Below are 72,089 nucleotides of genomic sequence, written 5' to 3'. Positions count from 1 at the left end.
GTCTTAATGGCTCTCTCACCATGAATTCATGTGGACATTCATTTTCTATAAAGCTAAGTTATTGGAAGTGAAATCCTTTCTAATTGGTTTAGGTCAGAAATGATGGTTGGAGTGAAACTGATAAAGCACACCTAGAGCGAAAAAATTAAACAACAGCTGTTTCAATCATTTCTGTCAAAATAAAAGCTGTTGAGCTGTAAAGTAATTAAACTGCAGAAAGCAATTTTCAATAAGGAAAAGCTAGAAGGAATTCATATCCCTCATATTCTTTTACGTGTGTTTTAAACTAAATTCCCCATTAATTCATGAAAAGGGGATTTAATGCTGCATTGGACAAGTCTTGAAAGGTTGTGCATGTTTTGTGATCTTACTTTGGAACATTGTTGTGAATACATTTCAGCTATTACTACATGAAGTAATTGCCCAATATTGGTTAGATTTACTAAATGATAGGAACGTTTTTTTTTCTAATTCAATTTTCTATTCAATTCAGTTCAAGTTTATTTATTTAGCGCCAAATCATGACAAGAGTCATCTCAAGGAACATCACATGGTAAACATTCTAATACAGGTCATTTCATTAAGCCAGTCAGAAAAAAGTTTCCTATATAAGGAATAAGAACAACCTGGTGTTTAGGCTGTTGTGAATGTTAATGTTAATGCCAGCATTTTAAGCCAAGACAAGCAATGTGTGGTCCTTGCAATGTATATTTAAATCTGACTCTTTGCTAATTATTCATCACATTTTAGCCAAATATTTGTTATGTTTTCTAAAGTCAGCTGGCTATTGTCCATCTTGAATAAGGTTGGCTATGTTAGAGTTGTAATGTACATCTAATCCATCCATCTATTTTCGTCTGCTCTTTCGAGGTCGGGTCACAGCAGCAGCAGCCTAAGCAAAGAGGCTGAGACTTCCCTCTCCCCAGACGCTTGGGCCAGCTCCTTCGGGGGAATCCCAAGACCCAGCCAGCTTAAAGACGTAGTCCGTCCAACATGTCCTGGGTCTTCCCTTGGGTCTCCTCCGAGTTGGAAGTGCCAGAAAAACCTCACCAGGAAGGTATCCAAGAGGCATCCTAACATTTTTTAACTCATTAACTGCCATTGACGAGAAAGGTCATCATTTTAAATCCAACCGTTCACTGCCAATGACAACTAAATCCGTCCATGGATGTAATTTTTGGGGGGGACAGGGGGGACATGTCCCCCCCACTTTTCCAAAGTCAAGTTTTGACCCCTGCACATTTTACCATCCAAAAACAATATTACGCTATATTAAATTGACACTGGTTGAGCTCTAGGACCAAGCCGAAAGCAACCGTTTGTGTTGAAGCCGGTTTCCCATTAGAACATATTGTAAAGATACCCCCCCCCCCCCCCGTGTCCCCCCCACTTCTAAAGTGAAAATTACGTCCTTGAATCCGTCATTTGCATTTTTTTACTCTGTGGGCGTGGGAACGAGCCCTCGCATAGTGAGCACAAACATCCCAGCTCTAAAGCCGATCTTCATCTGCGTACGTCACAGGTCATGTGATCAGGAAGCAGAAAATCCATGTGTTAGGAGATCATTTTGGGCCGCTGCTGTAAAAAAAAGTGAGGCGTGAACCGGAAAAGCTTCTGCCGATCACTATTCGACAGCCGATTATGAAAGAACTGATAACGCTCGAAACACGCAGATTCTTCCCTGATGTAAGAGGTGAGTCTCCGCTTTGTTTTGGTACTTTTGGCATTGACATCATCCTAGCGCGCGACGTTCTGCGAGTCTTAAAAAAATGGTCAAAACCGCTGGCAGCGAAGGGCTTTACCGATCAGGAAAAGTTTGGCAGTGAATGAGTTCATCACAATATTATTTTCATTTTAAACATATTTTAAATCATTTTTAGAACATTTTTGCATATTTTATTATTATTATTTTTTGTTTTGTTTTTGTGAAGCCCCTCATGATTTTTATCTTGAGAGGCGTTATATAAAAGATTGTTTTCTTTCTTACTTTTTAGATGCCCGAGCCAACTCAAAGGCTCCTCTTTATGTGGAGGAGCAGCGGGTCTACTCTGAGCCCCTCCCAGATAACTGAGCTTCTCACTCTATCTCTAAGGTAGAGCCCAGCCACCCTACGCAGAAAACCCGTTTCGACCACTTGTATCCGCAGTCTCATTCTTTTGGTATCTAAAGTTAATTTTAAAGTCACATTAGTTGTCACACACACTGATGTGTGTGCGAAATTTTTTCTCCGCATTTGACCCATCCCCTGGGGGAGCGGTGAGCTGCAAACACAACCGCGCTCGGGAACCACTTGATCGTTTAATCCCCCAATTCAACCCCGTAATGCTGAGTGTCAAGCAGGGAGGTATTGGGTCTCATTTTTTCAAAGTATTTGGAATGACCCAACCAGGAATTGAACCCTGGTCTCCCAGTCTCAGGGCGGACACTCAACCACTAGACCACTGAGCTACCCAAAGCTCGTGACCATAGGTGAGGGTAGAAACGTAGATCGGCCAGTAAATCAAGAGCTTTGCCTTTCTGCTCAGCTCTCTCTTCACCACAACAGACCGGTCCACCTATCAATCTTGCACTCCATCTTTCCCTCACTCGTGAACAAGACCCCAAGATACTTAAACTCCTCCACTTGAGGTAAGACCTTATCCCTGACCTGAAGAAGGCATTCTACCCATTTCTGACTCAATCCCAGTTGCTTCACACTTGGCTGCAAACCCCCCCTAGCGAAAGCTGGAGATCACTGTCTGATGAAACCAACAGGACCACATCATCTGCAAAACACAGAGACCTGATCCTGAAGCCACCGAAACAGATCTCCTCAACACCTTGGCTGCTCTTTGAAATCCTGTCCATAAAAGTTATGAACAGAATCTGTGACAAAGGGCAGCACTGGCAGAGTCCAGCTTTCAGCGGAAACGAGTCTGACTTACTGCCAGATATGCGGACCAAGGTCTGACGCCAATCATATAGGGACCTAACAGCCTGTATCAAAGGGCTCCGTACCCCACACTTCTGTACATCTCATGAAGAAGTTCATGAGATGTTCAGCAAACTGAACAAAATAACAAACACAACCAGACAAAAAAATCAAACTTCAACCCATAATTAGCTTTTTGATAGGAGGGAATAATAAACCCAAACATAAAAGTTGCCAATAATCAGCACATCATTTCTCTCTTTAATACCTGAATGGGGCAAAAAGATCGCCCAAACAGACAGACCAGATCAGCATCGCTGACACAAAGGCATGCAGAATTTCTTCACAGCTCCCTGGTTATATTGTTATTAATATTCACTGACCAGAATAGAAGAGACTAATAGCTGGTAAAAGGACCTGACTGTCAGAGAGCAAATTACTTTCATTTCAACACAGCGCCACCAAGCAGCAAAATGCAATGGCATGCAAATAGCGGAACAAAAAAAAAAACAGAAAGAGAGAGAGGCACTTACACAGAAGTCATTGACATGTAAATACCAACAGAGGGAGATGACAGATGAAGGGACGGGGGTGTAAATGACAGAGTCAAAAGAAGAAGGCCTTTTTTCAGATTTCGAGGGCTGTTATTATCGTCAATTCTTTAGATGTATAGGTGGGAACTTTGATAAAATTATAGATGAAGATTTAGGTTCTGAAGAGATGAGTAGCCTATTCTTTCCTCTTCACACCACCTCTCCAGCCAAGCGCAGTGCCATCCATGTGAAACAGAGTCGTACACGAGTCACATAATATCCTCTCTTTGCACCGAAATGACTTCCTCAGCGTGTCGAGCCGTGTGCTCCGGTGGCTGTCGCTGCTGCCTCTCGTGCCTGTGCTGTATGAGTGATGACAGGGAGCAACTGGCTTCCATTGGGATCTAATCAAATGTGAGGGTCCGTGCGGGCTGCAGCCTGATAGAGAGGCGCTTTAACAGAGCTGCTCAAGGGAGACTCATCCATCAACCTGCAACCAACCAAAGAGCACCAGGCGACCATTGGCAATGATGGAGAGCCCAGTGACTGACTCGTTGGAGGTGTGTGTGGACGTCCGTCTGCACATGCGCGCACATGCATCACCATGTAGGTGCGACAGATTATGATATAAGAGAAGATAACCACGTTATCCCCGTGCTTTAGCCCAGACTGTGAAAATGACTTATGCTCGAGCGTCTGACATTGGACAGGTTTAGTAATGCAGATATATTTTACATCTGGTGAGGCCTCCTTGAACATGACAGCATGACAGAACAAAGAGGCATCCCTCTGCTCACACAGATGTCCCCTACCATCATTTTTTTTTCAGGTGCTCTTTATTCATAAATTGTCAACCAACCCTGTTTTTATTTTTATTATTTTTATTCTGAGCCTTAACAGGTGATTTAGAAGTAAAATCTCTATAGGACCCAGCCCCACTGCAACCCCGAACATGATGAAGTGCATATGAAAAATGAATCAATGAATTGTTTAGGACCAGTACGGCCCAGCGAGTCAGTTTCTCCTACCTGTTTTTTTTTTTTTGTTAAGATTTTCATTGGAGAAAATAAATAAAGAGGAAAACACAATCAGAAAATACATAATAGATTTGGTTTTTTCCCCTTAGCTTCGGGGGAGAACAGATGTGTTTTGTAATGCTATCCAAGGTTGAGTCGTGGAGGTAACTGTTTCAGGAGGGAACCCAGGCATTCCTCTTCCCCAGGACACTCCATATCCTCCTAGAGATTCCCAAGGTTACGTCTCCGCAGAGGATATATAAAAATCCCTCCATCAAGTCCGGGGTCAGCCTAACCCTTCCAATGGGAAGTGTGGCCCCATAGTATCCCATCCAGATCTCCAAACCAAGTCAACTGACTCGTTTTGATGCGGGGGAGCATCATCTTTATCCTGAGTCCTATAGGCCCTTTTACTGTTTGTAAACAATATGACGTCAGCGAGAATGCGCACGCAGCTTGGCAACAGAGAATGGCGTTGTGTCAGGCTTTATCAAGCTACGCTGCGGGGTTATCACCGGCAAATCTTGAATGTTATATTATTAAACTCACTTTAACGAATGGCAACAGACTCCCGGATCCCTGTGGCATTACGGAATGGGTGGAAGATGTAGGTGCGTGGCCAGATATCCAGTGGCCCGATATATATATATACGTTTTTAGTGGAGAGGCCCAGTAAGAACACGCGTGAGAAGCTACGGGCATACAAATCGTTAGATGCATACAACTATGTTGTCTGTGGCCACGTACAGAAAGTAAAATATCACGACATAGACTCTGAGTTTTGCGTCTTGAAGGCAGAAGTCCTTCCTAGCCAAAGACAAGGACACAAGACTGCTATGTACGAGGCTTGGGTCATAGTAAACAAACCAGAGAACTACGTCTTCACAGCCATGGCAGGGTGAGTATAGCATAGGTTTCTTTTTTTAGCGTGCTCAGAGTACAATCGTGTTAATTTTAGAGAAATACAGTTTATACTAATATGCAGTGGGAAAATACAGATGAATTAGAATGAAATGTTAATTTGAAGCATGAAATAAAGCATATAAATTTATATGTAATCTTAGTACATAATTACCTTACCTGATATAAAATGGGCGCTACAAACTCGAGCATTTCGGATCGTGTTTTCTGTCCAGTTTTCATCAACCCTGTTGATGGCCTGCAGCCACAGACGCCTCCGATTTTGCTGAAATGGACGTGCTCCCTTCGGAATTCTGTAAAGTTTCAGTCCGCTGCTTGAAGAGAAGCGATTCTGGCATCCATACACGCAACAACCCGACATTTTTATGTGCTCAGAACTTCAAAACAAAGGGTTTAAAACGCTGTTTTAGTATCGAGTGTGAATGAGGAAGCCTTCACTCTCGTTGCCAGGCTGCGCGCGCAACTTTTGATGACGTAGGTAGTAAAAGGGTCTATAGATGACCTAGCTTCTAACCTTATAGAAGGATCTTTGTAGACTATTTTAATTTGTACACATTCACGAGTGGCTGTTTGGCAAAAACAAACAGTGTGGCCTGCTATCAATACTGTACACTTTCAATAGAGTTTTTAGGCAAAATCCCCGATTCGTAAACACTTTGCCATCTAAAGATAGGAGGGGGTTAAGAGAGAAGCTTAAAATCTGTACTGAAGACAAATTCAAAGTTATTAAAAGCCTGTATGAGCTTTGGGATGATGGAAAACATCGGTCCCATTCGCCAGTGTTCTTCCCACAAATCTGCTGGGGAGGCATTTATTCCTATCTAAATGAAAGCCCTGGACCCTTCACTCATGAAAAATTAAATACTTTCAAAAGTCTGGAGGCCTACAATTATTTTGTTTCAAGGAAAGTTGGACAGATCGCTTCCGAAAACAGAAACCGTGGTCATGCTAATAGCAGCTCCAACAAGCAGAGTCACAGCGTTTTTCACATCACCGGTAGGTGATGACCAAAGAAAACCATTACACCTTCAGCGACTGCAGAGCTGGGTAAGTCTTCATTATCAGTTTCCTTATTTATTTCTTTATTATTATAATGATCGTAGGTTGAGACACCAGAATCTGAACACTAAAACGACGTGACTCCATGGATTTAAAAGTACACAAAGATGAATGTTTTTACAAACATCTCTAATTAACAAATGCCTAATGACAAGGACTTACCAGGAACAAAATGAGCCTCACAAACTGTCCGTTGATGCAGGAATCCAGGCTTTCTTTGGAGAGTCCGGGTTGCCCTTAATCATCTCTTTCAAATGTTGCCGTCGTTTACAGAGAAAATTCCACTAAAACTTTTTAACAAGCTTCCCATAGGCCAAACAATCCGCCGCAGAGTAAGAATGATTCATCTGCTTTGCTAAATGTGCAAAACAATCAAATTATAGGCAAAGTACGCTGTTTCTTGCCACACAAGCCCTTGATTCAAAGCAAGAAACATGGACATTGACGTCACAATGGATCCTCCTATAGCCTGAGCCTAGCTGCCCAGAGGAAACTTATTTCAGCTGCTTGTATCTGCAGTCTCATTAGTTTGGTCACTGCCTATGACCCATAGGTTGAGGCTTGAAACAGACCAGTAAATAGAGACCTCTTAGCTCACCTCCTTCACCAAACCTAAACCAAAGCAACTCCCTGGTAACTGCATACAAAAACCAGATCCCTGAGTGGAAGCCTAAAGCCGGGCGGACACTGTGCAACTTTTTCACTTTTTTGAGCCGATTTTCCACTCGTGCGAGAATCCACAAGATCGGGGGAAGTTTTGCGCTGAGCGTCGTGTAGTGTAAGGGGGTTTCGATAGGCGAGTAACACCACGTGACCAGCTGCCGATCAGCAGTCGTGAGCTCGCACGAACTTCTGGCATGTTTGATATTTTGCTCGTCCCTCGTGAGGGTATCGCACTGTTGAAGCGGCGCTGCGAGCAGCTGTGACCCAAAAAGTATCAGAACCACTCACGGTGCATGCGCAATCATGCATCAACACCGCTCGCCCGCTATTTCCCTAATAACACACGTTGTTCGTTTTTATTTCTACACGTTTTTTTACTCACAAAGATTGTCAAAACACAGATTTACTTTCTTTATTTCGTTTTCCTCATCCAACCCCCATAAATCCCTGTGTGTCCTCCTGCAGCACTCCCGAAGGACAACAGGCAAGACAAGACAAAAAAGTCTGACATGTTTTGTAAAAACTGCTATTTTTAGCATATTTTTAGGTCCGAGGTGTTGCTACCAGACGTACAGTGTGAGCAGTCAGGTCGCATCCAAGAACTGGGTCGTGCAGTGTGAGCACAGGACTCGTGAGATCTGCCCTGCGAGGAAGTCGTACAGTTTGAGCTGAAGCTGCGTGCTACGAGTGAAAAAGTCGCACAGTGTCCGCCCGGCTTAATCCCTTCAGTCAGTTCTGGGTATGCTTCCGGTTCCCAATGGGATAAAACCTCAAGAGGGAAGTGATCAGGAGAGGCCCTGACCACCTGAGCTGACTACCTCTGATACAGAGACACAGTGGCAATCCAAACTCCCCACTCTCTAAAGCTGATCACGGCCCTCCTACTGTCATCAGTTGAAAAATGCTTGTATTATGTACAAATCATTCACTTGAGGCACAGGCTCGCTTCAAACACTAAAAGGAGTGTTCCCCCCTTTACCGATTGAGAACTACGACCTCATTGTGCTTCACACTCAGCTGTGGAGGTCGTGGCTTGAAAATGTCAACAGAAGCCCACCATCTGCCAAAAGCAGAGATGAAACCATGCGATTCCCAAACCAGAGGACACCTTGAGACGCTGTCCTTGCACAAAGCAAACACCAGGGGCAGAGTCTAACCCACACCAGGAAGGCAGTTCTAGCGTACGCTGAACAGCCTCCTGGACAAAGATGAAAAGCCTGTAATTAAATGACTAAAGACAAAACAATGAAAAATGCAGATAATAATCAAAAGAGAGCTGAACTTTCTTGAGGCTGGAGGTGCATGTGTGTGTGTTTGTGTGTGTCTTTTATCATTGCAGATCTGCCTATGAGGGCAGTACCTAATCACAGCAGAGGTTAGATCTCTATCTGGTTCCGCCTTATCTCCCAAGTCGCTCTCTGTCTTTATCTTTCTGTCTCACGGCTGGCCTTCTTTCTGAGATCGAGAATTCAGTAACATTTTCATGTGTTTACACTAAATGCAAGATATGGTGTCTTTTTTTCTGGCATATCATGGCAGGTTCAGCAGAAGCACCAGTAGGCGATTTTATTCACGCACTGCATCAACTTTGCACTCATTTAGAGCTTATTTATTGTTTACTTGGTCGCATTACCTTTCTGCCGCGTCCCTGCAGCGACACAGCTCTAATTCACTCCCGTAATTAAATATCTGGCTGAGGACTCAAAAGCTTGATTTCCTCCAATTGAATTCCCAATTTCTCACAGATACGCCGCATCAGCTTACAGAGTCACCAAGGCTCGGTGTTGGATGGCGTTGCAAAGAAGGAGAGGACGGGAAAAGAAGGTGGGAAGACATCGTAGGAGTATGGTGAAGAAAAAGAGAGGAGAGGAGAGCGGGAAGATATGCTTAGAGAAGAAGGGAGAGTAAATCAGAGGGATGGATCTCAGAGGATCTTGAAAGATGTAGATTCTCTCTGCCAGAACAACATTTGGCCCAACGTCTCCTTCTGGGTGTAGTCCAGGCACTTAGAGATGGGTGACACATGCTGGCATCTGTCTGTGTGTGTGTGTGTGTGTGTGTTCGTGCGTGCGTGCGTGCGTGCGTGCGTGTGTGTGTGTGTGTGTGTGTGTGTGTGTGTTTGGTCACTGGAGTTTAGAGATTATAGCAAGAGGTGAGGCCAAACTGACAACAGCTGCTGACTTACAATCCACATGACATTGATTTATTTTTGATTCCAGCCTAATACCCTTCCCTAACCCCTTAACACTCAGACACACTTGTCCACACACACGCAGTTATAAGTCAGCAATGATTGATATAAAAGCTGTCATTCTCTCTGCCAGGCTGTCGGGCTTCTCTTATCTCCATGGCGACACAGTGACAGGGCTCCATCTATCCCAAACGCCCCGGCGTGCACATAAATATGCACACACATACACATTTAAAATATGAACACATGCATGTTTTAGAAGGTCTGCCTGCACAAATATAGCACATACTAATTATGTTCACTGGCTGCAATTATTTATTACCTCCGTTTGTTGCCTTCTGGCTTAATCTTATCTTTGAAGCTGCCGAAGGGACCCTGTTTCTCCACAAGGATCATTTAACTTTCATTTGAAAACTCACACACACACACACACACACACGCAGGCACACAAGCATGCCACTCGAAGGCGTCGTTTGATGTTGAAGGCTTCTTCTCCCACTGATGGCCACATCTGTCACACAGAGTTTTGGGCTGAGCATTTAATAAGAGCTGCAGCTGTTACAGGACCAGAATGGTTAATAACAAACCAGTTCTCACAAGATCCTGCACACAATTTCAAAACAGCAACCTTTGGTTTAGAAGCTTCTCACAGTTTGGTCAACAAGGTTCATCAGCTGCTGATCCAAACAGGAGAGAGCTTCAAAACAGAAAGATAAAGCAAATCAGAAACTGAAGAGATGAGTCAGGTGGAATGCTACTACCCTCTACTGGACAGATGAGCATCCTGCAAGGGTTTTGCATATTGCCATAATTTACTCATTTTAAGCACTTGAAGTTCTTGAATGTCTCAATCTAAACTTTTTAAACTGCAGTTGTCCTTTTTATACCTAATTTATTTTGATCTGTGCCTGAGGTGAAGGTAAAACGACTGATGGAACAGTGTTGGCTCAGATTTAGTCCTGTGGTAGAAATACAAATAATTTAACAAGTGTCTTTTTTTAGAGGGGACCATTGTTCCTGAGGGAAAACCACATAGGCAGAATATGTAAATAACCCAATTGGCCTTCCAAATGATAATCAGAATATCAGAACGTCTTTGTGTCTTGCATCAGTACACAACGTTGTGTATTTGAATGTCTGCACAAACACACATGATGTACGATCACAATCCAGTGCAGTTAGTCATAAATCAAAGAACACAAAACAATGGGCTACTTTTCATGGAGGAGATATGGCTTCCAACAAATGATATAGGTTTTATCAAATTACACTAGAAAATGTTCAGTGTTAAAATAACTATATAAATAACCCGGAGTGTTAAATTAACACTGTCAAAATGTTGATTTTATTTGTTTAAACAGCTTAAACATCGGTAGATTTGTGAAGAGAATGCCTGGCAAAACATAACTGCCGCATTTAAAGTAATACTAGAGAGTTTCCTGCTCCTCCACCCTACTGGTTGAATGTGGAATTACAACTGTGAAACTGTCCTGCAGCAGCCTGCTGTAGCTAGTGCTAGCAACAAGCTAACACTAGCATGACCCTATTGATACTAAATAGGCCATGAATTAACAAGCTCCACACTGTTGGACAAAACATTATTACCTACAAGTGGAGTAGCAACAGAGCCAGGTCACCATCAGTCAGTGATTTTGCAGCCTCCATTAGCTTATTCAGGCCCTGTCCACACGTAGCCGGGGATCTGCCAAAACGCAGATATTTTTCTACGTTTTGGCCTGTCATCCACATGAAAACGGAGTTTTTTCACACGAAAACGGATCTTTTTAAAAACTCCGGCCAAAGTGAAGATCTGCGTTTTCTCCGTTTTGGGTGTCTGCGTGTGGACGGACAAAACCGGAGTTTTAAGGTCCGCAACGTCACTTTCCGTGACAAAAAATGCTGACATCACGTGTGCGACCTGTGTTTACACTAGCCGACATCATGGAGGCCCTCAGAGCTGCGCTCTGTCACTACCCGATCCATCAATTGTCCAAGCGCTTTCTGCTTGTTTGTTTTTGCAAGCGGAATTACTGCTCCTTGCGGAAGACCACAGATGAAGGATGAGGTTAAGAACGGGGGAAGTACTGCCGCCTACAGGTCTGGCATGTCCTTAACAACGTATTTATCCGGGTACGTGTGGACAGAGTTTTTTTTTAAACGCGGTGGTGTGGATGCAAGTTTTTGGAGGGCCGGATATTCGTTTTTAAAAAACCCCGGCTACGTGTGGACTAGGCCTCAGATGAGTGTAGCCTCTGGTTCTAGCTCTTTGCTTCACCTCCAGGGACATTACTCTCTGACTTTAACTTCCAGGCTCCGCCATGAGGTCAACAAAAAAGAAAACTTCTTTACCTTTTTTGTGCTTTTTATTGACGGTTGGTGAACTGAAAAAGCTAACTGCTAGCCTTTGTATTAGCTACAGAAAATAGCTAACAGCCATTAAACAGGTAAAGAGTGCCCTCTAAGACACCTACATGTGCCACAAAACTGCTAAGTGCTGTTTCTGGTCAGCAGAGGGCTGCAGAGAGCTGTCCTGCATGAAGTTGGTAAAGTGTTTCCAACACCATCGCTGAACCCCACTTTTATGGGACTGATTAAAGTGTTAAAAATGCTTAATGTTGCTTTAAAAGTGGAAAATGAAAACACCAAAGCCACATCTAGTGTGTGGAGGCTGTAGTTGCAACAATAGAACATAATAATAATAATAATAATAATAATACATTTTATTTAAAAGCGTCTTTCAGAACACCCAAGGTCACGTGACAAAAAATACGTTCAGAAAACACATTAAAACAGCAATAAAACCACAATAAAACGCAAAGAAAAAAAAACTAAGAGAGAAACTGTTCTATAAAATCAGAGGTCAAAGGCAGATTTAAACATGTGTTTTGAGTCTTGTTTTGAAAAGGGTGAAACTGTCGATGTTCCTGATGTCTGGGGGGAGTGAGTTCCAGAGACGGGGAGCAGAGCGGCTGAAAGCTCTGCTCCCCATGGTAGTGAGACGGGCAGAAGGAACAGCAAGATGGATGGAAGAAGAAGATCTGAGAGAACGGGAAGGGGCTTCCATCTGTTGGGATAACAGGTTCGCTGCTAATATGTGAACTTTTTTGTTTGGGTCCATCTGTTGTAGTCTTCACCTAAACTCACTCTGGTTTTAGATCTTTAAAGGTCACTCCACTTCTGAGAAAGATAACGACATCTTCTGGGCTCAGAAGCAGCTGCTTGACTTGTCATGTCCACAATTTTCCACGATGCCATCCTCGCTGTGCCAAGCGGACTGTTTGGCAACACGCTGGTGCCCTCTTTTGGCAAAATAAATACTGCATTATTTTTTTATTAAAATGTAGTTTTAATGGAAATAGCGTATCTTCATTCTGCGTACCCCGTAGAGGTTTAATTGTTCCATATTGAACCTTTATTGTATGAGTGTGAAAATCACACCGGCCACTGTGCAGATCAGATTCGGAGCTCCAAACGGTTTCCACGTGGTTTCTGTTTTTTCTTGATGCCACATGCGGATCGTACTAAAGTTGAAGAGATTACATGTGCCAAACAGGAAGTGAGACATTTGCCAAAGTATCCAGTTTATGTAAAAATAAAACCGTTTCTTCATTTTTTCCGGCTTCCTTTGTTATTAAAGACAGGGAAATCAGTTTGCAGTGTATGATAGTTCAAGAAGATGGCTTTTATGTGCACTCCTCCCTATACACATAGCTTTTATCACATGAACTCACGAGTAACATTTTGGAGAAGTTCAGCACACGAATTGCAGTTGGTGGAAATGGCGGTCGCTCTTGAAGCCGCGGGGATTCCTATCCACAGTCGTTCTGCACTCAGTGTTAATAAGTGCCCTTTTATTCTATAAAGCTGTTAGTTTTGTCATTCATATACTGTACTCGCCCAAACTTGATACTTCACATAATAAGGAGAATAAAAACCAAAGTGTTTTAATTACACCGAACACCAAAGCTGCAGCTCGAAGCTTTCCACTTAAAAGAAAAGCATCAAAATGACAGATTGTATTTTTTTACCCTTTTTAATTACTAAAAAATATCTACTTCACCAGCTTTCTTCTTTAAATTGTTGCTAAGTTTTTCCAAGATATTTCCTCATTTGTTTCCAATGTCAATATGATGGCGGCAGATGCCTTCAGTCATGTGAAAACATGCAGCACTGGAATTTAAAGGGAAGTCAACCGTTGTTGGAGAACATGCAAGGTAAGGGTACAGTTTCAACACTGACACACACACACACACTAAATCCAGCATCATCTGGTAGGATTAGAGCTAACTGATGGCAAATCCAAGACTTTAGATCTTCTGCACAGGTGGAGTTTGTGCCCCACTGGATGATCCCACTTAGTTCCACACAACCTGTTTAATTGCTTCAGGCGTCCTCTGAAGGTAGGTAATAGGTACTTACCAGACATGAGGAGGGAGATGTGGATATGACTCAATAAGGGATGTCATGAATGATGCCCTTTTGTGTTTTCTGTGGTATCAGATTCCTCTTTACCTCCCCCCTCCCCCCTTTTCTGTCCTGGTTAACAGAACAGAGCCTGATTTGGCAACCAGCAGCAACAAAAGAAAAAACAACGAGGATTAAACATACTGCAGATGCTTTCAGCTGTGTGTGTGTGTGTGTGTGTGTGTGTGTGTGTGTGTGTGTGTGTGTGTGTGTGTGTGTGTGTGTGTGTGTGTGTGTGTGTGTGTGTGTGTGTGTGTGTGTGTGTGTGTGTGTGTGTGTGTGTGTGTGTGTGTGTGTGAGGTCTTCAGGCCCCTGCAGGCAGAGTGAATAATTAACAGGGCAAGTGAGTGAAGTAAGGTACCAGGCAGGGTGTTTTGTTCCCCCAGCCCCACGCCGCACAAGCAAACCACATTAGATAGCCCTATCTATCCGGCTGACTCGTGTGTGTGTGTGTGTGTGTGTGTGTGCTTGCGTGCGTGTAGTCAGCTACTTTAGATGATTCAACCATTTGATACCTGCAAAAGCCTCCTGCCGCTTGGTAACCAATCCAAGCCTATACATCCCTTATCAAACTGAGACTGGCTGCTGCAAGAACAGGAACCAATAAAACGTCCCCTCTGAAAAAATAAAACAAAATCATATAATGTGTTACCATTAAGCTCATCCAATAAACACGAACAAATGTCTATGTATGAAATCAAAACCACCGATAGGTGTATTTAGGACCTGTTTCTTTATTAAATATGACACATAAGATTTCAAATCAAGACCAGATGTCTCGAGTTGCCAGTGTTGATCACCAAACGCCATTTCTTTGTTTGTCTTGATTGAAATTACAGACAGCATCCAGAGGTAAAGAGAAAATCCATGAAGAAGACAGAAAGATCAATACGAGGGTGTGTTTAACGTCAAACTTTGTCACTGAACAAGTGTACTGTATAAACCGATGCACTGTAGTTGCTTCTGTTAACAGTCCGTGAAGCTGCACTGGATGGACATAAATGTTGTCACATGCACTGTAAGTTTTATCTGACAATTGTTAAAAATGTCCCATCAGATCTGAAGTTAACAGTTTAACAGGACAGTACCATCACCTGCCCCGTGATCCTTTTGCCTACGCTTGTGTGTGTGTGTGTGTGTGTGTGTGTGTGTGTGTGTGTGTGTGTGTGTGTGTGTGTGTGTGTGTGTGTGTGTGTGTGTGTGTGTGTGTGTGTGTGTGTGTGTGTGTGTGTGTGTGTGTGTGTGTGTGTGTGTGTGTGTGTGTGTGTGGGTGTGTGTGTGTGTGAGATAGGAATTTTGGGTTTTCATAAGCTGTATGCCAAAATCATCAATATTAGAGACAATAAAAGGCTTGAACTACTTCAGTCGTGTGTAATGAATCTAATATATATGAAAGTCTAATGTGTATCAGTACATTACAGACAATAATGGATTTCATCATAATATGCTAATTTTTTTAGAAGGACCTGTATTTGAATCCACAGTGTTGCCAAGTCTGCGCCAATCAACACCGTTGCGCCGGCACTTGATGTTCGACACCAGCCGGCTAAAAAAATATATATATAAAAATGGGGGGAAAAAAATTGCCGGTTAAATCAACACCCCAGAAGTTATTTCTAAGAAGCCATGGCATCCTTATGTTATTCTGTAATGTCGTGTAAAGAAGGCTAGAGACTAACATTGAGCTAACAATGCTAACACTGAATTACAAAAAATGTTGGCTTTAAAAATACCTCAAGCTGCTTTTTCAATAAAAGGTGTGGATTGCCTGTTTAATCAATACATTTGCAGTGGTCTCCAGTAGGGATGAATGTCTTGCAGTCAGAACTCAGGGCACTAAAAAGCACACAAACCCCTGGCCCAGCAGGACCAAACAGGAGGATTTGGAGTCTTATTTCCTGATATTTTGACGGATCACACCAGATTGGAAAAAAGCAATACAACTCTACCACTAACTGTGTTTGCTCAGGGACATGGATGTTTTATCTCCACAAATAACAAGCCTGTAGGAGCTTCAGCCATGTGTTTCAGTTGCTAATGCTAGTGGTTAGCTTCTGTTGAAAGGGACATTCTCTGCTGATTCTGGATGCTAAAACAACAGCCTTCCCAGTCACGAGTCAATATGGGTAAGTCCAGTTCACAGTGTAACATAGATCCGTCAGGTTTTTCAAATCCTAGATTCTCACAATCTATTTTCTATCAGAAGCTAATGTAGGAGATTGGTGTAGGAGACCGTTTTCATGTTCAGCCTGCATGAAAAACTCAGAGTGACTGATTATAACCAGAAGTCATTAAAAATGTTTTTTCAGCCAACCACACCTTTAACAACTCAATAATTACACTGAAATTTATTTAACTTACTGTTCATGACTCGTCTTGGTTTATCATCCAGAACAGCAGTAGTCAATCCTTCTCCCCCCGACTGGACCTCGAACTTCAAGGTCATTTTGCTAAGTTGCCCTCGGACCACAACATCTGAGTACCCCTGATCTAGAATCTCATGGCACTGATCCGTTACTGGAAACAGCTGCTCAGAGCGGACTTGTTTGTTTTGATACATTGGACTGCAGTACCCACATTTTAGAACAGGGGTGTCAAAGATGCGGCCCGCAGGCCGAATCCGGCCCGCAAGCGGGTTTAATCCGGCCCGCGAGATAGTTGTGTAAACTTTATTTTCATACTTTACAATGTAGAGTGAAAATAAACTTATCTTTGTGAGCAAGTTTTCTCTGTAATGAGTATAAATAAAACAAAGTTGCGCTCAAGGCTCACACAAGAACTTGAATCACATCCTGAAGTTGGCCCCCACTCAGGATGTGACTTCTGATATTGATGTGCTGGTGAAAGCTAAAAGATGTTAAGTAAAATGAGTCAAATATACTTTAAGTGCTGCATGAAACTGATCTTGCCATGTGATGTGTAAGCTCTTTGAATCACTAAGGAAGGTTTTTTTTATTTATTGATTTTTTTTTTTTTAAATTTTCAAGTATACTTCAGGTGTTGTACTTGTACTACACTATCCTCAGGCTCCAGCTTTGTTTTATATTGATTGTATTAAAACAAAGAAAACAATCTGAAGTTTTTTTTTTTATTTACCGGTCCGGCCCACCTGGGACTAGATTTCCCTCAATGTGGCCCCTGAGCTAAAATGAGTTTGACACCCCTGTTTTAGAAGAAGAAAGAAGAAGAAAATATAATGTCTATAGCGCCAAGGTAAAAATCACGAGGTGCTTCACAAAAACAAAAAATGTAAAAATATAAAAAATAATTTATAAAATTGTTAAAAATATATTTAAAATGGGCAAAAAAAATTGACAATTGTGATTTAAAAAATGTTAAGAGACAGAGTGCGATAAGGAAAGAGGGAAATCAGTGGATCCTGAGGAAGGTGGAATATGTGGGGAGAGCAGAATAAAGAGAGAGTGGTGAAGAAGGTTGTACAAAAGCCAGCTTGAACAAGTGAGTCTTCAGCTGCTTTTTAAAGGAGACCACTGAGTCCACTGATCTCAGGCTCAGGGGGAGAGTCTGGGGGCCACAGCAGCAAGTGATCTGTCACCTTTGGTCTTTAGCCTGGTGCTGCACAACCAGTAGGCTTTGATCACTGGACCTCAGGGACCTGCTGGGGGTGTAGGGACTAAGAAGATCACCAATGTAAGATGGTGCTTGTCCATGTAAGGCCCTATAGACCAGAACCAGGATCTTGAAATGAACCCTGAAGTTGACTGGCAGCCAGTGAAGCTGGAGGAGAAGCGGGGTGATGTGGGTGTGTTTGGAGGACTTGGTCAGAAGCCGAGCACAGGCGTTCTGAACCACCTGTAGACGGTTCAGGGAGGTTCTGCTCAGACACGTGAAAAGAGAGTTACAGTAGTCTAAGCGTGAGGAGATGAAGGTGTGGAGAACTGTCTCAAGTTCAGAGCGGGACAGAATGGGACTCAGCTTAGCAATGTTCCTAAGATGGAAGAAGGAAGAGCGAACAAGAGAACTGACATGAGAATCCAGGGCGAGAGCTGGGTCAAAGGTCATGCCAAGATTCCTGACGGAAGGTTTGGTGTGAGAAGCAAGCTGACCAAGAGAGTCTCTGACTTTGGGAACCAGCTTGTCTGGGGCACAGATGAGGATCTCAGTCTTATCTTCATTCAGCTGAAGAAAGCTCCCAGCCATCCAGGTTTTGATAGAGTCTAAGCAGGTGTGTAACAGCTGCAGCTTAGACATCTCATGGGGCTTAAAGGAGATGTACAGTTGGATGTCATCTGTATAAAGATGGTAGGAGATTCCTTTGAAGGAGCTCAGGATGTGCTGAAGAGGAAGCAGATAAGAGGAGGAAGAGCAGAGGACCCAGCACAGAACCTTGTGGGACACCATGGGTAAGGGAGGTATTGGAGGACCTAAACTTGGAGACGGTCACAGAAAAGGAGCGCTCAGAGAGATAAGAGGAGAACCACTCCAGAGCAGTTCCTAATAGGCCTACCCAGTCTCTCAGCCTCTCCAGTAGCAGGTGATGGTCAACAGTGTCAAAGGCTGCAGTCAGGTCCAGCAGGACCAGAACAGAACAGTCCCCTGCATCACTGTGAGTCAGAAGGTCATTAGAGACCCTAAGAAGAGCTGTTTCAGTAGAATGAGCTCTACGAAAACCTGACTGTAAGCAATCATAGATGTTATGTTCATCAAGAGCAGCTGTGAGTTGTTTAGCCACAACCTTTTCCAAGATCTTGGAGATAAACGGAAGTTTAGAGATGGGTGTGAAGCTGCTATGGAGAGAGGGGTCAAGACTCGTTTTTTTAAGAAGCGGGTGGATTACAGCGTTCTTAAAGTAAGCAGGGACCTGACCAGAAACCAGAGAAGCATTAATAATGGAGAACACGCTGGGACCGATGGACTGAAAAGCACTTTTAAACAAAGATGAGGGTAAGATGTCGAGGGGGCATGCAGAGGTCTTCATAGAGTTAACTAGTTTGGTTAACTCAGGCAAAGAAACAGGAGCAAAGCTATCTAGGATGATGGGCCTGGTTGGAGTCGGAAGAGGCAGCGATAAGGCTGAAGGAGAGATGCTAGATCTAACCTTATTGACTTTGTCCACAAAGAAAGACAGAAAGTTCTCACAGTCTGCAACAGAGTGGATGGAGGCTGTAGGAGTGGCAGGAGAGACGATACTGCTGATGGTGTCAAACTGCACCTTGGGGTTTACCACATTACATCATGCTTCTTGAACCTTTTCAAACGGCATCACTACATGAAGATTAAAATAAAATGTATTTAACTCACTTTAAGCTGACTGCCACTGCTAACCAGCATTAAACAAAACACAAAAATGGCTACAATCCAGACAACTTTAGAGATGTTGAGCTCAGATTTGGTGTTGTAAATGGTAAATGGCCTGTATTTGATATAGCGCCTTCTAGAGTCCTAGAACCCCCCCAAGGCGCTTTACAACACAATCAGTCATTCACCCATTCACACACACATTTACACACTGGTGGGGATGAGCTACAATGTAGCCACAGCTGCCCTGCGGCGCACTGACAGAGGCGAGGCTGCCGAGCACTGGCGCCACCAGTCCCTCCGACCACCACCAGCAGGCAACGTGGGTTAAGTGTCTTGCCCAAGGACACAACGACAGCGACAGACTGAGCGGGACTCGAACCAGCAACCTTCCGATTACGGGGCGAACACTTAACTCCTGTGCCACCGTCGCCCGTTGTAGTAGCCCAAACACTTTGAAGGACTTAAAAATGCCATCTGCTTGAGTGAATACTTTCTGTAAAGTACTTCTTTGCAAATGATTAACTTTTTATCAAGATAGCTTCCACAGTTCTAATATTTAGTGGCATTGAGCTAAATACGTGGTAGCAATCTGCAAATCTTTAATTGCTGTTTGATTGGATGACATCTTGTGGGACTGAACATGTGATTGTCAAGACTTAACAAAATGTTTACAATTGTAGCACTTCTCCATAAAATAAAGCGGTTTAAAACTCATGAATGTGCCAGGTCATATGCGTTCCATCAAGAGATGGTAGACCTTTAACAATGCTTTTTATTTAGCTGCTTGAGAGAAAAGGCAAAGTAATGTTTACCCTCACTAAAAAAAAGATCAAATCTGCAAACAAAATGTGCCACTTTTATTCAGCATTAGTATTGTTTACACATTCTATTTACAACATAGACACTCGTGACAGCAGAGGTGAGAACATTTAGAGTTCTTCTAAATCACAGAAAAAGAAACAAACTGGCTAGAGAACTAATACATGAGGGTCAAAGGAACTAGCAAGAGAACGAACAGATACGCTTTTCGAAACTGGTGACATACAAACATGATGGGACTAGAGACAGGTCGGAATGCAAAATATGAACTTAACCGTTAGAGACTGAAAAATGGTTTTTATTTTACCGGAGTGGACTACAACATTAATACTGCTAAACTAAAAATTGTTTTTTTTTTCCACAAACATTTGTATGCTTCCGACTCCGTTCATAGCTTGTGTAGCACCTGAAGATCAAACCACTAGCCCAACAGTTGTTTTTGACGATTATTCATGATGCTGATTCAAGTATAAAATTCTCTCCTTTGCGTCAGTGGGGCTGGGTTGTGTTGTGCAGGTGCAACTGCAGCTCACAGAGATAGAAAGAAAGATGTTTACATGACCCGTTCTTTCTTTGTTTAAGTGAACATTTCTCTCTAAATTCACCTGCGATAGAGGTTATTTAGTTGGTAAACAGTTGTTTTGTGTAGTGTGTTTTGTGTAAAAGTCAAAGGATAGCTCTTTGGATCCCATGAACCAGAATTGCTACGTTGTGCTGCTTGCTACTGGTGACATTTGTGTGATGCAACAAGATCATTAACGTAAATGTAAATACATTACCATTATAAGAACCACTTTTGTTTTAAAGGGATAATTTGCAGTATGTGCTAAAATGACCCTTTACAGGCTTAAAGGCCACTCTGGCTCCAGCGCATTTCCTGCATGTTTTAGATCATGAACACAGCTGATTTGTTTAATTTAGTGGCGCTACTCCTGTAGACACCAAGGAAGGCTGGGGAGACATTTCAGCTGTTAGATTATGGTGTTAAAAAGACAAACGCTCAGCAAGAAGATGGGTTTTGGTTTTGGTTCTACAAATGGACACTAGGGGGTGCAAAAAGCAAGCAATAAACTGCCTAGTTCCCCTTCACGATGCCAGCTATATACATATATTAGGTCTGGCTGTGCTTGGTCTAACAGTTCTGTCCTAAAAAGTCACGTCTTTTAACAGAGGATGTCCAATAAGCCATCTACATTGGGTAAGAGTATTTATTTATAACCTTTATACATAATCACACTTCCCAGAAGCCCTTTTTTTTAACTTTACTAAGGAAATGTTTAGTTTGTTCTGGAAACTACTGACAAAAACTGCAGTGTGGCGTAGAGTTGCCACATTATTTCTCCCTGAAATATAAATTCATAAGCTGCGATGGACAGGCCCTCTGTCCAGGGTGTACCCCGCCTGATTGCCCATTGACCGCTGGAGATAGCCCCCCACCCACGACCCTACATGGACAAGCGGGTTCAGAATTTGGATGGATGGATATAAATTCATAAGGTCTTCATTGCCATAAAACCTCCAGGCTGACAGAGTATTGAGCCAGCAAGCAGGTTTAAACGTATTCTTACTTTTCTCACATTTATTCATAACTTGCATTCAAGTTAAGACATCGAGTCTTAAAGCAAAAAAATAGATAAAAATAAAAAAGAGAAAGAAAATCACTGAGAACAAACTGTGTTTTGAGAATTATTATTATATATATATATTTTTTGCATGTTTTGGGAATTCAATACCTAATTATCCTTAGATAAGTGTCAGTGGGCTAAAACAGTACATCATCTCAGCCATTCACTCTGATGCTCTAAAACACTCAGGCACTGAAAACAACAAGCACACCTGTAATCAGCCATGCAGCATACGCTCTCATGTGCTTTACAAAAGGCCGCACTGCTCATATGATTCATGCATATTCAGAATTCGTACAAATAAAATAAGTGCCAGTTTTCACATGGGGTCCAATGGCAAAATGTTGCACGCTTACAGGAGAGAAACACCTGAACAGACTCGTTTAGAGCAAGCAGCTGCAGCTGTTGCGGAATTTTGCGACAAATAACAAAATCAGGAAAGAATGAAAGGAGTCAAAGTAGCTCTAAAAATGGCAATCAAGATCTAAATGTTTACTACTGTAATAAATAAGGGACGCAGAATTAAGCGGTAAAACTGCGGCAACAACCAACAAAACGCTCCCACTCGATCACCTGACTAGACGGACCTGAACACACCTCCCATCTGGCTCTGCCTATCAACAGTATCCTAAGTGGTTTGAATTATTGTCCTTTTCACACAGAGATGCCAAACAGCAGCGGTATTCTAAACCACAAAAACAGCCAAGACAGTTAATGTGCTGCACTTCTAAAGGAAGTCAGAAGTTGGCACAACCATGTGAAAAGGTGTTGATTTAAGACTGATTTCCAGTCCAAGTCCTACAGTAAACACTGTGGATAATGCTGAAAGCACAGACCCATGGGACAGACATACTTACAACGACCTATAATGGATTCAATAACATGAAGTACAGATCTGAGTTTGGAGAAGGGAGTGTACGTGCCCTTTAGTGCAGTCGCACCTCAGACGTATGAAATAAATTAAAAATAATGATAAAAAGGTCCATCGTTAAAATGTGTTTTTGAGCAGCAATAAATAGATTTATCTGCTATTTACAGTTCACCAGATACACTGAGTTTTTGGTTAGAAACATTATATTCTGAATATTTCCAAAGCTGTTTGATGTCTTGTTTTATTCTCAGGATTAACAGCTGGCGCTCAGGATCCTTCGTCATCCCTCCCTTGGTGATGAAGGTGGCAGGAAGACAGCGGAGAACACGGAGGAGAGAAGATGCTCTTATTGAAACAGCGTCCCCTAATGTGCCTTTCCCTGTTTTTCATCCTCAAAGACTTTACAGTGTCGCAATGTAGTTGCAGTTATAGCTTTTTTAAACTTTTTTGTTAAACTCGCCTCATTGCACACAGAAGCATTCATCTAAACACACACATACACACTTACACATAGATTTTGAGCACCCATTGCCTTGCTCTGTCCCCACACGATGCATAGTATTTCCTCCTACATCCTTATCTTCACTCTGAGGAGCAGTTGCCTCTCGACGCAGACCTAAAAGCAGCTTTTATCTTCAAGCTTTCATTAAAGCGATGAAACTTGCGCTGAGTCCGTAGGGCAACTTCTTCCTCAATACTCCATTAAACCATTAATTCAGCTTCTTCTCACTTTTCAAGGAGCCGTTGCGTTTGTGTTTTCCGTTGGCAATGCTCCCACTATGGCAATGTCCGTTGGTCATGCTACCATCATCCCTGGTAACACTCCCTGAGCTGTGGTCCTCAGTTTGTCCCCTAAGCAATCGTACCACCCTACGCAGCAGGAAAGCTGAGAGAGCCAAGGCAGCTGCTACAGTAACAATCACATCCAGCAGGAAGTACTGGTAGACGGACACGCTGTATACCGCTGAGCGCAGGTGGTTGGCACCATCATGACGAAGGATGTAACTGATCCAGTAAGCAGCTCTGTTTACGGGATGCCCCGGCTGGTCTTTGTGGATGTTGGACAGAAGACGCGCCTGCTGGCGATATCTAGAAAAATAAAAGACAAGGCATGGAATAAATGGTCCGGGCATGAAATCCGTTGGCCGTGGTTGGCGTTTTCCAGTAGTTAAACAAATCTTACCTGGTGTCTTTGATGACGCTCGTCAGAGCAGCAAAGAGATCGTCCTCCGTCATGTATTTCCAGTGCAGCATGATACCCATACCCTTGGCTGCCACGCGAGTCATCGTGTCATAGTGGTCACCAAAAAGGGGCACACCCACCACTGGCACCCCATGATACATGGCCTCGTAGATGCTGTTCAGGCCCCCGTGGCTCAGAAAAGCCCTCGTGTTAGCGTGGCCTGGGTGACAGGAGGCATTGAGAGGTTTATTGCATCTTGGGTGATTCAGTCATGAATACGTTTAATCTTTGACTCTGTTGCTTTTACTAAATGTGGCTCATGTATTTTGTAGCAGATTGGCAGCCACAGATGAGATAGGTCTGTAATTGCAACATAGAAAAACTAGAACTGCAGGAGACTGAATGTAAAGACAAAAATCCAGGAAATCACATTGTAGGATTTTTTAAAAGTATGTATTTGTAAATGATGCAGAAAATAAGTATTTGGTCAATCATATGGTGCACCTCAACACTTTGTAACGAAACTTTGATTGGCACTGACAGAGGTCAAACATTTCCTGTAGCGGGTATTTTGGCCCACTCCTCCATACAGATCTTGTCTAAAGCTTTTGGGGCTGTCGCTGGGCGACACAGACTTTAACTTCCCTCCACAGTTTCTAAACTGAATTGCAGTCTGAAGACTGGCTAGGGCTCTCCTGAACCTTGGAATGTTTATTAACCACTCATTTCATGCTTGGGCAGTGTTTTGGATCTTTGTCAAGCAGCTCCAAAGCATATTATTTCCACCCTATTGCTTCCCAGTGAGTATGGTGTTCTTGGGATCTCCCTGATTTTACACAGAAAATGTTTCTCCGCAAAGATGAAGGGTATAATTTAGTGTTTGTGTTGCATAAATATGCATATGATAGCAAATGTGTGTGGGTAGATATGGGCGTGTATGCATTTACATGTGCGTATGTAGGTTCTATGTATAGATACATATGGGTGTGTTTGGGGTTGTATATTCATGCGTGTTCTTAATATTGTATATATGAGTTCACATATATTCATTTATATCTCTTTGTACCTAGGTGGACTTCCAGAGTCTGTGCTTGGATGACCGCACAGGAGGATATGCAGCTTTATGGCCTTTTCTTGTTTGTTTGCATACGTTCAAATAAACAAACCAGAAGCTCAGCATTTTTCCCCCTACAAACACGGCAAGTGAAATTTATACAAAATTGTTCTATTTTGGTTTCATCTGAGTCTGACAGGATGACAATCTCCAAATCATCCTCTGGATAATCCAGGTGGTCTCTGGCAAACTTTGGAAAGGCCCTGACATGTGCTGGATTAAGCAGGGGGACCTTTCGAGCACTGCAAGACTTTATTCCATGGGGACGTAGTGCGTTACTAATGGTAACCTTTGTTAATGTGGTCATTGACTAGTTCCACCGTGTAGTTCTGAGCCATTTCCTTCCTGTTCCCAAGATTATCTGTACCCCATGAGGTGAGATCTTGCATGGAGCCCCAGGTCGAGGGAGGTCGTCAGCGATCTTGTATTTATTACATTCTCTAATATTTACTCCAACAGTTGATCTGTTCTCACCAAGATGCTTGCCACTATAGATTGTACACCTGCACAAGACTGGGATGAGCCAATCTTAACCTGTCCTTAGAGGCCTCCCTGGTCTTGGCCATAGTGGAGATTGGAGTCTTGACTATTTGAAAGTGTGAACAGGTGTCTTTTATACTGATAATGAGTTCACACAGGTGTCGTTAATACAAGTAAGGAGGTTAGAAAAGCTCTGTGATAGCAAGAAGGTTTGCTTGTTTTTAGGTGTTAAATGACTGTTTTCTGCACCATTATTCAGCTAAATTCTATATAAATCATACAATGGTATTTCCTGGATTTTCATTTTATTTCCATCTCTCACAGTTATAATAATAATAATACATTTTATTTGAGGGCGCCTTTCTCAAACCCAAGGTCACCTTACAAAGATAAAAGCAAAAAACAACAGAGGGTAGATAGGGCAATAAGAATAAACAAGATACATAAAAATTTGAAACAATTCTAAAGTCTAGGTCTAAAGGGAATACACTTGTTTGAATACCCCAGTTGAAGTGTACCTACAAAATAAAGTCCTCTAGTGTTTATTCTATAGTTTTACTTAATCCTTGAATCTTTGTGTCAATTTTTTTACGTAAAGCTTGACTTATTTAATGATGAAATATCATTTAAACTGATTATGAACAAATAAAAACATTCAAATTCATCCCAAACATAATTATAAAATTTGTATTTCCACAGTTAAGGGACACCAGTTTTTAAATCAGTGTCATTACCAAGTGATTTAATCAGAGTCACTATCAACACATTCACTTATAACACTTATTACTACGAAGTAGGGGTGTAACGGTACACCTTGTGTTTTGAATAGCTTGGTTCGATAAATTTTCGGTATATTATTTATTTATTTATTTAACTCATTCACTGCCAATGACGACTAAAGTCATCATTTGAGTCCCCGCACCGTAAGAAAAAACATCCCAGCTCTAAAGCCGATCTTCATCCGCATACGTCACACGTCAAGTGATCAGGAAGCAGAAAATCCATGTGTTAGGAGATCGTTTTGGGCCGTTCCTGTAAAAAAAAAAAGTGAGGCGCAAACTGGAAAAACGTCTGCCGATCACAATTCAACAACGGATTATGAAAGAATGGATCATGCTCGAAACACGAAACAATTGATGCTCCGTGTTTTTATTTCTGCAGTGAGCTTTAAAAACTCACCTCACACCGCTCAGAGTTTCTTCTTTAAAACTCTTCCTCCGCGCCGTATTTTTCGTTGTAGGATTGAAAACTTTACATCGATTCTCCCATGAGGAAATTTCAGCAGACGTATTTGTTTAAGTTTTCCCGCTGCACGCCTGCAGTGTGAGAGAAGGGCGGGAGGGGCGACGCAACACTCCGTTCAGGGTCTCTACAGGCTCCACAGTAGCAGCGACAGCCAGCTGGTTTAATCTGCTCTGAAGGACGTTGATCAGAATTAGCAGGCCATATTTTTTTAACGGAGATCGGGCGCATGCAGCCATCATGCGTCACTCATTACAACGTCTGTGCAGAAACCCGCCTGGTAACTTTTATCCGCTGCACTTAAATCACGCATTATTTACAGAAAAAAAAAGGTGCGCAAGTAGACCGAACCAAACAGGTCGAACCGAAATGGTTCAACACTGCCCCGTGAACCCTTACACCCCTACTACGAAGGCATCAGCAGTATTGATCGTATCTAAAATCTTGATCTTAAACAGGAGCTAATCCTGTGACTCTAACTGTAACTTTTGCTATACATTTTTGTTTCGTGCCATAGTATCCAACTGTGGTATATTTGGTACAGCAGAGTACTAAACTAGCTCATTTTAAGTGAAAAACTCAAATAACAAACAAAAATAGAGATTTATTCTAATAAGGGGGCATCAATTATCTGATCTGATTTATTCATCTAATAGATGAAAACTTGTTTTTTAGAAGATGTTAAACATCACCCACACAAAATTAGAGAAGCACACTGTGGCACATACACACACTAGATTATGTAAATTTGCTGTACTCACCTAGTAAGTCATTTTGAGGCATCCAATCAACGAGCTTAGTGTTGTTGCCAAGGTTACTGGGAGGAACACCAGAGAATCTATGGGGATAAATCAAAACGATTAAAGAAAAAGACAAATCATTGCCAATACAGTTTATCAAATGAGGAGGAAGACGAGATGTTCTTTTTAAACACAGCAAAAGTGACGTAACTTTATCTGGTGTCGAATGTGAAAGTAGAGTCAACCTACTAAATTCCTAACACACAGGAAGCAGCTGAACTTTTAGCTTTTTCTCTCACTGCCATATCATCTCTTGTCCATGACAAAGCTCTGGTTCGGACTGATTTCCAGATTTGGATGTCCTGTGTTGTGCATCACTGAGCTTCTGTGTGTTAACCCTTTAGATGATGCTACCTGATGAGAAAATTCTGCACTAATTTGGGGAAGTTACTCATTAAAAACTCCAGACTGCAAACAATCGCTGACTCTCAAAAAGATATAATTCAGTTGAGCAACAACTTCCATCCTCTATAATTATCCAAGCGTAACTCATGCACAGGTCCCCTTATAAAGGATGCTTATTAAGTCGTTAAAGTGTGAAACTGGATATTTTCCTTTTAATGTTCTGTTGAAGACGTGCTGAAAGCTCCAGGCAGTATAGATGGAAGAATGGCCGACTCAACAGCAATCAAAGTTCATTTTAAAACAGTACAAGGTGTACTTGGGCCATTATAAAGTGACAAGACTGTGAATAGAAAATGTTTTATACATTTAACTTCTCCTTTCCCCAGACACTAATGAGATGATGCTTCCATAGCTAAGACAGGGTATCTGCAGGTTTAAGGAAGCCAAATTTAAGACTTTTTAAGACCTTTTTTAAGGCCACTTTGACCGAATTTAAGCTATAATTCCTAGCTATTGCCTAGAATCGGTGCTAACCACGTCGCAAACGTGGGATTAGCCATCCAGTTACCATTAAACTTGCACTTCCCCATGGCGCAAGCGCCCACTAGCTTAACCAGCTAATGTGCTCATCTAAAAATAGCCCCCTTTCACAACCAACTGAATGTGTACGGTTCCGCTTACGGCAATATTGTACACAAATAATGCTGAACTAACTAGAAATTCATGAAAATTTTATAGAAATGAAAGAATCTTGTTTATTGGTTCTTTGGTCATTTAAGACCTTTGGAAGCTGTATTTAAGGATTATTTGTCATTTTTAAGGATTTTTAAGACCTTAAATTTGGAAAAGCTAATTTAAGAGTTTTTAAGGACCCGCGGATACCCTGCTACAGTTTACATGAGACACTTTACAGTAGCCAGTTAGCTTTGCCCAGCACACAAAGACAAGGGTTTAAAAACGGCTATTAACAGCCCAATTTCTTTACTGACTGCACAACTTCGAGTTACACTCATGTGTACATTCATCTCCACCCTGAACAGGGTTTGTGCACAAATCCGACACATGCCTGTAACTGCCTGTTAACACATGCCCATAACTCGACACCTGGACAACCCCCTACAGCTACAGCCCTTCACACCTCTGGCACCTCCATTCAGACCTCCATTCAGACCATCATGCACCCCCCAGGGTTCGGCCCCCTCTCCAGTACAGAGCTCCACTGCCCACACCTCTCCTTTACTGCAGGCCAGGTGAGGAGAGAGCTGATGAAGATCAAAGCGAAAAAAGCTGCTGGTCCTGACAACATTAGCTCCAGGCTCCCTAAATCCTGGATTTAAGGAGCCTGTTATGGAGCATGTCTTCAACCTTAGCTTCAAGCTGAGGGTGGTACCACAGCTCTGGAAGAATTCCTGTGTGGTTCCAGTGCCAAAGACACCAAAAGCTAATGAGCTCAGTAGCTACCGGCCGGTGGCTCTCAAGTCCCACCTGATGAAGACACTGGAGAGACTGATCCTGGGACACCTTCGGTCTACTGTGGTATCTTTGATGGATCCACTGCAGTTTGCTTACCGGCCAGGGGTTGGAGTAGAAGATGCAGTCACCTGTCTATTACATCATGCTCTGGCTCGCCTGGAGAAACCTGGCAGCACCGTGAGAATCACGTTCTTCGATTTTTCCAGTGGTTTTAACACCATCCAACCAGGGATTCTTAAAACTAAACTGGAGAGGGCTGGGCTGGACCCTGGCTGAGTGGATCCTGAGCTGTCTCACAAACCGGCCCCAGTTTGTGAGAGCCCAGGACTGTGTGTCTGACCCGCTGACCTGCAGTGCGAGTGTGCCCCAGGGGACTGTCCTGGCTCCATTTCCCTTCACCCTCTACACCGCTGATTTCAGACACAACAGAAGTTCCTGCAGAAGTTCTCAGACGACTCTGCGATTGTCGGACTGATCATCGAGGACAACGATGTGGAGTACAGAGGACTGACGCAGGACTTCGTCGACTGGTGCCAGCAAAACCACCTCCTGATCAATGCTGGGAAAACAAAGGATGATGGTGGATCCTCGCAGACGCCGGCCTGCTGTCCCCTCACAGGTGAACATCCAGGGAACTGACATCGAGAGAGTGGACTCCTATAAATACCTGGGTGTTCACCTGAACAACAAACTGGACTGGTCTCACAACACAGACACACTGTACAGGAAGGGCCAGAGCAGGCTCCACCTCCTGAGGAGACTACGGTCTTTTGGGGTGACGGTGACACTCCTGAAGACCTTCTACAACTCTGTGGTGGCATCAGCAATCCTGTATGGTGTGGTGTGTTGGAGCAGCAGCATCACAGAGAGGGAGAGAAAGAAGCTGGACAGGCTGATAAAGAAGTCCAGCTCTGTCCTGGGCTGTCCTCTGGACTCCGTACGAGAGGTGGGGGACAAGAGGGTGCTGGCAAAACTCAGATCCATCCTGGACCATGAGTCACACCCCTTGCGGGACGCCTTGTCTGCTCTGGAGAGCAGCTTCAGTAACACACTGATCCACCCTCGCTGTGCGAGGGAGAGATACCACAGATCTTTCCTCTCTGCTGCTGTTAGACTCTATAATAGTCACTGCTAATAGAAGCCATCGATCTGTAACCTTCCACTGCAAATATCATCTTTTCAAAACATGTGCAATATAACTACTCTCATTACCATGTGCAATAATTATCTTAACTAACTAATACTATGTACTCTTGTGCGATATCTTGTGTACTACTGCTGCTATCCTGCTGTACCTGAGCCATTGCAATATTGCTATTTCTCCACTGAGGGACTAATAAAGGTATTCTTATTCTTAACACGGCTAGGGCCCCACCGGCTTACGGGATTCATCATGTATAATGAAAAGTTAGTTCTGCGCTGACAAGATGGTTTCATGTCGTGTAATACAGAGCCAGTGTGTTGCCTAAGGAGAGTGAAAATTGCATTTTAAAACTGACAGCAAAGGTATAGCAACAGACACTCTTAACGTGTGCACACTGGGCAGTTCAAATCTGATACACCTTCCAAACAAACCCAGTTCACTGCAGCAACTCGGACAAAAATAGAGGCAACCAACACTGAAAGATAAATTAAAAAACAAACAAATTGCCAAAAAATAGCAAAAATGCCAAGATAGCAATATTTAAGCACTGGATGATTGTCTGTGGGTTTTGCAGTCTCCTTGCAATTGTTCAATGCAGCTGTATACTGAGTAAACAATTTGAAATAAGAGTGATGAGGCTACTTTGAAATATATCAGTAATTGTGTAATTTTACTCATCAAGGTACTTCCCGAACAAGTAATGTTTTCTTGCAGATAAACTAAGGAAATGACTTAAATACAGAAATAAAGGAATACATAAGCGATAGTTAAAAAAACGTGTGTGTGTGTGTGTGTGTGTGTGTGTGTGTAGCATTTCCGCTCACAATGCATATGCATGCTAAACGACGTCTATCTGTCCATCTCTGTCTGCTTCCCTGCCTTACTCTTACCCGTTGCCGACAAAGCCTCGTTCATTGTCCTGCCAATCAAAGCCTACATTCATGTTGGCTTTTATCAATGGCACAATTCATTTGGCTGGGTCCCTCTCATCAGTCTTCTTCCTCCTCTATTCTCTAAACCTCTGAAGAAGCACTGAAGACTAGTCACAGGCCCATGAAGAAAACACAGCCTCCAATCTTTTCGTTACGTCACAGCAATGGTAGTCTGCCACTGAGGCTGACCTTCATACATTTTTGGTTTAATCACCTTCACACACCCAGTTAGCCCAGAAAAGATATATATATATATATATATATATATATATATATATATTAGGGCTGCACAATATTAGGAAAACATGCGATATTCGATAACAGTGCTTAATATTGCGATATCGATATTGCGATAAATGAACAAATACTAAAGTATGCAGTGTTGATGTTGTCTGGCGTGTGACATCTGCTCTGGGTTCAAAGCAAACAAAAACTAATGCATTAATTCCATTACAACATAACATTTTTATTGCAAACATATGCAGCTGCACCTGCTACTGTATTAGCAGCAAAACAACAAACTGCATGCATGCAGTTTCTCAGTGACTTTAAAACATCACCTCCACCATAAAACTTTTTCCGATGCTCCAAATACAGAAAAACATCCCTTACCAGGGTTTTTGGAATAAATAAAAATATCAGAAAGTAAGTTTAAATGTTAAATAATAGTTAACATCACTTAAATGCAACAGCAAATTCTCTCATTGCTACTGAACATTTTCTCCACTTATGTGGTTATGATATAAGGCTGTTGCTGTAATTGGGAAGTGAACTGTGCTGGGCCAAACTAGGAGAATATTAAGATTTTCTGAGTGAAAGAGAAAAACAATTATCTACCTTTCAGAAGAGGAACTGGCAAAAAAAAAAACTACATGGAAAATATGTGAAAATGTTTGGTTTTAACCCCAAATTGAACAAGTTTACCTAGATCTTAAAAAGCAGCTCAGATGATGAAACTGCAACTATGATTCTGATAACAAGCTAACAAATTGAACTAGCTCCTCTTAAGATAACCGGCTAGCAGAGCTTCTGACTGACAATTTATGTGCAGCAGCAAATCAACTCTCCTGATTAACAAGGTTATAAAAGCTCATAAATGAAAAATCACTTTGATGTGTGGGGGAACTTTTCCAGGTCCTCTTTAGCAGGGTGGGACTGGGAGGAGAGTGCTGTAGCCTTTCAGCTGGAAGCTAACCAGAGCCTGGGGCTAACATCACCATTGGTCCCTGGGTTACCAGAATGTTTAACCTGTCCCTTTCTTCTGGCGTTTTCCCTAGCTGTTTTAAACATGCTTTTGTGGAACCCCTACTCAAAAAATCTAATCTGGATCCAACAGATCCTAAAAATTTTAGACCAATATCAAAACTCCCTTTCCTGTCCAAAGTCTTAGAGAAAGTGGTATCTGAACAACTGGTTTCCTTCTTACAGGATCGCAATATCTTTGACAGGTTTCAGTCCGGTTTCCGTAAGCACCACTCTACGGAAACTGCGCTGCTTAAAGTGTCCAATGACATCTTGATGTCCGCAGACTCTGGGAAATGCACGGTCCTAGTTTTACTAGACCTTTCGTCCGCATTCGACACGGTTAACCATGAGATCTTGCTGAGTAGGCTCCGCGAGTTGGTTGGGTTGTCAGGTTCTGTCCTGGCGTGGTTTACATCCTATTTATCCGGGAGAAGCCTAAGTGTCTCAGTCAACCAGATCCTGTCTGACCCAACTGATCTACGGTGTGGAGTACCCCAGGGCTCAGTTTTGGGCCCGATTTTGTTCTTGTTGTACATCCTTCCTTTAGGAAACCTAATCCAGGAGTTTGCCGATGATGTTTCCTATCATCTCTTTGCTGATGATCTTCAGCTGTATTGTTCTTTCAAGCCTTCTGACGTTAAAAAATTGCATTCTTTATTATCATGTTTTGAGCGAATCAAACAGTGGCTCGGTGCAAATGCCTTACGGCTGAACTCAGACAAAACTGAAGTACTGGTGATTGCCCCCGATGATGCTGCTCCAGGGATTCACCAGCAGTTAGGTGATCTGAGCTTGTCTGTAAAACCTACCCTTAGAAACCTTGGAGTTTTCTTTGACAAGGGAATGTCTCTTGAACATCACGCAAAGCAGTTAACTAGAAACTGTTTTTACCACTTGAGACAAATTTCTAAACTCAGAACAATGGTGTCTAAAGCTGATCTTGAGTTGATTATTCACGCGTTTACATCATCCCGTTTAGACTACTGTAATAGTTTATTTTCTTGTCTAAACAAAAAAGAGCTGTCCCGCTTACAACAAGTCCAGAATTGTGCAGCTAGAATTCTGACCCGTGACAACAGAAGGGCCCACATTACCCCCATTTTAAAAGCTCTTCATTGGCTTCCTATCACATTTCGCATAAATTTTAAAATTCTTGTGCTGACTTTCAGAGCGCTGCATGGTCTGGCTCCATTGTATGTTCGAGACATGCTCTGCCCTTACACGCCTTCTCGCAGGCTGAGATCTATGGATCAAAACCTTTTAATGGTCCCACGTACTCAGTTCAGGACACGAGGAGATCGCTCATTCCAGGCCGTCGCTCCTAGGCTCTGGAATGAGCTACCTCTCTCTTTACGCTCAATCGACTCAGTTGATGTTTTTAAGAGCAATCTTAAAACCCATTTGTTTCTCCAGGCATTTTAAACTTAGTCTCATTCAGATTGGTTTTATTTGACACTGTATATTGTGGCTGTATTTTACTGTATTTATATGTTGTTGCCTTTTAACTTGTGAAGCACTTTGTGACCTTTTTGTCTGTGAGAGGTGCTATAGAAATAAAGTTACTTACTTACTTACTTACTTACACCTGGTGGAACACTAGCGACATGAAGGTGGGTTGGTTCACCGGCACGTGTCGGAGTCAGCCCGGTTATTATCAGCTGCTTAACGACACCGAGCGGACTCACGTTCACGTTTGAAAGCAGCGCTGGTTCCAGAAACCTCAACACAAAGTGCATTTGTTGCTCTTAGCCAGCATGACGAACAAGGGAACGGCGCTGGTAACTCAGTTCGGGTGTTGCTTTCCATCCTGAGGGTCTACGTAGGGGGCGGGCGTATTACGTGAACGGACCCATCTGATTGGCCGCATATCAGAAGGACTACATTTGATTGGTCAAATAATACTTCCGCGTAAAAAACAGAGCTGGTTTACAAAAAGTTGATATATGACACGGATGGAAATGTTTGAACCAAACATTTATCGTCGTTTTTGACGTGCTTTGCAATGGGCCTATCGCACGTCCTGTTATCCCCATGACGATAATTGTTCGATATATTGTGCAGCCCTAATATATATATATATATATATATATATATATATATATATATATATATATATATATATGTATATATATATATATATATATGTATATATATATATATATATATGTATATATATGTATATATATATATGTATATATATGTATATATATATATATATATATATATGTATATATATATATGTATATATATGTATATATATATATATATATATATATGTATATATATATATATATATATATATATATATATATATATATATACATATATATATATACATATATATATATATATACATATACATATATATATATACATATATATATATATATACATATACATATATATATATATATATATATATATATATATATATACATATATATATATATATATATATATATATATATACATATATATATATATATATATATGTATATATATGTATATATATATATATATATGTATATATATATATATATATATATATATATATATATATATATATATATATATATATATATGTATATATGTATATATGTATATATATATATATATATGTATATATGTATATATGTATATATATATATGTATATATGTATATATATATATGTATATATATATATATATAAAGCTTATATGAACATTCTGGAGGCCACGGTTTTAACAAGCCACTTTAGTTTCCTTACATTGAACTAAACACAAATTAGGAGTCAGAGGCAAGAAGGAGCGCACGGCCGACTGACATTTTGTTGCTGGTCTCGGTTCAGTTTGCTGCACCATGTTCTGCCAGGCTCAGCACTTTGATGTGAGGCTTATTGTGTTCCAAGAATGAAATGACTAAGAATAAACTGCCCTCACACTGTTTGCTAACTGCTCCGTGTTTGAGCCAGAGGGTGTTTCTCAATGCCAAGGAACCTCGCTTTGATGTCTTGGCCCCGCCCGCCTAGGAGATCATTCATCAGGAACCGCCAAGACGTGTTCCAATGTTCGTGTTCTACCAAGGCGTGTGTTCTCTGTTATTTAGCCGTTTAGCTAGCTGAGCAAGGATACACGGGAGGTGTCTTGTAAACTAGCCTTGGTCAAAAAATTACCCAGAATACACTGCAGTATTTTCAAAAGGATAGCGAATCAGAAGCCGGCAGCTACTTTGGGGGCAAATTTCAAGTTTAAATGTAAGTCAACTAATTTAAAATGTTTTTTTTAGATCCAAAGAAGCTATCTATGATTGGTTAGTTGCTTATTAGTTGCAGCTTCGGGGGCTAGCGGGTAGTAACTCACTTCTATATTTAATTTAATAAACATACACAATTTAAAAAGTAAAAAGCTCATTCTATATTTATATCGAAACTAATACGTATAAAATATAACATTATTTCCCATGTCACGTGACGTTACGTGACCGCCGTGGAAGCAGCGATCACGTGATGCAAGTCTGTTTCATTTTACTGTTTTCTTTGTCCAAGGAAGGACAGTGTCCTCGTATGCAGGGGCCTGGCCTCGCAAGACATCTCCTCTCAAGGCCAGGTGCCTTGACATTGAGAAACACCTAGAGATTTTGCTTGGTCATGTGACAAGCTAATTTCTTCTCCTGCTGTTGCCCAATAAATATTTAGATAGTGGCACTCTTGCACCCTCTAGTGGCACAAAAATATTACACCCAAATGCAGCGGAAGGACTAAAAGCTGTTAACCGGGCAAAGCTATTTTACTCGGTTATAACGTTAACGGCAATTAACAGGTTAACCGGTTATCTGTGTACATCCCTACTTATCTTTGTCATCTTCATGACAAATGTTCCTTTCCTGTTATATGACTGATGTCAGCTTCTTTTTATAAACTGATAACAAACCAGCTTCTGAAGTCACCATTTGTAACTATGTACAAATACTAAAACTTATTTTTCTTCCATGTTTATTTTTTATTTCTTTTGCCCAACAGGTTAATATAAATTAGATATAATGTTTTAATAATCACAAATAAAAAGGCTTGGTTTACATTTGTCACAAACTCAGCATCAAGTCATTCTTGGGAACAGGCAGATAAACCCTGAAGGGACAAAGCGAGAATCTTTGTCCTCGTTCCTGTCCGATGTTCCTCCTACACACATCTCCAACAGAACAATCTGTTTATCCAGAGATAGAAGAGCTGTTTGTCTGTTCAAATGAGCAACAGAATGTGATCCTTCAACTTTATTATGTATCATGTGTGATGACAAAGGCGAGGCTACACCGAATTATGGCAAATGGGTTTAGTTTCCAATGGTAAAGAGATGCTTTTTTGGCATGAATGTAAAAAATCTGCAGAAATTTCAAAGAGGCAACAATTTTACATTGAACATGAAGTTTGAAAGCTACATTAAAGTATGATTCTGTAAATGAAAGGTCATAATTTAAACTTTTGCCTACGGTTGTGAGATGACCACGTAAACATTAACCCAGCTGCTTAACTGGAGAGGCCAGGTGTGGAAACACAAGGGCATCGGTCAGAAGTTTTTATTTTAGTTTTTGGGAGGGAGGGAAGGTATTCAAACTGTTTTTGTAGGAAAGGATCATTAGTTTGGAAGAAGGAATTTCCTCCCACCCATGTCATGACTCAAAGTAACTGAGACCACTGCAGTCAATGACTCACAAGCTTTTAAATATAACAAGATAAGAGTTAAGGATTAACAGCTTTAAAGATGTTTGTAAGTGTCCTGAAATGAGAAGCTTTGAAGATGAGTGTGTGTTTAACTGCCTATACTGGCCTTTAATCTAGACCAGGGGAAGGCAACCCTGGTCCTAGAGAGCTGCAGTTTTATGGCTGTTTTCCAGCCATGCATGGACTTGTGTTCTAATTGGCTGAAAACACCTAATCCAGGTAATCAACAGCAGGAAAAACAAAGATAGTTGGAAAACAAGCGGGACTGCGGCTCTGTAGGACCAGGGTTGCCTGCCCCTTATCTAGACCATTTTACCAACGCTCCATTGGAACCTCCATAGCCTCGGCCAGTGTTGTGGCTGGCGTTTATTTAAAAAATGTATGTATTGTTTTATGTTTGTTTATGCTTTATGTAGTTCTTCCATGATGTAATGGCAGACTGCCCCATAGACTGACATCCGTAGCGGTCCAATCACTGCTCTCTATTGGTTTGGTGGGCCAATCACAGAACTCCATTAGCCAGGTGGGTAGAATGTTGCTGCAACAGAGCAAAACTAAAGCTAGTTTTCTAGGAGCACCAGTCAGCCTAAAACAGCTCTGTACAGTGAGGTTTGAGTCAGCCCATCTGAGTGTACTTTCATTTCCATGCCTCCATGACAGGAAGTGGGTGTGCCACTCGTGGGGGTGAGGTAGAATAGCATGACATGATCAGTGTAAGGTAACTTGTATACTCCACTGAATTCCAACTCAGCACAAAAATGGTGATGTTGCTGGACATTCTGCTCAGTTGTATGACTTTGTCAGACTCTGAACCAGACACCAGAGCAACCAGTAACTCTGCCCCCTAGCCAATCAGCAGCCAGAATCACAAAGTCAGCCCGACTCAGCCTTGCCAGGTACCTCAACAGAGCAGGGACTAAAAATAGGAGAGAAAGATGTAAAGCATGGCCAAGGCTCCATAGTGGTCCAATCACAGCCCTCTGTTGGTGGGCGGGATTTACAGATAAAACAAAGATGGCGATGGCTCGTTTGAAACAGATTTGGCATTAACTTTGAACTATTTAGACCTGGACTTTTCTTTGAGTCAAGAGCAGATAGAGTTACTTAAGTTTATTCATAAAAAGGATGTTTTTGTGTCTCATTTGAAGGAGTATGGCAGACAGCGTCGTTGACCTACATACATAGTGAGGAGTACATCACGTTGTTTGTTATCCAATAGCATGCAGACAGTCTGAAAGACAAGCGCAGATCCCGCCCCACAACTGAAAGCCATCAATGGGCCGTGGCCAGACTACATTTTCACATACATAGGATGGCTTGCTAAGCTATGCCTTTATCATATACAATGTGGTGATCATGACTTTAATCACTGCCAGAATTAGTCATGAAAAGTCATGAAATACGCACCGCTGCACTTCTACAACAATGCTGGGAGTAAATAAGCCATTGGGTCACACACACAAGCTTCATATATATGAAATTGAATCGCTGCAGTACTTTTATTTTGAAATTTACCAAATTCTATACTGAAACTGTGTGTGATTTACTGTCTAGTCTTATGTTAACAGCAGAAATGGACGCATCCCAGAAGCGACTTGCGGCAAAAATAGAACCCGATCCTATCTTAAGCGAAGCATGCCGCTTCTGGGATGCGCCTGGAAATTGCTGCGTCGCTGCTGGTTTGAAACAGTCAGTAGACTATAATGGATTCTATTTGAAGCAGTGACGATCCGTTACCGTTCCGCGCCGCTGATGCTTTCATTGTGGGATCGGGGTAAACATTTCAGATCTATTCGGAATTCATTTCCATTTCTCTAAATTAAGGCCGTTCAAGGAGCTGTCTTCATCAGGTAAAAAAGACAGCAGTAACTCAGGAGGTTGAGCGGGTTTGTCCAGTAATCAGAAGGTTGTAGGTTCAATCTCGGCTCCCACCAGAGAATTCTGCTGTTATGTCCTTGTGCAAGACACTTAACTAGCCTTCTCTGCTGGTGGTGGTTGGAGGCACCAGTGGCGCCAGTGTGCAGCAGCCTTGCTTCCATCAGTGTGCCCCAGAGCCACTGTGGCTACACTGCTGCTCAGCGCGTGAATGGATGGATGACAGATTCTGTTGAGAAGAGCCTTGGGGGGCTGTAGAACCCTAAGAAGGCTCTAAACAAATACAGGCCGTTTACCATTTACCAATGTGTTAATTATTCAAAAGGCTTTTACACTTTAAGAGAGCTGAAGATAAATAAATAACTACAAATAAATGGAAACTGGTGTTAAAAAAAAGAATTTCAGATGTTAAAATGTGAACTGGATAGGTTCTGGTTTCAGTACAGCAAAGTAGCCAGACAAATAGAGAAAACCCTGTAGCACGCCTCGGTAAGGATGGACTTTGACCTGGACAAACAGCCCATATCAGAGGAACTAAGAGCAGCCTTCGGTTTACAGTGTTCTTTACCACCAGCGCAGCTGTTTATGGGGTCCAAGTCATGTGGCACCATGAGCCCTCAGAGTGTGCAATATAGCTGCTAACTGATGGCCCAGCACATAAAAGGTCCTGTTCACATCTTTCATACCGACAGCTGAGCGTGTGTGTGTGTGTGTGTGTGTGTGTGTGTGTGTGTGTTACCTCCAGATGACACGCTGGGGCAACCTGGCAAGTGCTCCTGCCAGTTTGTGAGCGATGTCCTGGGAGAGGTACTTGACTCCAGCTCCAAACGACACAACCACAAAACCGTGCTCAGTCGTGCCATTCACCCACACCTCAAAATCCTGCAGGAAGAAGACAAAAAAAAAGTCGGTCTGCGGATAAACTGCTAAATATTTTTGCTTTTGAGGAACATTTACAAGCACATTCAAATAATCTTCATTACAGATATTAAGCATTGTAGTTTTCGAAGACATTAAAAAATACTTTTAATGTAAACCAAGTTGCTTGGTTTTATTGTTACGTTCTGAAACTGAATTTATTTCATGGTTAAATTATGTGTCGCCTACGTGGGTGAAAATACATCCAATAAGACAAATAAAATCATCAGTAGCTAAAACTAAATACTTTCATCAGACAAAGCACTAAAACCCATTAATGATGCAAAAATACCAGTTGTTTTAGAATATAACTTGGAAATAAGTCTTTGAGCGTACATATTTACTTTTAAAACATTTAACTTGAAATGATTAATTATATGTTTAATAACCAATATTGAAAAGTGTGATTTATCTCATTTCATAGGTAATTAAACAAAATTAAATAAAAAACAACTGCTACTATTTAACTATGCTTAATTCTCATTGGACACAACTAAAGAGCTGTTTTATACAGAGTCCCTCAGAAATAACAGAAACACAGAAAACATCAGATGTTGGTTTCGATCTCGTTTAAATGTAAACAAATACGAAATCTTGAAATAAATCAAATTATTTCTGCTTGAATATAAAGACGGATCACTTTTCAGGAATTTTACTATCAAATATGGTGATATTTAAAAATAACAATGCGTCTTTTTTATTTAGTAAAGTTACAAAGTTAGCAGGGAAACAAAAAACTGATTTTATGAATTACAAAATATAAAATTATTAGTTACTTTTGCTCCTGACAGCCAAAATACGTCTTGTGTCTTTCAAACCCTTTGTTTCACATGTAGCTAATAAGATAAATAGCTGTCACTATTTTGTCCACTAAAAGATTTCCCAGACAATTTGAAACTGCTAAAGAAAAAGTGGAGTAATCAAAATTAGAGCAAAGGCCTTCGAAGGCGTGTTGCTGGAACCAGGAGACGGATTCTAAGAGACGGTAAGAGGAGTCGTCCATGTTTACATGGAAAGCAATTCCCTGGAAGTAATGCTGTAATGATCCGACTTACCAATTCAAACTTTGTAGAAAGCAAAAAGAAAAACATTTTATTTTTCTTAACAGAATGGCACTAATTTCAGTTAGAATCTGCAGGTTGCTGTGAGCTCTGTTGTGAAACAACTGCGAACTGCCTATTTCTCTTTATAAAGTGAGATTGTATTAACTAACAGCAGATGGAGTCTGATCTGGGAGCAGCCATGTTGAAGTGACATGAGCACAGAACAAGTAGAGGGAGGGAGGCCAACGGTCCAGCTGCAGCAGCTAAGGTCGGCCCTGGCACAGAGCACCCTCATGGGCACACTGGGCTCTGTGTCCCACCAGCACAGCTCTACTATTCCTACAACACAGCCTCAGTGACCCCAGAAAAAAAGAGTTCCAGTGTCCCCTGATTTCTGCCCAGAACAATGGCAGCGTTCTCCGTCCACGTCTATTATATCTCCCTCCGCACAACACAGCACAATACTCCCTATTGGCCTCAGAGACATTCCTAAAACCTCCAGCAGCAGATACCGACGGCCCGCGCTCTCGGTGTCCCGAAGCTAGACTAACCATCATCACTACCCGCCTCTGCTCTCGCTTTTCCCCGTCCGCCTGGAATTTACCAACGTTCATTCAGCCCAGACCCATCCGGGCCTTTAGCCTGGCGTATAAAGGTCTGCTTTGTGTCATGATGTGATAGTAACACAAAGAATGGTTAAAACAAAGCAAAGAGCTGAAAAAGCAGACATGGATAAAGTCCCATTAGTCATCTCTGCATTTGATCCATCCCTGTGGGGAGCGGAAACTGCAGCTGTGGATGCGCTCGGGAACTATTTGGTGGTTTAACCTCCCAATCCCTTAAAGCTGAGTGTCTATCAGAGAGGCATTGAGTCCTATATTTTAAAGTCTTTGGTATGACCCGACCATGTAATTGAACCATGATTTCCAAGTCCCAGAGCAGCCACGCATACCACTAAGTCAGTCTTTCCCAACCCTGGTTCTCAAGGCACACTGTCCTGCATGATTTCCATGTTGCCCTTTTAAACACCAGAGTTTCCCTGCTGCCACACCTCACCTAAATAAATGATATTAACAGGCATCTGCAGCACTTGATGTCCTCCTGAGGAGCCAATGTAAATCAGGTGTGCTGAAGCAGAGACATGGAAAACATGCAGGTCAGTGTGCCCTGAGGGCCAGGGTTGGGAAACACTGCACTAGGCCAATGAGTATTAGTCTTCACACCGTCTTCTATCTAAATTACCACCATGCTTGATTATTGGAAGATAATTCTAATCAGGAATATTTTGGTTTAATCACAACTATTTAACACAATCAAGTTGGAAACAGAATATATTTAAATGTCCTCTTCCGGCAAAAAACACACAAACTTGTATTTATAGGTTTTTGTGGGCCTCCATTGACTTCGTTTTAGTGACTCCACTATGCCTAACCCATACCCTAACCAATGGGGCTCTTTTCCTAACCCTAAACTGATCTAAACTAAAGCTTGATTCACACCATATCTTTAAAACCAAGTTTAAGGGTGCTTAGCATTGTGTGGACCAGCAAAATGCCCCCACAATGTGGAAATGTCCATACGTTTCAGGTTAAAGTCAAAATTTCTCCACTTAACCCTTTGATGCATAATGGTCACTACAGTGGACAGGTACTCAGAAATGTTATTTATTTTTTTTCTATTAAGCACAGCTGTTGATGACTTTATTGCATGTGAGCCCCTCCATTTGGACTTCAGTAAGTCAAGCCAACATATTTCATGTTCAGAATGCACACTGTCCACTAGGGCTGTCGCGGTAACCGCAAAAATGAAATATCGCGATATGAAGAAGCCCACCGCGCTGCATCATGGGCCACCGCGATTACTGAACTTGGTTCAACTCAATGATGCATGTTGAGAAGGATGGCTGCACTGGTATCAAAACGAAACGTTACTTCGCTCCTTTGGGAGCACTTTGGTTTTCAGTACGTCAGCTGCTGCGTAGCCAGGGTCCTTGGCCGAGACAGAGCTGCCACCAGCGGCAAAAATAAATAAATAAAGGCTCGGAGACCTGCTGAAGTCCCGGACAAGCACTGCTTCTGCAACCGTTCCGAAGAGAGTTTGAGCCGAGCTGGAGCTCACTCGCTACCTGCAGGAGGAATGCATCCACCCTAAAGAAACCTCCCTGACATGGTGGAGCAACAACCGGGAGAGATTCCCTTTGCTTGTCAGAGTCGCACGCAGGTACGTGTGCGTTAGTGCAACGAGCGCACCATCCGAGAGGGTTTTCAGTGTTGCTGGAAATGTTGCCACCCCTCTCAGATCCTCTCTCAAACCGTATATGGTTAACAAGCTGGTTTTCCTTGTGGGTAACAAGGACGTGACCGAGCTATAAATCACCGTCATTCGTGTGAAAGTGAAATGATAGTGCACCCGCCCCCCGGCGCGCGCGCGCCCGGTACATGTAATTTTTTATGCTTGATTTTAAACAACTAAACAAAATGGGGACTTGTTTCTTATTTGTTAGATGCTGCAGCCAAATTTGCATTTAAAAGTTTAACCTTCTCCTGAATTTTGTTGTTTTTAAGTTCAGTCGGACTCCGACTGTCGGACAAACAAAAGTTACTGCGATTTGTGTTGTTACTGCCCTTTGATCTGCATTCAGTAAAGTGTTATTAAAGAAGGCACGGCAATTTTTAACCTTTTTTAAATGTGTAAACATTATGTTTAGATAGTACTGCAATAAAAAAGTGCTGCAATAATATCGCACACCGCAATATTAAGCCACCCTGAATCACCGCAGGGGGAATTCCTCAACCGCGACAGCCCTACTGTCCACTGAGGTGGACATGTAATAAATTATTAGTAAATTATTAAATGTTACAAAAAATATTTATTGAAATTTGTTTCATTCACACCTAAAGATGAATGAAAAAATTGTTTAAAAAAATCAGGGTTGAAGATTTCATAATTCATGCATCAAAGGGTTAAAGACACACACACCTTGCCAAAATAAGACCATCAGGAGACACCCTCAGGACTAAACTGTTTATTGTGCTCACAATACCAGTTTTCCATCCGTTTATAGACTGAACGACTAGAAATGTAAACTGATAACCACTAGGCCTCGTCTTGGATGAGCTTATGGCAAAATAACTTTATTTATATAAATCCTAAAAAGCCCATATTTGTAGGAGTGCAGTTACCATTTTATCATTTAACCATGCAATGTTCTTCTTTTTCATTGATATTTTACCCATTTTGATACACATTTCTGTCTCAAAGTTATACTTTTGTTATCTATTGTAGATACAGTGAGGTAAAAAGTATTTGGCAGCCACAGGTGGTGCAAGTTGTCCCACCTAAAAAGATGATAGGTCTGTAATTTCCATCATAGAAACATTTCAACTATAGAAGACAGAAAATAAAAATACAAGTCCAGGAAATCCCATTGCAAATAAATAAAGCTGCCTATGATGATTAATGAATGTGTTAGTTTAAAGGTAAAAGTCCCATTAGTCATCACACACTGGTGAAATTACATCTCCGCATTTGACCCATCCCCATGGGGAGTGGTGAGCTGCAGCTGCAGCCCCCAATCCAACCCCTTAAAGCTGAGTGTCAAGCAGGGAGGCATTGGGTCCCATTTTTAAGATCTTTGGTATGACCCGACTGCGATTTGAACCCCGATCTCCCAGGCCCAGGGTGAACATTTTACAGAAAATAATTCAATAATGTTATTTACCTCAATACTCTGTAATGTAAACTTGGTTGGCACTGACTGAGGTCAAACATTTCATGTAGGTATTCACCAGGTTTCAACACACTGTAGCTGGTATTTTGGCCCAATCCTTCAATGCAGATCTTCTCTAGCCCTCCCACTGTCTTCATGGATGACCCCGTCAGGAAAGTTTGATGATTGGGCAGGGTTGATGGTTTATCCCTTGAGGTCCACGTGGCAGGGGTGAGGTGGTGCTCACTCCTCACCCTTGCGACGTGGACCTCAAGGGATAAACCATCAACCCTGCCCAATCGTCAAGCTTTCCTGGTGGGGTCATCCATGAAGACAGTGGGAGGGTTAAAACTGAGATGTTTTGGGACTGATGTTGTGCAAAACAGACTTTAAACTACCTCCACAGATTCTCTGTTGGACTGAGGTCTGGAGATTCGCTAGGCAACTCCAGAACCTTGAAATGCTTTTTTACGTAGCCACTCCTTTGTTGCCCTGGTGGTGTGTTTGGGATCATTGTAATGCAGGAAGATCCAGCTACATTTCATCTTCAATGCTCTCACTGATGAGGTTTTGCCCAAAATCTCATGATGTGTGGGCCCATTCATGGTTTCCCTAATAAGGATCCGTTGTCCTGTCCAATTTAGAGAAAAGTACCCCAAAGCATATTGGTGCCACCCCCATGCTTCACAGTTGGGATGGTGTTGCTGAGAAGCAGCTTGGCATTTTTGCCCTCCAAACACAGTGAGTGGCATTTGTACAAAATAGGGGTTGCACGACTTAATTTTTTTAAGTCGACCGTCAAGTAATGAAAATCGAGTCGACTTCGGCTAGTCGTTGATGACGCCACACATCTGAAGCGGCTAAAACTTACGATAGGCGACCATGCGTTTATTGCAGATCGGGGGGGGGGGGGGGTTAAGGTTAGGATGGGGGTGAAGGGATGGTTAAATTGCAAGAGGGTAAAGGTCACAATTCGGTCAAATGTCCGTTTTACTGCGGGCGTCAGATACCGACGCTTTGGCACAGCGCCTCCCAACGCGCAGGAGCTCGTCACCTGCTGTCTTTTCCGAGGACTGCATCTTGTCGGTCATTATCACGTGACAGCGACTAGTCGGTGAAAGGCGTAAAAAGTCACTACAGAGCAGTGAAGTCGACTAGTCGACTTGTTGATACAACCCCTAGTATAAGAGTTTTTTCTTCTCATCTGACCAAATGGCATTCTCCCAGTCCGCCTCTGGATCATACAGATGGTCTCTAGCAAACCACAGGATTTTAATCCATGACAATGTAGTGTGTTACTAAAAGTAACCTTTGTTACTGTGGTACCAGGTCTCTTCAGGTCATCGGCTTGTTTCTCACATGTAGTTCTGGGTTGTTCTCACAGTTCTTAGCATTAATTGTACCCCATGAGGTGAGATCTAGCATGGAGCCCCAGGTCAAGGGAGACAGTCAGTATTCTTATTTTTATTTCATTTTCTATTAATTGCTCTAACATTTAATCTCTTTTCTCCAAGTGAATTGCCTATTGTAGAGTGGTTTGTCCCAGTCTTGTGCAGGTGTAAAATCTTGTCCCGTGTCCTGGGGCAGTTCGCAGCCGAGTGTGAAACATCTGGGATGCAAATCAGCTCCTCTAAATCCGAGACCGTGGTTTTGAGTCAGAAAAGGATAGAATGTCTTCTCTGGGTCAGGGAAGAGGTCCTGCCTCAAAGTGGAGGAGTTTAAGTATCTCGGAGTCTTGTTCCCGAGTGAGGGAAAGATGCGGAGAGTGAGATCTACAGGCGGATTTTTTCTGCGTCTGCAGTGATGTGGGCGTTGTACTGATTTGTCATGATGAAGAGAGAACTGAACCGGAAGGCAAAGCTCTCAATTTACCGGTAGATCTAAATTCCAATGTTCTGGGCTTCCCTTAAGAGACACTGTGAAGCTCGGTCATCTGGGAGGGGCTCAGAGTAGACTCGCTGCTCCTCCACATCGAGAGGAGCCAGTTGAAGTGGCTTAGGCAACTAGTTAGGATGCCTCCTGGATGCCTCCCTGGTGAGGTTTTCTGGACATGTCCGACTCGGAGAACACCTAAAGGAAGACTCAGGACACATTGGAGGGACAGTGTCGCTCGGCTGGGCAGGGAACGCCTTGGGATTCCCACGGAGAAGCTGACCCAAGTGGTTGGGGAGAGGGAAGTCTGGGCATCCCTGCTTAGGCTGCTGCCCCCACGACCCGACCCCGAATAAGCAGCTGAAAATGGATGGATGGAAGGTAAAAATTATATGATATGAATTTGTGGACTATTAGAAATATTCTGCCTTTAACTGTTGATGTGCACATTTGATGAAAACTGTAGACCTCCATCATCTTTTTAAGAGGGACAACTTGTGCAATTGTTGGCTGCTAATCACTTTTTACCCCACTGTAGGTTCCTCAACAGGCTCTATTTGGTGAAATAGAGTTTAGATCCAAGATCTGAGGCAAAACAAGACTAAAGTGTACCGACACCAACTTAAATCAGTTCCAACATCTAAAATTCCACATAGGGCCACACATTATTAAAAAGAAAAACTTTAAATTAGGGCTGGGCGATATGGCCTCAAATCTATACTGCGATGTAATCTGAAACGTGTGCGGTAACGATATATATTGCGATATATATTTTCCTGTTTATATATGTCAAAATGACATGCTTTTAAATATCCTCATGTGGCAAATATATGCCACTTGAGGCATATAGGCCTCCTCCTCCACCCACTCCATGCTTGCAGTCACTGCCATTCTGTTGCCCCAATGTCAGCAGGGTGCACTTCTTAGTGACATCATGTGTTATCGCGATATCGCGGTATTGCGATATAGCCAAAAACTCTATCATTACCCAATTTTATATCATTTCTACCTTATATCGTTCATATTGACCACCCCTACTTTAAATGGACACACATTTGGCTATTGCTTTTACAAAAAATCAGATACACTGACTTCATTGCTGTAAATTAGGTACTGACCTGTGGTAGGGGGCTGGGGGGCTTCGTGAGGATGCCTCCTATGTAGACCACATGAGGAAGGGTGGGCCTGGGGAACTCCAGAGCCATGTCAGTGCACAGCATCCACAGCCGACTCCCTTGCACCAAGTCAGCCATGGCCACCTGAGGAGTTACTCCATACTTCCTCATAATCCGGTCATATTTGGGCAACACGATGAAATGGACTCCAAAGCGCTGCACCAGGTAAACACCTGTGTTTGCAATCCTCTGAATAAGGGACATGCGGTCTGTCAGCAACGAGTTAAATTCAGGTACGTATGATAAAGGTGCAGGAGCTCCAACTTCTGCAGGGTACCACAGGCCCGTGCTGAACACAGCATATTGCACATTCAGAATGTGAGCAATCACAAATCCACACATTTCATTAGGGTCCACTAGCAGCAGGTCAAACTTAGCTTCCTTTAGGCGATTCATTACTTCTACATTGCCAACAACAGCATCACAGTTCTGAGAGTAGTGGTCAAGAATATCAAATAGTTCCAGAAATGTCAAGCGGCCTGAGAAGATGTTGCTGACTTTGGATTGGAGGAAGTTGTCAGCTGTGCTCATGTTAAAGATCCCTGGATAGCGCTGCAAATGGTAGTGAGGAGAGGGGGGGACCTCACGACCTTCCGAAACTAAAAAATGGCTCTCGTGGCCCTCTTCGTGTAGAGCCGCTGCTAGCGTTTTGAAGATGTAGAGGTGCGACTCAAACATGATGGGTGGGACCACGATCACTTTAGCGCCCCACGTCTTACTGGGACTCCAGGTGATGAGGCCGAGGAGGAGCAGCAGTGATGAAGATGGCAGCAACATGGCTGGAACAATAAATGAATTGGTAATGTTAGCACGGATTAGCAATTTTAAAAAAGCAAAAATAACACACATCAATTCCAAATAAATCATGCTGTCATCCCTTTCACGGCAGACCTTAAGATCTTTTTGTCAAATCTTTAAAATAACAGATCTCGTCAAATCTGATAGTACTTGGAGAATATGTTCTTTGCGACATTTCTTTCTGAAAGTTTCATATGCGATATGTTGTTAGCGCTACAGGCTAACATGCACGAGTAAAAACATTTTGGAAACAGGTAATTAAGAGTCATAGTCTTGAGTGGTGCCCTTTAATTTCTGTTATCATTTCCCATCCCCCAGCACAGGGCATTTAAATGCATTCTCTCAAAACGAAACTAAAACACAGACACGTTGAAGAAAGGGAATGGAAATCCAGGCAGAAATTAGGCGCACGCCACCATCCCTACTCCGAATCCCTACCGGACACACCTGCTGTAAAACAACAGGTATACGGGCCAAAAGAAAGAAAGGTTTAGACTGTATATGTTGGTTGATAAGCATCGTGTCAGTGTTGGTGTCAACAGCTTCACTCCCGCCACGTGAGGATAGCTCAGCGTGTGCCATCAGAAAGAAAACAACACTGCTTTTTAACAATCTGCTTGAACACTAACCACATCTTTAAATCTCAGAGCTGATGATTCTTAGTCAACTACATTTTTAAAAGGTCCTACATGGTAAAGTTGCTGTTCTGATGCCATGAAATATTCTGTGTTCCCCCTGTAAGAACAGATGAAGCAGTGTGATTATTTATGACAATATTTCACGATATTTATCTTTATTTTGTCTGACATTACCGAAAGATTGACTAAAACAAAACTAGTCTCCTGTCCAACTATTATCATGAACTTGGCAATCAGCTAAAACACCAGAACAATCCTACTTGGATGAACTCGGCTCAGTTCATTATAAAATTGTAAACGCACACACACACACTCCCAGTGTTTGTAGAGATATGGTTTTGACGGATATTTTCACCCTCCTTCCTTTGATAAAACCCTCATATCTCCTCCACATTGTGTACCCAACCATCACGGACAGGATGTGGGTAGCACCAACGTCACTCTGACCCTCACAGCACTCTATTCACAAACATCAGCACAAAGAGGCACTATCACGCCGCCGCTAGTTTCTATATGCCTTCTCCTATTTACTCTCGCCATTCTTTAAATGACTGATCAACAATAAAAACCTTTTTCTGAAGAGTGAACAAATATCTGGGTTTTTCTTAAGTTCTCTTCTGGGATGTTGAATGTTGCTAAGATTTGGAGGAAAATGTACATACTACATTATGTAGTATTTAGTATTAGTATGTATTTATTATACTGTTTTAGTTATGGGAATTGTGACTGAACATGTGAAGGAATTGTCCGAAACGGCTGATGCAGCTTTTGCCATGGTTTGTAATTATTGTGTAGTTTGAGCAGATGTTTTTTTGTGTTTTTTGTTTTTGTGACATGAGAATGTTTGAGTGTATTTTATTGTAAATATTGGTTGCTGTATTGTGGTGTCGGACCCCAGGAAGAATAGCTGCTGTACGAAGCAGCAGCTAATGGGGATCTGATAAATAAATGAAATGAAATGAAATCACACATATGACTTTGGACTACGGCTGCCATTATCAATTATTTTACTATTTGAATATTCTATCTCTGTTGATTAATCAAATATTCAACTTGACAACGTTTCCAGTGAATCAAGTCTGTATTCTGCAAAAGTAAAAAATAGTAAGTTAAGGGGAAAATAAAACGAACAAAAAAGTAATCAAGGCATCCTGGGAAAGGCAGAATTGGTAGAAAGAGCTGAATAAGGAGAAAGTAGGGATGAAGGTCACACCAAAGCTAGTCCAAACAAGCGAGTTTACATGTGCTTTTTTTTTACTCTTTATTTCATTCAAAATTTATTTAAAAAAAAGCAAATGCAGTACATAAACATAATGAAAATAAAACATTTGAATGAAAAGGAGCAGATATAAGAATTTTCTTCTAACTTCTGCCCTTTTTTACAAAAGAAAATTATCTGTAAAACATACACAATATAACCTCAGTCCCTTTCTAATTTTTATATATAGTCAGTGACATTTTAATTGGCCTTTTCATAATTACTTAATACATTTGAATTTATACATTACAATCATTTTTACATTTTTAAAGGAGTCCACTGATCTCAGGCTCAGGGGGAGAGAGTTCCAGAGTCTGGGGGTAACAGCAGCAAATGATCTGTCACCTTTGCTCTCCAGCCTGGTGCTGCACAACCAGTAGGCTTTGGTCACTGGATCTCAGGGAAGTGCTGGGGGAGTAAGGACTGAGTGAGAAGATCACCCAACAGACCAGAATTATTATCTTGAAATTAACTCTGAAGTTTACTGGCAGCCAGTGACGCTGGAGGAGAAACGAGGTGATGCGGGTGTACTGATGATCAGGTCAGAAGTTGAGCACAGGCATTCTGAACCACCTGTAGATGGTTCAGGGAGGTTTTGCTCAGTGAAAAGAGAGTTGCAGTAGTCTAAGCGTGAGGAGATGAAGGTGTGGAGAACTGTCTCAAGTTCAGAGCGGGACAGAATGGGACTCAGCTTAGCAATGTTCCTGAGATGGAAGAAGGAAGAGCGAAGAAGAGAACTGATGTGAGAATACAGGGTGAGAGCTGGGTCAAAGGTGTTAGCCCTGCTTTGGACTACAGATGAGGCCATTGCATCGAATGACAGATTTAATTGGCAGGTTTTTTCCCCACCTTTAAATTAACTGTTGGCTCTGCCAGTCGAGCAGGAAAAAATAAGCAATGATGCATCGATCCACGCAGCACACAAATGAACTCATCAAAAATGTTTTGAATCAGCACATCCATTCATAAAACCCCTATGAATTAAAACAAGTTTAAAAAAATTCTTTCAGCGGCGATTTAAACTGTTCTGGACTACGTCTCAAGATCATTACAGCACTTGGATCTATATTGCACAGCAGATCTCGTCTCCTTTCTGCACAGCGTTCACTGATTTACCAGCTCCTTTACAAGCATTTGTACCCTTTTTGGTACACTTTGGTACCCCTATTTCTGAGAGTGTATCAAGAGGATGCTAAAGTGCATCAGCCACCTGTTTGATCACAGTATGAAGTTTCATCCTCTCAACAGCCGTTCCAAACAGGATTCAAGAAGTCTAGCTCTGTCTAGCACTGTCTGAAAGTAACCAACACTTGAAAGTCCCAGACTGTTGGCAGTAACTATAGAAACCATCCACTGTCCATGAAGGACTCTGACGTGTCATGACTTAGATTACTGACAATAGTGTCTGGTTACCTCACACAGTGACAGCAGCATCAGGAGAACTCACGAGGAACGAATGATAAGATGATCAATCCATCGATCAATGGATACGAGGATTTAGCAGCGGAGTCCTCGGACCTGGATAATCAAGTACCACTGTTTTTTGATGATCATCTAAAATACAGCTAAATGACTGAAATGTTAAACACATCATTATTTACAAATAAATCACATAAAACATATAATTTTGTATTATCTGTAATACTACATTCTGTGAAACAAAGTTCAACATTTAGATTGTTTTCCAGAGGGATAAAAACATTCAGTTCAAACTCTTATCAGCTATCTTGTCCCAAAACATTGAGCCCAGCTCAGTACTTTCCCTCCTGCCAAATCGTGTTTACACTGAACAAGGCAAAAACACAAGATAGTCACAATGTAAGTCTAACATTCATTAGCTCTATGATGCAAAATGTCTATTACACTATGAAACTCACTTATATTTTTGACCTGTTTTTTAAAATTTATTTATTATTATTTTATTTATTTTCAACTCCTTGCACCCTCTCTCTGGAACCAGCTCCCACTCCCAAAGAGTCCCCATCACTGGCAGTCTTTAAGAGCAGGTTGAAGCCTCATTTTTATAAGATGGCTTTCTCCTAAAGCTTTTGGTGTCTGGTTTAATTTTTTTTTTGTTCTTAGCTTTCTTTGAACTAATTAATTAGAATTTTCTTTTATCAAAATTTTATCTCATTGGCATTTTATTGTTCTCACAAATGTCTATGTTCTTATTTTGTTTTTAATGTTTTTATGACTTACTACTTTTATCTTTGTTACTTTTCTCTTCCAGCGCCCTTTGAGGGTGGTGGAAAGTGCTATATAAATTAAAACTTGATTGATTGATTGATTGATTATTTGGCACAATTTTTCCTGTGAGAGGGAATGTGAGGTCAAAGATCTGACTTAAGCTCAACACAAGTCAGTTAAAGCGGTTTTGTTTTACATCTTTTCAGTGGTGGAAAACGATCAAAAAGAGTCCTCAAAATTTAGCTTTTATAAATTTGGAAAATTACAATATAAAAGACTTAGAATTACTTGGACGACTACATATTGCCTTCCTTGTTTCATGCTACAACTAAGATCCCTGTATGCTGATAAATGATGGAATCACGACTGCTTTGTTCATATTCTGAAAATATTGTTATGAGTCATCTTATGTAATATTGCAAGATCTCACCCAATCCATTAGCACTCAATTCAATTCAATTCAAAAATACTTTATTAATCCCAGAGGGAAATTGATTGCTGTAATAGCTCAGAATAATAATAATAATCAAGTTGTCAAAGAGTTATTATATATTACAATGGCTGTTGGCAGGAAGGATCTCCAGTAGCGGTCAGTGTTGCAGCCAAACTGAAGAAGCCTCTGACTGAAGACACTCTTCCGTTGTCGGACAGTCTTGTGAAGAGAATGCTCAGGGTTGTCCATCATTTTCTTGATTCTCTGGAGAATCCTTCTTTGCATTATGTCCTCCAGTGGTTCCTCAGTCGTCCCCAGAACAGAACCAGTCTTTGTTATTAGGCTGTTGAGCCTTTTCAGGTCCCTGCTTCTGATGCTGACCAGCACCTGATTTATCATTGCCCATTATGATCGATGGAAGAGATGGTTTGAATTTCCGCCTTCTCGGTCTCCGTTTTGCTCCCGCTCTGCACCCACGCTTCTTGCGTTTTAGCTCATTTGGGATTTGTGGCTTCAGTTGAGGTATTATTTCAACCTTTCCAATGTTAATCAGCTGCTCCCGATTGCATGGTTACGCATCATAACAAATGCTCAAAAAGTGAAAAAAGTGAAGAAATTGCAGTAAAAATCCTCTAAGCTTCACAACACCAGAAACAGAAAAGTAAAATGTCAAAAAATATACAGTTTTTCTTGAGAAACTAGAAGAAAAATGTCCAAAAAACACAAAACTTACATTCAGTTAACAGAGCTACTCCAACATGCAGCCACCCAGAGCAGCACAAGCATATATTTTGGCAATGACTATCAGCTAACAAAGCACCAAGTTGCTAGCGTAGAAATCTAGACAAAGTACAACCGCAGCAAAAGGTCAGGCCAATCGCAACACTCTATGTTTGCAGAGAAATGTTGGATGGGCTTGGCATCAAAGCTGTGATAGAGAAAAACTACAAAATGGCGTGCCTTTTAAGTCATTCTTGTGGAGGGGGGATTACCGGTGCGCCATTTCAAGAAACTAGTAGTGAGTCACATCACAGCTGAGCTTCAGATGGCAGTTTCTGGAATCTTATTTCGTGATACTTGGACATATTGCTTTGAATTGGATAACAGCCACACGACTATTCTTCTGTTGTGTGGTGAAGTTGCTAATGCTAACGGTTAGCTTATGCTAGCTGAAACACGCTCTGGTGTTTCCTAGATACTAAACCAACAACAGCCTTCCCCGCCGTGAGTCAAGCTGGGTGTGTCCATGAATGTTAAGTGACAGTGCAACGTAGATCTGTCAGGCTTTTCAAATCTTTTGAGTTTCACCATCTATTTTCCATCAGAAGCTAATGCAGGAAACAGGTGTAGGAGACTGTTCATGTTCAGCCGACATGAAAAACTCAGAGTGACCAATTATAATCAGAAATATTCATAAAAAATTGATTTTCAGTGTTCCACACCTTTAGGATTTTATTTGAGACATGAGCAGATAAAGCTACTTATGTACGTTATTTAGAAAAGGAATGGATTTGCTTGTTTTTCTTCAACTGTGCATTGAGGACTGCCCCACTGACTGATTTCCATAGAGATGAATGTCACGTTGTTTGTTACTCTGACTGGTCCTAGTGCTGTCAAACTGTGTGCGGAAACAACCTTTTGAAAGACAAACATACACCCCACCCCCCACCCCCACAACTGTGCGCTGTATATGGTTCATAGGATGGTTTACCAGGCTAGCATGTTGTTGCTCACATCTGTGAAGCTTGACACAGTTCTGTCTCTTTTTGTGTTTGCTAAGGTCGATTAGCTCTGGTAGCCATCTTGAATCAGGTTGCTTTCCAAAGTCAGTCAATTAAAAATGAAAGTTTTGTTAAAATGTGTTCAGTGTTTCATAAAACACACACACACACACACACACACACACACACACACACACACACACAAAATTATTACCATATGTGTTTCTATGGAGCTAGGATTGGGACAGTATTCAATGTAATGTGTACCAAGTTTTGTAACTTGGAACATGTTTCATGGCACGTAACTTTGGATTCGTAACTTGTAACTTTAGTTTTCTAACTTGTAATTCTCCATTTGTACTTGTATTTCTTGTTTTGTAACAGGAATTTTTCATTTTGTACATGTATTTTTTATTTTGTATCATCATTCATTCAGAAACATTAAACTTTCGGTTTTTAGCTAGCAGACTTCCAAAATAAAAATAAAAATCAATGCACAAGTTTGAAATCAAGACTCTCAAAACACACATTTCATTCTACAGGTACAAACCTCAAATCTACAGTGTCACAAATCATTTTGTCTCAATTCTAGCTTCAGTGGGAAGAACTTGGGTGGAACCAATGAGAGCACGAGTCTTAGCTACCGATCACATTTCTCGAATTCCTGACCAATCATTGGGAGAGGAGGGCAGGGTTCTGTCAGAACTGTAGAAAGAGAGAGTTACGGCACTCTTTGAACTCGCCGACTCTTGGTCACGTGGTTCATGGAGCTCAGTTCCAAACATCCCAGCGCCGTAAGTCAGTTTGAACGGCGTATGGTGGGACAAATCACAAATATTTAATATAATCACATTTCCTCTGGCGATTTGTGGTAATTATTGAATAATATTACATATTATGTCCTAATTCCTTCACAAAGTAGCCTATTTATATTTTTCCGAGCATTTGTAGGAAGGCAAACACCCGTGATTGTTCTACATTACAGGAACACGACAGTTCTAACACACTGTAGAACGCATTTAGACCACATACATTACTATAATAAAGCAATAAATTTAATGTAGTAATGCAACCCACTGCTCTAACATGAGCATACTTAATAACTTTAAGTCCTACAAGAAACCCTAAACTCGAGTTGTAACATCCATTTTAAAGTGTTTATTGAAAGCCAGAATTCTGCTCCAGCTTACCTTCAAGAAAATATGCAGCTGTTTTTGCTTTGAATGATGATCCATTTTGTTCAGTAGAATACATCATTACTTTATATTTTATGTGAAGACAGTACATGCAACTATAACCCAGTTTATCTGGCTTCTATAGCAACTAATTAAAAAGAAATGTTCAATAAAACTGTATGGTTCATCACAGCAGATAAAAAAGTGTTATTTGTGAAAAAATGAACATCGAAGTTGTACAACATGTATAATAGCATTTTTAATAAAGCATTTTACCAACATTATGTTTAGTCATTACATATGCACAAATAAGCTGAGCAATGTACTCAAGTCCTAATGAAATCTTTTGAATAACTTTATTTTGATTATTATTAAAATAAAATGTGTCCGTGGGTTAAAATTTGAAATGACTAATTTTAGGGTTGGATAAAATGTTGAAATTTTACATCTCTATATTTTTGGTTCAGTTCAATATTTCTATATGTACAAAAACAGTATTTTAATAATCCTTTTATAGGTTGATTATCTTACATGGTTGGCTGCCCTGCATATAGCAGTCGGTCTGAGGGAAGAATCAGAATTATGGCTTCCCCGAAGATGCAGAGAGAAGAAGAAAATGGTTGGCTCATGTCAGCAGGAACAACCTCACCATGACCAGAGATCACAATAACAAAACGCTGTGTGCAGCGAGTTTAGTGTGCACTCTCAAATGTTTTCTATCAAGGCTCTACATGTTTTGCTCTCAACTGCAAAAGGCTGCAAATAAACTGTTAAATGTGGCAGGAAATAAACTAATACACCACTCTACAGGCACATTTTCAGGAGGGACGGTTTACTAAGACTAGGCAAGGCAAGGTAAGACTCAGGGCTGATGCTGTACCAACCCTGTTTGTTCAACGCCCTGAACCAAGGAGGAGGAAGGACCCCGCAGTGAGAAGTACAGCAGAACCACTGCATGTTGATCCACTGACCAGTGACCACACATATTGTACTCAAGTAAACTGCGGTACGAATCTTTTGAAATATTAGACATTTGTATTTATTTTATTTAAAAATGATTCTTTATTCTAACAGTGCCATTATAAATTCAGAGAAAGAGGAAAGCAGCAGCAGCAGTGAGGCAAATGAGGTGAGGGAAAGTGAGGGGGACATGAGATGGTATCAGGAGAGAGGGACATCCCAGGAAGCCATGAGGAGCCGGCGTCAGGGCCAGGAGGACAAAGGAACAGGCTCTGCAACCTGGGAACCCAGCTGGAAAACCTAAGGGAGGAAATAGAAAATCAAAAATGTATGAAAAACACAAGAGGCATTAAATGGAGTAAACAGACGATCAAAAAGGCCGTACAGCTTTGTTTTTCAGTGGGTTCAACAGGCTGCAGGTTTCTTCAGGACATGAGTATCCCTCTGCCTGATGTTAGAACCCTGCAAAGACAAATGCAGCCCATTAAACTGGATCCAGGTGTGTTAGGAGAGGTGTGTGACATGCTCAGTTTGAAGGTTAAAAATCTGACAGAGATGGAAATAGAGTGTGTGCTTACTGTGGATGAGATGGCAATCACTCCAGGCGTGCATCACTCCATCACAGACCCAACTGGGTTTTGCCACCACCGTTGTTCCTGGTCAGCTCTCCGCTCAGCCACTATGAAAACATGAAGATGGACACACAACACAGTTTAACCTTTAATGGTTACATAAGATTTTTGTTTTAGTTACTCATTGACATTTATTTATTCATATTTATGTTACTGTTAATTCTTATGTCTTGTCATTCCTTAATAACAGCATTGCAAATGCTAATATTATAAAGCAAGTGGAAATAAGCATTTTTATGGAAAATGTCTAATTTTTAAAAGTTATTGTTCGACTACTGTTCCTGAATTATCTTAATTCTGTTCTTATTACTTGAGTCCACAAAACAGAACAACATATCTTCTTACGTTCGTAATCCTGTTTGTCTCATGCTTCAGCAGTTCGTTGCAGTCAGTGTTATTAACTGAAAAATATAAAATAATTACTTGTCTTCACAATCACATTTTCTTTATTATTGGTCTCTCCGTTTGTGCTTCCATTTCTGATGCATGTTCGTGTTGATACAGCAACCAGCAACGTATTGTACAAAAAATCCCAAATAAAACTAATAATGTTTAAAGGTTGTAACCTATTTCAAACTGTGGAGAATATTTTTAAAACATAGAATCAAAAAAACTGAAATAACCCCATCTACAGTTTGTCAAGCTTGTCTAAACCCTCCTGGTCACAATCAGCAAACTGCACACAGTTAGCTCATTAAAGGCTATCTAGCTAAAACTGGCAACATAAAATATCATCGTTGGCTTTTTTTGGTACGAAGCGGTTAGCCAACGCTTCACAATGCAACAAAATGATGACGTTTCATGAACTTACCGGAGTAAATCCTTCCGAAACACCGAAAATGAACTACGGTCAATGCAGCAGCGGGGCTGTTTGGAACTATTCGAAGCTACATGAACCACGTGACTTCCGCATTCCATTCTTTCCATAGGAGTCTATTGGAGTGTCGTGAAGGTTGGTTTATGCTTGACGCATCCGCGAGGTCCACGCGGAAAAGTTGCGTCATTTTAACAGCCACTCACCTCCACCGCGCGGCCCAAACTTTCCGCACCGCACACCTAGGAAATTTTCTAACCAGGCGGACGGTCAGACACGGAAAAACATAGCGGACTGGCAAGAACTAGTATGGCAGAGGTTCATAAATACAGACATTTGTATGATTCAGCTCTCAAAGATCACCGTGATCAGCATGTTGTTAATAACTCTTGGAGAGAAACAGCTCGCACTGTTGGAAAAGACGAGGACACTGTTAAAAAATGCTGGAATGCCATGTTGTAAACAGTAATTTTTACTGCTACTATGGTGTAGTGTTGGATTCATGCCGTAGAGCTCCATGCTGCCCCCTACAGTTTGGGAGAATATTGGCTCACCGCAGAGACAAGCCGCATGAACCATAAACGCTGCAAGTTGTGAAGCGCATTCCATCCACGAGCCGCATCACCAAGCGGAAAGTAAATGCGTCAAGCATAAACCAAGCTTAACTCTCTCTCTACAGCTCTGACAGAACCCTACCCTCCTCTCCCAATGATTGGACAGGAATTTGAGAAACGTGATTGGTAGCTAAGACTCGTGCTCTCATTGGTTCCACCCAAGTTCCTCCCACCGAAGCTACAATTGAGACAAAATGATTTGTAACACTGTAGATTTGAGGTTTGTACCTGTAGAATGAAATGTGTGTTTTGAGAGTTTTGATTTCAAACTTGTACATTGATTTTTTTATTTTGGAAGTCTGCTAGCTAAAAACTGAAAGTTTCATGTTTCTGAATGAATGTTTGATGTTGTAGTGAACCTGGGATTTCCTCACGTTACAATGTTATAAAATGAGTAGTAAGTGTACAAAATAAAAGTTTGATTTTACAAAAAAAAAAATACATGTACAAAATGAAAATTTCCTGTTACAAAACAAGAAATACAAGTACAAATGGAGAACTACAAGTTAGAAAACTAAAGTTACAAGTTACGAATCCAAAGTTACGTGTCATGAAACATGTTCCAAGTTACAACACTTGGTACAAGTTACATTGAAAATTGTCCCAATCCTAGCTCCATATATTTCACTAAGAGGTGGTAAAAAACAGCAATGATTGCTCTGCACATGCATGACAAAGGTGTGCTGATGTGACCCATGACCAAAGTTCTCAAAGCACATTGTTACCCTCCCCAATGTGTGAAAAGCACAATGAACTTATTCACTCTAGTAGATAATCCTATCACCAGTTCAGCCCCGATAATGAAATCTGAACATGCCAGCAGAAGCTCAGCCAAGAGGTAAAATGTCATTAAAAATATTTGTATGAGCGAAGAGCCTAGAAAGATCCTAAAGGTGTTCTAGTCATAAAGCTCCAAAGTATAGAACAAAATATTTTGTTCTTGAATTTGAGTAAAAAAAGAAAAATAGTTGAGGGAACATGAGCTGCTGTTTATATTAGCAACATTGCCTCTTAGCATCTCCTTCTTTTAAAGCTGCATCAGAATTTACCAGAGCAGCTACACAGAGATGAAGCAAACCTAAAGGTCATCAATCACAGAAAACATTACTGTTCTCTCAATACAGACTGAAATACATTACACCACAGATTGTTCATTAACGGCTCTAATCCTCCAAAACATATTCTTTCAGTTCTCCATCTTCACTCTTGTGGTTTTATTGTGTCACTGCTTATTTAGAACAGCCGGTCTCAGCTTTCAGCACAGCTCAACCACCAAAACCCAGGAACAGGTCCGACTGGCTTTAGGCTTTCGTGAAATACATGCAACATCAAATAAAATTTTACAAGAAAACCTTCCAGTGGATTTCTTTTAACTGTCAACATCATTGTTGAATAATGAAAATAACAGAAAAACAGAAGAGTATTGAGTGTTTAAAAATGACTAGAAAGGTTAGTCAGCGCATATCCCAAACAGAATACAGGTGTGCATCTCTGTTTACCTTTACTGTGAAAACAGGACACTGCCTAGAAGAATAGTGCATTTGGCCTAAATCACGCAGGTATGTCAACAGGAGCATGCTGATCTTTTCATCATGTGTATGAAAAGTGATGTTTTTTGGGTAGAAGGTCTCTCAAAACACACACACACACACACACACACACACTAACTGACATAGGTAATCTCTAAACTGAAGTATTACAATTTCATAATGGTGTGCAAACACAATAGTAGGTAAACTTTTGACAATACTTTTGATCAGGAGTGTCAGAAATGTTCTAAGTGAAAGTCCTCACATACCACAAAAAGTGATTTGTTTTATTTAAAAATGCTAAACGAATTTTATAATCAAATTTTTACTACTTCAAACTGTGAAATATATTATGTCTCAGTCATGCATATTGGTAGAAATATGAATAGAACATTTATTGAAACTATTCCATCATTGTCACCAATGATCCCTGGGCTGCACATTGGTCCTGCCTGTTATAAACCGAAAGTAACTTTCATATTAATCCCAATTCAGGTGACCTGGTGTAATATTAGGAAGATCGGAAGGGCTGTGGTTGCCTGGAAATACTTTCACATTTTATGTAAATCAACAGACGTGCTGAACTAACTCCCACTTCAATACTTCTAAAAGTTATCACTGCTGTGTAGAAATACAAGACAACGTAACTGCAGCTATGTGCAGGCGGGCTATTTAAAAATAAATGAGCATTCATATAAAAAGATCAAGGCAAACGCTTTACAAATTCTCTGTAAATGCTATTTCTGCAATTGTGCTAACGCATAAACTGCTACTTGCAACTTATTTGTGCGCATTTAAAGCACTTAGGCTAAATAAATCCATAAACGCTACTGATGACGTAATTAATGTTGTTAATTCCTTATGTGCGTGAACGCAACACAGCGTAACTACACCTGAGTGTGCATTAAGGTGTCGATTCTCTACAAAACTGTCAAGAAAACCCGACCAGACACGTAGCAAAATTAATCTTCTTCACCCTCGCGGATACAAAGTTGCCACGTGAAGCTGCGATTACTAAAACAAGAATGACTTTGTTGAGTTTTGTGGAGTAAATCCGGTCAATTGCACGATACACCTGTCGAGACTGAACGCCCTTCAGGTCTGCCTGTTGAATGGCCTTACCGTTGATCGGGGAGGAAACCGGGATGTGGAATCCGTTTCAAGTTTGCCAAACAGGGATCAAAGTGCCCCCCAAAAACAATTATGAGGAAAATAAATGACGGTAAAGTTTAAATGGGTCCACGGGAACTGAATCCGACCGAGGGTGCACGTAAGGCAGAGTCCCTTTCACAAGGGGGGTGGTGAAAGGCGGGACTAGCTGTTGCAAGATGGAAACAAAGGGAGTGGCGGACAGGAAAAAAAATACTTTGAGTGGCTGATGAGCAACTCGGGCGTCAGAGCTGCTGATGTCATTCAGCAAGGAAGAGGGTGACAGGTGAGCTTGGAGAGGAAGAGGGCTAAAATGGCTCACCTGGGATCATTAAACACTAAACGTAATAGTTTAACCACCAATCACTTTTTTTTTGCATTCTGTTGACTTAGATATAATGTGGATGTCACTTTTTAAGAAGGGTTCACCTGTTCAATCACTTGTTTATAGAAATAGCGAATCAGCAGAGATGTGGACTCTAGTCACATGACTTGGGCTCGAGTCATTATTTTAATGACTTCTGACTTGACTTGATAAAATCTATTAAGACTTACGACTTGACTCAGACTTGAACGCCAGATTTGCAACTTGAGTCGACTTGCATCTGTTGACTTGATGATGACTTGAGCACATTTTATATTTTAGCACAAAAGTGGCACGACACGGACAAAAATCATAAATCATTCTTTGTGCTGGGTTTGATCTTGTTCTGCTAAATGCAGCAGCACTTTGTTCATAATCAGTTTCAGTTGCACTTTCTGCTTGTTTGAGCAAATAAATTAAGCCTTAAGAAGCTTTATTTCTGGAATTCATTTATTATCATTGTCATCAAATTGAAGTTGGACAGATGACTTGATTATGACTTGAAAATTCAAAGTTAAGAACATGGACTTGACTTGGACTTGGTTGCCTTTGACTTGGATTTGACTTGAGACTTACTTGTGACTTGGTCACACCTCTGTGAATCAGCCAATCCGAAAGCAGCAGCTCAATGTATTTAGGTGTCTAGTTCAATTTGAGCATCATAATGGAAAAGACAAAGTAGTGTGGTTGTTGGTACCAGACAGGCTAGTCTGGGTATTTCAGAAACCGCTGATCTACTGGGATTTTCACCCAGAACCAAGATAAATTGTTCACTGAGGAACCGTTGCTTTTAAAATGACAGTTTGATGATAGAGAAAGGCAAAGAAATACCATTATGCTACAACAAAGGTTTACACAGAAAATAATCTCCGAGCCACATCACGTTGAAGCAGATGGGCTCCAGCAGTAGAAGACCACACCAGGTGTCACTCCTGTCAGCGAAGAACAAGAAACGAAGGCTACAATTCACACGGGATCAGCAGAACTGGACCAGAGCAGACCTAAAACAGCTTCCCTGGTCTGATGAGTCTGGATTTCAGCTGCAACATTCACAAGGTCGGGTCAGAATTTGGTGTCACCAACATGAAAACATGGATCCATCCTGGTGTAATGTGGAGATGTTCTCATCACACTTTGGACCTCTTAGGACCACCTGAGCCTGGTGGAAACCCGCCAGCCTACCTGATCATGACTGCTGACCACGTCCATCTCTTCATGACCACAGAAGACCTTTTAGGATTACAAATAAAACATAACTGTGACGTGTAAATTCGTGTGTTCATAAAACAGCCTTCGAGTGAACCACTACAACAACATTTGAAAGATTGGATTTGTTGCAGAAATCCTTTTTAATCTTGGTTCCGCTCAGATTAGCTGTTCACTTATGAACCAGAACTTCTTCTCCAAACAGACTCTTCTCTACTACAGAGCGATGTTTCACGTCCACAACCGCAGGAGCAAGAGCAGGATTTAGTTCAGTTAGTCGTTTTGATTCCAGCTTCAATAATTATTTAGTTGTTTTGCAAAGCTTGAGGAAAACCACAAAGCCTCTCCTCTCAGCTGTACTGAACGCCTGCATATGTTTGGGCATTTAGTTGTTAGTTAGTTAGTAAGTTGGTTAGTTAGTTAGTTAGTTAGTTAGTTAGTTAGTTAGTTAGTTAGTTAGTTAGTTAGTTAGTTAGTTAGTTAGTTAGTTAATCAGAGCAGAAGTATTTAATTTGGGTCTGAAATTAAGTAGTGAAGTGGACATTTGGCAAAAATTAAATTAAAGACCAAGTTCACTTTTTTTTCAACACATTTGCAGTGGTCTCTAGTATAAATGAGGGTCTTGTGAGTTGTTTTCTGTGGGGAAGAAATCTCTTTTGGTCCTGTTTCAGGAACTAGAAGGGACCCAGAACAGATGTAAGAAGAAAACTGAATAATTTGTAGTCTATTTCCTAATCACCCTTTCCTTATTCTGCTCTTTCCCGCCTTTTCCCGCAATCCACTGATTTCTCTATTTCCTATTCATTTTCTCTCTCCCTTTCCTTTCATTTTTTAAATCACAAATTTTATTTTTTTCCCCATTTCAAACATATTTTTAATAATAAAAAATATGTATACTTTTATTTTTTTATTTTTTTTGGTTTATGTGAAGTGCCTCGTGATTTTTATCTTGAGAGCCACTAACATCATTTTCTTTCTTTCTGATATTCAAACATTTCTCCTCAGATTGGCTAACAGCAATGTGACTATACTGACTCTGTTTGCAACGTTGATCATTTATTTCCACAAATAACTCAAGCTTGAAGAAGTTTCGCCGTGTTGCGGAGTTGCTGATGATAGCGGTTAGCTCCTGCCAGCCGAGACGTGCTCTGCTCTCTCCTGGGCACTACAACAACAACAGCCTATCCCTTCATGACCCGAGACGGGTGAGTCCATGAATGCTAATTTTCATTGTGACGTGGAATTGACGGGATTTTCTAATCTAACAGTTTCCCTGTCTATTTTCTGTCAGCGACAGCAGGAAACAGAGGTAGAAGACTTTTTTCATGTTCAGCCTGCACGTGACTGAGCTTTTTCTCAGAGAAATTGGCCTTTAAAACCATTTGTACCATTTAGTATTTTGTCTGGAAATTAAATATTTTACTTTTTAAACTTATGTAATCCCCAATTTGCATTTAAATTCATTTCACATATTTTATTGTGAAAGTGTGGATACTATAAATGGCAACCACCTGCTTTGTCCCACTAAAACTACTTTAATAGTGTACATTAAATGTTAAAATGACCCGCACTTGTATAGCGCCTTTTCATAGTCAGAGGACTCCAGAGCGTTTTTCACCATGCATCATTCACACACTGATGAGGATGAGCTACGATGTAGCCACAGCTGCCCTGCGGCTCACTGACAAAGGTGATTACATTACAGTGACATCACTACTCACCGTTAATTTAGAGAAAATAGGTTATTTGCACAATTTGCATCAGATTTTTGTGTACTTATTGTCTGTAAAACTAATATATAAAATGTTAAAAGTTGTTAGTCTTTAAACTGCATGAAATTTTGCATCTTAGAAACCCGAGAGGCAGAGAAAATGTGGCATTTTTGCAGCTTTTAACATAATAAAAGTGGGGAAAAGAGAATATTTCTGTCATTTTTCTGATGCTAAACTCAAAATATCACACAAAGAAATCATTTCATTTACACTGAAATCTTGTACATGTAAGCACACTGAAACACGGTGAGATGTAAACTAATTCTTGAGGGAGTGTTGGGGGCATTTGAGAGCAGAGCCGTGATGTGTTTAGTTAAAACACAAATGCTTGTTTCTTCTCAAACAGTGATCCATTTGTTATCTGCCCTCCACATACAGACTGCTCCATGCATTCACTGCCCTCTCCATCAATTTCCCCCAGCAATGCCCTGAGTCACCACATCATGCAGCTCAGCCATTGGCCGCTGGGCCAGAGCCTCCACTTGGTCCTCCGATTAGAACGCAGATGTCTGGAGCATAAAGTGTTTCTGTTAACTGGATCCTTCATTGTGTGACTAGCACAATTTTCAGTTTTCTCTCTGTTATATCCCTTCACTCCTCCAGCCCTATTGTCTTTCTGCTTGCCTTTTCCCCTTCCATCATCCCTCCACACACACCCCAGATATCAGGTGTGTTACCTGAGCTCCATATCAATAGTTTATCACTCTGGGACATCTAATCTACGGAGCGTAGCAGCCCTCTCTCCTGGGGGATTGTTCCGTATCGGTCTGTGAGAAAAGTAAAAGGGAAAAGGGAAAATCATGCAAGAACAAAGGAGTCTGGATTGTCCAGAGCCAGGTGGCAAACTTGACACCTAGAGCTTTGTTGTTTGTTTAGGAGTTCTCATGATCAGAAGTCAACAGCAGGCACAAACGGTGTGAAAGATTGCACTATTTGGTGCATTCTTTACAGAATACGCCTGAAAAGATGGACGGGCAGCTTCTTGGTAAAAATGATCTGTTTCAAAGATAAATAAATGAATGAAAATCGTGGTTATAGTCTTGTACTGACACCTAGTGGAAATATGAATAATTACAAGAAAATGAGATTCCAGCTCTCATAAAATAAAGTGCCACAAAAGGGGTTTGTGATCGAATATCAACACATGTTGCATCGAAATCTGTATAAAAACAGCTTTTGAATTGTTATTATTATTATTATTATTATTATTATTATTATTATTATTATTATTATTATTATTATTATTAAGTTGTACTTCTTACCTGAGAAGAAAGCACACAAAAGACACAGGAGAAATATACTTTTTCTAAATACTCATTTATGTCACATCAAAAAGCTACAAGAAAATCTCAGAAAAAAGTTTGAAGCTTCTGTTTAGGATGAAGGTTAGAAATGTTCATTAAACAGCTTTTCAAATCCTTAAAACTGTTACTGATCGGTTTCTTGACCTTTAGTTTTTTCTCCCTTCTTTATCAGATGAAATCAGAAATGTTGCATATCAGTGATCCCACAGCTAAATGTTGCTGAGGGAAAACCAGATGGTGAAGCCCGAACGGCCGATACTGCAGAAGGGTGATGCTGAGTTCAGTGTTTCCTCTTTGTTTTTTGTTTTTTTTAGCCGTTTCCTGTCTGGCTGTGAAGCAAACAGAATTGATGTCTGAATGCTGGTGACAAGCCTTACAGATTTACTCTCAGGTGGAGCATCAAAGCGTCTGCTTTTAATGTCACGCCTGATACTTAAAACTTTATTGTTATTGTTTTTGAATGCTTTGTAATTCCGACCAGACACGGAGACAGAGGTGAAAGAGAGAGGAAAAGACAAAAGGTGGGAAGAGAGGGGGGGTGGGGTTCCACAAAAATAAACAATAATGAGCAAGAGTCTGCTTCTAGACCTGCAGAAAGAGAAAGAGCAGAATAAAAATTTGACACACAACAATACATCAGGAGCAAGCTATTACTGCGTCAACCTGATGATGAAATATAAAATCAACATTGTTTAACTGAACAATCACACAATAATAAATCACAGTGCATTTAGTGGCAACGACAGCCTTAAGACATGTGTTGAACGTGCCCAAGTCCATACTTTTGAGAGCACCATGTGAGCACCTGTGTGTGTACACGCGCTTGTTTATGTAAGGTTTCTCTATAAAAGCGTCCAATAGAGAGTGTGAGGGACCACAGATCTGCCCCCCAAAGATGTGCAGGAGATGGGGGAGCTCCAAGTCCCAGAGATCCAGGCGCTGCCCCAGAACACATGAACCCCAAGGAGACTGCAACCAGAAAGGCCCCCGCCCCCCTCGAGAGGCACAGAGAGTCGCCCCGGGGGGCCACAACCAGCAGCCAGCAGAGTCCCGGGAGATATCAGCGGCAAGCCCACAGGCCCGCCCGCAGCCTCCCACCCCTTAGCCGGCCGAGCCCGGGACCCAGCGACCCGGGACCCAGGGGCGACCACCCCGCCAGGGACCCAGCAGAGCCCAGGGACCCAGACCCCACCAGACAGCCACCGGGATTGACCAGGCAGACGCCAAAAATCTTAAACCCCGTGACCCGGGAGCCACGAACACTCAGGCAGACCAAGGCACCACACTCCACACCAGGTGTGGTAGGGGGAGGGGAGACAAAGATCTATACCATCAAAAGAAGTCCCAGGAGAAGAGAGGAGTCAAAAATAAAAATAAATTCTAAACACAAACCATACACTGAAAGCTGAGATTGTTCTGAAAAACGGAGAAGAGTTGCCCACACTTTGCACTTTTTATTACAATTTTACAGCCATAAGAAAAAACACCAGGCGGCCCTGTTATAATTATGGTCATAAGAGGGTTATTAAGACGGCGATGCACAAACAGGAAATAATTGGTAGTCATTCCACTCCAATCCAGTTGGTGGCGGTAATGCACCAAATTGTTGTTTGCCAAGTGCCATAAGACCACAAATAAGAATAAGAAGAGAGGCGGGAGCGTTCATAACACACTCAAAGCGATAGTCAAAACATGAAGCACGAAATGGAGTTATCCTAGTGGCTCCAATAAGAGAAAGACGCTACTTTCTTTAAAAAGCTTTAATTTTCACTTCTGAAAGTGAGGTCGTTTTTCGATGTAAACATCAAAAGGAAGCAGAAAGGAAAGACTATGGAAAATGTTTAAAGGGAGGAAAACAAAGACCAAAATGGAAAATAGAAAAACAAAAAAAAACAAAGGCAAAAGCACAGGAGCACTGACAGGAAAAAGAAAGCAGAGTAAATACTGAAAGCGCTCAAAGGGAGGGAAATACAGGAAAAAAGAGGAGGACTAATAAAAAGGGAAATAACTCGTGTCAGAAGAGGGGAGAGTTTCGCAAATCCAGTTAAAGGTAAGATTGTTGGAAATTTAGTGTAAGGGGCCCCATGTCTGTGTTCACCTTGGGCCCCCAAACTGCTAAATCCGCCTCTGCATGAAACAACCGTCATCTGGTGCCAGAAAAACAGAACAATCCCTAAGTACTCATTAAAATGCATTTAAGACCTTCTACCTGTGCCAGAGCGGTGATTACACACATTTACTAAGAAATCACAGTGTAACTATAGAAACATTACTTGGTATGTACAGGAAACTTTTTACTGATTGGCTTAATGAACTGGGGCCTCATTTTTCAAGCTTGCTTACGCACAAAACGGGGTCGGAAAACTGCATAAGCAACTTTCCACGCAAACTTTGGGATTTATGAAAGAAAACGTAGCGGAAAAATTTGCACAACTTTAAGCTGACTAAGGACCTGGCTTACGCACATGTTGGACATGGAGAGCACCTGCAGTGCTGCTGCTGAGAAGACTGACCCATCTTATTTAGTTTATTGTAATGTGTCATTTTTACCACAAGGGGGAGAACAAACCCTGTCACTGAAACACAGTCAGCTAGCTGAACGTTCAACCAAATTGTCTTTTCTTTTCTTCTGTTTGCATAAATCATTATTAGTTATTTAACTTTTTTAAGCCTCCTTGTTTCAGATGAATGTAAACAACGTTGTGCACCGACCAAAACCCTCACAAGTGTAGGTAGATGTCTGTTGCTGTTAGAGGGTGGACGCGGTTGTGCAAAAGATAGAGAACTAGCAGGATGTAAATTTGATTTTATTATTAATAATTTTCAAGAATAAAAAAACACAATAATCCAGATGCTGAATAATTTATTTTCTAAATCAACTTGTCAGAAAATAATTTCATAAAAATAACAGTTTAGAGTAAAAATGTTCCTACATTTTAATGCTGCTTCTCTTCTTTTCTATATTGTCTTGTGTATTTTCTTTTGCTTTTTCTGTCTGACAGCCTCCGCTCTGTAATCAGCCTTCCCAGGGATGGCTGATCTGTTTTATCTGGTGTTTCCAGCTTCCTCTCTCTGTCATTACTCTGCTGTTAGCTTTTTATCCTCAGGCTAAAACACTGACTCTATAGTCACAGCTACGCTCAAAATGGCTGCTTTTTAGGACAGCACCCCCCTACCTGCTTCCATACTCTGGGTCCCTCTCTAGAAACCAACACACACACACACACACACACACACACACACACAGAGATGATGACACATCTACATTACATGCACTCATACACAACATCAACCACTGACAGGAAACAGCTGGTGCAAAATAAACATGTTTCATTTCTCTCTGGTGATCCATGATGGTGATGGGAAAAGGTGGAGGAGCACCGGGCTAACAGAACCCACAGTAAAAATAATCATGTTGTTTTAATAATGATGTGGCTGGTTTTAATAGTCACACGTGTTCCTGTGAGCGTCATGTCAAATCCTAAAAAACATGAAGGGCTAAAGTGTGGGATCTCCCATATATTTTGTTTTGTTGTCATCAATTTATGGGAAGATGGTGTGTGTGTGTGTGTGTGTGTGTGTGTGTGTGTGTGTGTGTGTGTGTGTGTGTGTGTGTGTGTGTGTGTGATTCCATTGCTTGGTTTGTTTTTAAACACGACGTAGTAAAGATTTGTTTGTACCTTTTAAGCTGACAAGTTTCAACTCGCTGGGCGGACGCTGTGCGACTTTTCATCGTAGCATCGCAGCTTCAGCTCAAACTGAGCGATTTACACACGAGTCATGTGCTCACACTGTACGACTGGTGGCAACACGTCGGACTTAAAAATAGCCGTTTTTACACAACACGCTGGACCTTTGTTGTGTTGTTATTAACGTCTGTTGTCTTGCAGGAGGAGGACACAGGGATTTGTGGGGGTTGGAGGACGGAAACGAAAGAAAGAAAGTAAATCAATGTTTTGTGATCTATTTAATTTGACTTAAACACGGCAAACACGCTTTCTTGAGAATCCTTGTCATTGTGTGCATAAAAAAGTGTAGAAATAAAAACGTATGGCGTGTGTTAATACGTCATACGTTTGCACATGCTCCATGAGTGGTTCTGGTACTTTTTGGGTCACAGCCGCTTGCAGCGCCACTTCAACATTGTGATATCCTCAAGAGGGACGAGCAAAATATCAAACACGCCAGAAGCCCATGCGAGCACACGATTGCTGATCGGTAGCTGATCACATGCTGTTAATCGCCTCTCGCCTCTTTTTCCCTTGCGCAGCTGATTTCGTTATTGTATGTTCTGCCTCTTGTGTGTTTTTGACTTGTTTCCTTCTCACAGTCCTTTCTATGTTCTATTTGTCACACACACTAGCGACAGTTACGACAATATAGTGTAAAACTACCCTGAAATGTATGGACTGCCCTCTAGTGTCAGGAAACGACACGCTGCCAATTTAAAGGTGCAACATGTAAAAATTTTACTATGAAATAATCAGAAACAGTTTAATACCTCAATCATGTCGGAAGGAAGGTTGTATTGAAGCAGATGTCCTTCTCAGTCGGCTGGAGGGGTTGTGACTTTTCTCCTTTCAAATAGGCTGAAGAGGAGTGTAGTCTTTGTTTACAATCTGTCCCGCCTTCATGCTTCCTGGTTCCAGAACCAATCACGTTTGAGCTACTTATCAACTTGCTATGTATGACTCGTCTTCACCCGTCACCTAGAATCTCCTGACACTGATCCGTAACTGGCAATAGTTGCTCAGAGCGGACATGTGTGCTTTACTACATTTACATTATGCAGTACCCAGATTTGACCACAATATGTCATTCTTACTTGATGCCCCTTTAAAGTTGTGAAAAGATTTTTTCTTTCTTTTCTGTATCCTTTTCTATGGTGAAGCAATGGGAATTGTTGTCTGAGAGCCAACAACCAGCCTTCCTTATGAAGTAAATTAAAATTCGCCTGGAACCTTATAAGTGAGGTAGAGTAACTTATAGTTTGCTGCATTTATTATTTCTCATCAAACTTTATTGGAAACCACTTCATGCCAGTTTTTCTGGTAAAGTCTCCTCAGTTTGCTTGCTGCAGTTCTTTTTCAATGCATTTCAAATTCCTTTTCTCCCAAAACTCCTCACCTCGCCTCACCTCGCAACACCATTTTTGCCTCATTTTCTCTTTCCCTCCATCCCTGTGAGCAGGTGCACAGTGACAGAGTCACTGAGCTGTGAAATCTCTGCTTCTTGAGACACATTTCTTGCCTCTCCTTTTCAAACACACACTCACGCAACACACTTTTTGTCCTATTTTCTCGCTTTGTCCTCTCGTTTATTACATCTTCCTCTCTGTTTGATCACGGAGTAAGGCGTGCATGTACAATTTTAATTAATTTACTTAAAGGATTAAAAAAAAGAATCCAAATGCAGCTGAGGGAGTAATCTTTGCAGAGTATTTTTATTTAACAACAGAAAATTTTGCATGGCTGTGTGTGCGTATGTCTCTGACCACATCTACATCTTTAATGTCTCAGACTGAATTATGTATGAAGCCTCTGGGCTCAAAGATGCACACACATCACTTCCACTTGCACAAATATCATCAAGTACAAGTAAATATGAGGCATGCAAAAGTTCAGCTCAAATCTAGTTTGCTCTACGATTAAATCCTCTCACGTGGAAGAACGGATTTCTAGTACAAGCTTCCTGTTTACATGCTGCACACTTCCTTCTGAGCCCAATCCATATGTCACCTAAACATTTCTATTGTCTCTTTCTATGTCTGCTTATTCTGTTGGTCATGCAGACTACTGGTTGTGCATGCCACAAAAAACATGCAATTGTGTCGATCCACTGCAGCCGTGAATGCTTTATAGCTCCAATTTGACTTTCAAATGCCTGTCATCTTTTTAACATACCCACACACACTTGCTTTTCCCAAAGCCTCTCATGAAGATGTGAAGCCGAG

At 41.3% G+C, this 72,089-nt stretch overlaps 1 protein-coding gene across 1 annotated transcript; it reads right to left on the bottom strand.

The window, feature by feature from the left end:
- Positions 1-23,028: 23,028 nt before the first annotated feature.
- Positions 23,029-61,600, bottom strand: ugt8 (UDP glycosyltransferase 8). The gene is made up of 6 exons (XM_015943621.3): positions 61,464-61,600; positions 47,526-48,361; positions 39,605-39,747; positions 27,116-27,192; positions 23,519-23,738; positions 23,029-23,424 (listed from the first exon to the last, which is right to left on the bottom strand). Exons 2-6 carry the CDS (start codon positions 48,357-48,359, stop codon positions 23,046-23,048), a joined length of 1,653 nt encoding a protein of 550 aa, XP_015799107.1. The 5' UTR covers positions 48,360-48,361; positions 61,464-61,600; the 3' UTR covers positions 23,029-23,045.
- Between the last annotated feature and the right edge of the window lie 10,489 nt (positions 61,601-72,089).

The sequence above is a fragment of the Nothobranchius furzeri genome, chromosome 6, assembly GCF_043380555.1.
Source record: "Nothobranchius furzeri strain GRZ-AD chromosome 6, NfurGRZ-RIMD1, whole genome shotgun sequence".
Lineage (NCBI taxonomy): Eukaryota > Metazoa > Chordata > Actinopteri > Cyprinodontiformes > Nothobranchiidae > Nothobranchius > Nothobranchius furzeri.
The sequence above is the reverse complement of the archived record's forward strand: the minus strand, read 5'-3'. Positions and strand labels throughout refer to the sequence as shown.

Coding starts and splice junctions, on each gene's coding strand:
- ugt8 (XM_015943621.3), bottom strand. CDS start 48,359: ATGTTGCTGCCATCTTCATCACTGCTGCTCCTCCTCGGCCTCATCACC. Junction 39,748..47,525: donor CCCCCAGCCCCCTACCACAG/GTCAGTACCTAA, acceptor TTCTTCCTGCAG/GATTTTGAGGTGTGGGTGAA. Junction 23,425..23,518: donor AGCGTCATCAAAGACACCAG/GTAAGATTTGTT, acceptor TTATTTTTCTAG/ATATCGCCAGCAGGCGCGTC.